Consider the following 53,545-nt stretch of genomic DNA (forward strand, 5'->3'; position numbering starts at 1 on the left):
AACAAATTATAACTCTTAGCTTCCCAAGTGCCAGACGACTTCACTGTCAGTGATGGATTTGGACTAATCTCCCACAGCAAGCGGTGTCATGTCATTCTTCAGTATCACTCGCCTGAATGGATATTGTGATTATACTTCTTTTTTTTATTTTATTGAATGCTTCTATCCTCATTATCTACGGGCTATGCTTACGTAAAGTGTTCACTGTTATGTAAACAATGTAGGACCGCAGTCACTAACCTGTTTTCCTGTCACCCCGCTGGCCCACATTCACACAATATAAATAGGAGGAAAGATTGTATTCATTTTTAAGGTTTATTTGGTGTTCACAAAATACTACCATTTTTTTTTTTAAACACTTAGATATCAAACTGAGATATTGCTTCTACTTCTACTTAGTCTGAAGGATACATGACCTTCAGTGTATCAACTAATGTTATGGGATCCGTCGATGAGTGCCTATGTCAAACAACCGTGTCATGTTTAATATTGTCCTTCATTAGTTACAATCGTGCCATTTAATGAAGTACAACAAATCTAAAACGGTTGTGGTCTTTGCAGAGATAATAGCGATTGACACTCATTTTTGTATTTACTGCATGACTGGCACAAGAGAACATAAGAAAGAAGCCTAAATGGCTTTTTATTTCTGATTTAAATTGAGAAGAGTTCACTAGGTCAGTTAATTCTGCTTGCCAGGCTTTTGAAGGGTAATGTTATTCAATCAAAACTGTAATGTATGTAATGGACACACACTGTATCTCAAACACAACATGTTGAAAGTGAAAGTGTACACGTACACACAGAAGGAAAAGTACAGACGAGAGCTTGGCTGTAACTTTTCAGAGACGGTGAGGTACAGTCAGAGTTCATTTTTACTGCAGGAGGTGTTGAATGGGGTCAAGGCCGTTCGGCTTCTGCTTGTGTTGCTGGGAAGTTGTGATAATGAGCTTCTCGGTTTCCTGTGGCTTCTTTCTTCCTCCAATGCAGATGTCAAAATGCATCTTTCTTCCTTTTCTGCTTCTTGTTGACTTCCCTCTCTCTACCCTCACTTTCATAATCGCTGTCATACGCAGACTTGATCCGGTTTTGGCTTGGGAAATATCAAATAATCCTTTTTGAGTTCATGGAGCTTTATTTTCTTAGCAATTAAGTGGAAAATAAGTTGATCTGAAGTCATGTAAGACAAAGACCAATCAACAAAATAAGGCTCGAGAAGCTCTGTGTTGCCCTCTTATCATCTGAAGTGAGGTGGAATTGGATGAGATGAGACAATCCAATATAAGTCTCACGGAAAGAACAGCAATGACCAAAGAGAAAAGTATGAATAGTGTTATTACACACTGTAATGTCTGTGGGGAGCGAAATAGTTGGTCAAATTGTGAGTCCGTTTTTCTTATCTACCTTTATCTTGTTTACTCCCAAGTGCTTGGTGCAGTGGTTGTTGATACCTATAGGCATTCACTGAACCCTTCCTTATCGGAAAAAATAAAGGTTTGTTTATTTTTCAAATTCAAGACAGATATATTTAAAATAACCACTGTTGTTTTTTGTTGTTGTTGTTGTTTTTATCAGATTGGACACACGGGCAGGAGCTACGATACGTTGCGTTATACATGTGAATTTATATTGTACATATTTGTCCGACCACTTTCTATGTTTTGTTTGGACGTATATGATCTGACACATGCATTGCATGGAAAATCCATTAGAGGGCAGTATCACCCAGCTGATGACTTTTCCAGCGACCTTGTGAGATCACCCCAATTGAGAAAAGAGAGACACCTATACTTATTAATAGATTTTTTTTAAATACTAATATGTTTGATATGTCTGTTTATTATTATATTATTGACAGTTATAAATGTAGGAATTTTAAGCATTGTGACCGGATGTATCAAATATGCCACAGGTCAAAAGTCATGTGTGGACGTTGATTTTCAATTATTATTATTATTTATTTTTTATTTATTTTTTGTTCAAAAGGACTAATGAATACTCTATTTACAAATAATCCGAATTTTTGTTCAACATGGTTCAGGCTTTAGGGTTAAGAACCACTGACTTGGTGTGTTAAATGACTCAATGCGGAAACTACCCTATTTCAGTTTTTGGGACTAATAATAATTACTATTTTCAATGGCCACTAATTAGCAATCATTTCTTGAGTAAAACATGCAATTTCATAGTGTACTCCAAACACTTTCTGTTGGGGTGTTAAAAGAAAGCACCTACGGTAAAAATAATTTCACAGACTTGGAAACTAATTACATTTTACGAAGGTGAGGATTCTCCATTATTTCAGTTTGATCTCTCTTTTTTACTTGTGTTTTCCTCCAGTAAGATCAGACGTGGTGACATCTGCAAAAGAAAAAAAAACTGCATTTACTGCGGATGTTGCTAAGATACTTTTATACTTCCCTTGACATTTTATACAAATGCTTGGCCTTTGTTTGCACTCTGTTGATGAAAGTTGCTTCAGTGGATGGGTCATTTCAGACACATTTCTGTTGGAACGTTCCATGCGAAAACGTGTTTTGCAGCCGGAATGAGCGGACACAGCAATTACCATTCTTGTTTATATGTGAACACTATTTAAAAGCATCCATACTAATTTAAAACAGCATATGTTCACAGTCTCATAACACATCTATGCTAAATCCGATTTTCCAATAATGCATCACTTCCCCACTGTGAAATTATTAGCCAGTGTGCATAATGACTCTTTTTACTGTTACAAACTAGTAATTTAGATTCCCTTTCATAGCCACAGATGGAATGGAACCAGTGCTGCTGACTACAAAGCTGACAATTCCTTTACTTTGCAACTCATTTAGGCTTCATTAATAATGGCTTTGAGGTGGCAGACGCTTAATAATTGCCTAGATGATAAAAGCAAACCTAGCTTACATTAACTCATTCTGACATTCACTCCAATAACATAAGTACAATTGAAATGTTGGATAGAGCTCTTAATATTAAACATTAGAATCAAAGGATGGTCCATATGGATAATGCTAAATCATTTTCTCAGCTGCCTCAAACAAATGTAATCTGTGCCATAGGAAAACAATAAGCAATTTGAATCCTATGACCTCCCTGCCTCCATCTTGTTTGTTCTTCGTGCTGTGTGTTTGGTGGGGGACATCACCTCACATAAAGATCAAGATGATGGCAGGCAGAAATGGCAGAAATGTGAGCATAGAGACCCCCGGGAGCCATGGGGGGGGGGGGGGGGGGCACAGTGGGAGTCGTTCAGCATTCCGTGATTAGAGAAACATGAAACACACGATGACTGAATTTGTGTGGTAACAATTATGATGACATCTCACATACAGGGTTGAGATATTTCCTTGTTTTTCATACAGTGAGTATGTGATTGGGTCACGTGAAAGAAAACAATTTATAAATTTTTGAAATTGCATTTGTAAAGAGTTTCTTTTTTTTAACTTTCTGAGTTTGAATTTTTTCCCTACTAGTGATTGATGTTATTTATCAATGCTGGGTGTGTAATAATTAGGAAAATAAATAGAAATATGTCTGAATATTTTAGTCAATGATACACTAATTTCAGAAATTTGAGTTTAAATTAAAAATATGTACCGTACTGTAAAAACCGAGTGCGACATTGATTTGTGTTGAGGTCATTTTTCTGCCACGAGATGGCATAATTGCATTTTTAAGACATTGGTGACAGCTCCTGCATTTTCATTTCAAATTAAGAGCTATCTAATCTTTAACATGAAGTAACTTGTGAAATTCTGCACATTTTTTAAATTGTAAAATACAACTTGACCCCAGTCTCCATATATATAGGCATTATTATTAAATTTAACCAAGGAAGGCACGGTCATTAATCGTGCATTAAAAAAAATTGTGACGTTAAAAGAACTTTAAATTAACTCAAAATGAATGCACTCATTTTGATACCCCTAATAATACAAAATATTTAAACTTTACCAAAATGCTTTATCTCTGAAAAATGACATCATAATGTTCTTTAAAGGGGAAATCGCAACAACAACAAAAATCTTTACAATATTATGTAACAACCAATCACGGCTCGGCTTCAGAAAACAGGTGAGTTGTTGTCATTACCTGAGCCCTGAGCAACTGTGATTTCATTTTCACGTTACAGAAAGTGGTAAGATGGCCGCTACCTGAGATGGATTAAAAACGGGTGGATTTTGCTACTTAACTCATTCCACAAGTGCAATATTAATCAGAATGCCATGTTTAGAATAGTAGGGGCACATACAACATATTATTGTAAAGATAATTGAAGATTACAATTGTTAGAATTATTACATTTATAGTCTGCTTTATTTTTTTTCTTAATAAAGGACATTTTAACAGGAAACTTTAACCGACATTAACAAAGCATCTTTTTTTTTTAAGATGTTGTGAGAAAACGTATTAGAAGCCACATCCAAAGTTTCTGCGCATACATTATTTATGAAATGTATGCCGGTCAGTTTAAGTAAAAATGAAAATGGACGAAGATACTAGCTGTTAAATTAGCAGGAATGATAGCAATATCGCATGCAGAAGATATTTAGAATTTGAGCGCACTTAGAGCTTCTGGGACTTAATTTGCATGACTCAAAGTGTTCATCATTGCTACTCTCCATTCTGAATGCAGAGCTTTCATTACACACTGCCCAGAAGTCCCCACAGGATGAAACTGCAATATAAACTGGCAACAAACTGAAGACAAATAAATGACTGATTATTACATTTCATGTCAAATGTCAGTGAATTCTAATGAAACACTACACCAAAATACACTATTAAAAAAATGATGAATTAGAGATTTTGAAGGCTTACAATAATTTCCACAAGTATTGAGTATAGGACTGTGGAAAAACTCTGAGGTTATCATTAGGTTTATCAAAGCAATAATGGTCATGTAGACGTAGAATTCCAATAACTCAGTGTTATGTTTGTATTTGTTTCTTCATCTGTTTGTTAATTAGCAGGCTACTTCTTGGTTCAAAGAGGTAATGAACCGATTTAAGGTGCCATTATGATTCTGAGGTGAACGTAGTGTTTGAAAATTTTTTTAAATAACAAACAAACATTTGTGTAGTGTCACCATTTTCCAGATCCTCAATGTGGAATATCAGCTCATACCTTTCAGCATGGAGTTCTGTTCGTGCTTGAGTGTGTTATCTTTGAGTACTCCAGTATCTCCCACGATTTAAAAAAAAAAAGCGTATTAGGTTCATTAAAAAACAAAAGTCAGCTAGGGTCGGTTTTGTGTAATGGCTGCCACCCTGCCTGATGTGCCAATACTTTTGTCAATATAATGTACTTATTACCGAGGAAAGAATTATCATCCATCATTCTACTGACAACATATTGCATATGCATATTTAATAAATGCCTCAATTAAAGATTAACACATTTTTTAACTTTTATTTTTTTTATTTTTTTTTTAAGAAATATGTTATCATTGAGTCAACACCTGACAGTAAACTTGCAAATCGGATAACTGCAAAGTATTTTGAAATTACCCAAGGCACAAAGCATGTTTATCATGTCTGTCACCTTGAATCATGTAATTTTTCCTTGTTTTCATTTTCTGTACCAAAAATCACACTGAATGGGCATGTTATTGTTTTTATGTGAAGCCCAATGAAATTATATTCACAACCAATGTTGTGTGATAAATATTCCCAATAAACATTGCAAGGGTTTTAGATTAATTACTGAACAACTATCCATCCATTTTCTTAACCGCTTTTTCCTCACAAGGATCGCGGGGTGCTGGAGCCTATCCCAGCTGGCTTCGGGCTGTAGGCGAGAACTGGTTGCCAGCCAATCGCAGGGCACACAGAGACGAACAACCATCCAAACTCCCAATCTCACCTAGAGACAATTCAGAGCGCTCAATTAACCTGCTATGCATGTCTTTAGAATGTGGGAGGAGATCGGAGTACCCGGAGAAGACCCACGCAGGTTCACATCCATAAGTATACATTTCTAAAATCAACTCTGTTATTTAAAGTATTTTTCATACTTTTTCCAAGTCTCTTGATATAATAACAAATCATAAATGCAGATTGATAACTACAGGTGTCAAAGTCTGGTTCTCGAGAGCGGCATCAGGCTCTTGCTGATGAGATCATTTGCATCAGGTGTGCTGGAAGAGGGAAACTAAAACATGCAGGATTGCGGCCCCCGATTACCGACGAGTAAGTCTCTTGGGTATTCTTGTTTGCAATGTGAATTTGTTATCATTATTTTTCTTTTATTTGTTTTGTATGTTTTATCATTTATGTTTGACATATTGGAACTTGGTATTTTCTTGCTATTGTAACATTAAGAACTGTGTTTTAAAGTGTATGTAAGGCATGTAAATTTGATTGACTGATTTTTTGTATTACAGTATATACTTTTAAAAAATTAGTGTGTGGGGAAAATGTCTAGGCTACAGTTTAAAATAAAATGTAAAAAAAAAAAATCCATTGACAGAAATTGCCTTTTTATTTTTATTTTAAGTTTTTGATTAGCCTGCATAGTCTTCGTTAATTCATTTTTCATTTCACCTTTCAACAACAAATTTCAGCTTCAGAAGTCCAATTCATTTTTTAGTTTACATGAGGAACCTTAGCGAAGTTGCAATTTGCTCCCGCACGGTGCTGTATTCAGCGACATCCTTCCACTTCCTCTTATCGTCCAAAACATATCCCAGCCAGGAAGCTCATCAACTGTCACAGCTTTTGACCAGCAAGCGTGAATGACGTACAAGCAGTGATCAATAATTATGATTCCATACACCGTCAACATCAAACTCGCGGCTCGGACGTTGACTGGCACTCTAAATTTGCAGAATAAAACCGCAGTAGATTGGTGAGTACTGCAGCTGTTCTGTTAGCATGCATTGATTGGAAACGACATTGTTTACATTTTTTTCCACACATCGTCTTGCTCTCGTGAATTGGTCCATTTTTCTTTATAGGTTGCTTTTTCTTAGTCTAGTAAGGTGCACGAGTTATTACTTGTTGACCTTTTTGTGTTCTGACAAGGATGTTGGGGGGGGGGGGCACGATGGCATCTCTTGTCATGTGATAGGCATTTTCCTGGGCCTGTTGAATAGATGAAGCCTTGTCCTTGTTTAGAAATGTAACAAAAGACGTGTAGGAAACAACACGTTTTTCTTATATTCATAAACTATTTCAATCATTCTACGGTTCTTTATGCGTAAGCAGTACTAATACTACAAATCACCACCCATAGATGTTTTTTTTTGGGGGGGGGGGGGGTTGCAATTCAGTTGAACATCATACATACATAAAATATTCAGAAGTTTTTTGTTTTGTTTTTTGAGTGCACAATCCCATGAAAAATAGTACTGTGATCAGAAGCCTACATAACTAACTGCATTAACATTTCTGGGGATGTTCAATACCACTTTTTTCAGACCGATATCAGTACTCAGTTCTTGAGTAATCTCCAATACAGATACAGTACCAGTGCCACTAGTATACTTTTGATACATAAAATCCTCCCTCTGAAACACTATGACAGCTAATTTTAAAGAAAGGCACATCTATACCAAATAGTGTATGTTTCCTTAAAATTGCATGACATTAATGGGAGTTTTCTATTCTTCTAATTTCTATTTCCTGATCATAAAGAAAGATTGTAAAGAAATAAGACCTGGTATTGGCCCGATCGCCCATCCCTAAACATTTCATATTACGATAAAAGGGGCTTGGATGAACAGAGTATTCTGCATTATCCCAAAATTGCTTAAAGAAAAGTAACCCAAAAAATTAAGGTGCACATAAAGCATTATAGCATTTTAGATAAAATCAGCAACCGACACCGCATGCACTTTTTACACATGAATAGATTTTCTTGAGGTCACTCCCTTTTCCTATTGGTCAAGTTGTAAACAGGAAAAATTATTGCCGTGCGGACTAGCGAGTAGGGATGTAACAATATCCAAACATCACGATACGATATTATCACGATATGATGCTCACGGGAGGTTGGCGATATTACAAGTAAGGTCACAATATTGTAAAGAAAAATGAGTTCATACTAAAAAGAGCACAATATTGTGCTTTTGCGAGGAGTAAGTGGTTAAGAAAATGGATGGATTGATGCATATAACAGCAATGCATATAAACCATCTACAGTCTCTAATCTCTGGTGTGGTTCAGTGGTAGAGTGGTCGGCTCGCAACCCAGAGGTCGTGGGTTCGATCCCATGCCATTGTGACCATGGCGAAGTATCCTTGAGCAATATTCTGAACCCCCACTTGCTGATGCTGCGTCATCAGGAGGTGAATGAATAGTTGAAGGTGGAAAAGCGCTATATAAATGAAGTACCATTTATGATTTACGCCACACTTGTTTGGTAGTATTTTAAAAAGGGCACACATCACAACTCAAAAGTCTCGAATTTCACAAGTTTGCAGGTCACAAAAAAACATGTGGAACTACTAGGGGTGTAACAAAAACCGACTCTGATTGGGAAATTGGTTTTGACTAGGCGAAATCGCATTGTTGCATAATCTTTTTGTGGAGAGATGCCCCTCCTAAATGAAACCCTTTTCTGAACCTAAATCCAATTAAAAATCCTCGCTGACCTCAAGGGCCCTTAATTTCGAGGATTTGCCCTCACAACCTGACAGATTTGTAAAAGAAGTGGCCAATTGTTGCCATGTCAATATGCGCCATGTTGATATTTTCCTCAAAAACACATTTATTTATATTTTGTGAATGAAGTTGTATGGATCGTACAGGCCATTTTTTGGTACATTGTGTCTGTAAAAGTCTGAACATTTTCTTCTTGGGTACTGTGTTGACTTCTTGTGAAATTTATAGTTATGTTTGCATCTCTAAAAAATAGGCAGATGAACTGTAGAGTAGCTACTTAAGCTGCATGTACATGTTGAGTTACCTTGTCTTCTTTCTTTTCCTTTTTTTTTTTTTACTTGAACAATGAATGGCCAATTGATATGCCATAGGTTTTGTCGACTCATACCCAGTTCCCACACCTCTTTGCTCTAGCTTTAGTCTCTACATCACAGCTTTCTGCACAGCATGTTATTCAGTTCAAGCATCCACACCATCCTCCTCCTTTTTTTTGTAGGGGCTGGCAGGGGCTGATAGCTCAAGGATGTCACTCTAGCATTCTCATTATCGATCCGAAGACGTCACAGACCATCCAAGTGCTGGAAAAACACAAAGCCAACGTGGTCAAGGTAAGTGCTTCCTTAAGTACCTGGCTACAAACACACTCGCATATATGCCTGTTGTCCTAAAAGCAAGTGAAACATACAATTCTGTAAATATGTCAATTGTTTTTGTCTTTGATGTTCCCTCACACGCAGAAAAAGATGGAACTAACTTAATGATAGTGTACTGTAGCTGTGCGATGTATATCGTAGCGCGATATAAAAATGCCTTGCAATTAGGGTAAGTATTATTATTTTAACGTTTTTGTCTGCCTTTAGTTTCATCTCACAAACGTAAAAATGTCAAAAATGACAACAATTGACGTGTTTTTCACAGGACAGCGACTATATGTAAATAGCAGCAAATTGCACTAACAAGCGGCTGCTCTTTTTAAAACGTTATTAATTTATATTTTGAATTATTTTAAAGTATGTACAAATTAATAATGAAGACAATTAAGATTATTGTACATTGAACTTTGATTCGATTTTGCAGCTTGCGCCATAATTTCTGACATGTTTATAAATTGATGGTGATAGTGTGTGGCTTTAGAATTTTTTTTGCTGTAAATCTTTTGTGTATTTTAAAATGGAACCGAGAGTTATGCAGAGTAGCACTAATGCTATGAAACTATAATATTTCACTCACACTCATCTCTTGGGGACTAAGCCTTTTTTTTTTTTATGTAGGTCTTCTAGAAGGTAGGGAAATCAGATTAGTAAAATTTTTGAAAATACACTGTGCTACACACAACTAAAATTAATACTTGTATTGTTGTTATTTTGTTTTATTTAACATTTATCCAATATGCTTTGTTTTGCTTCACTATTATTCATATTTTAAAAGCAGTAAATTGATCTACACAAACACAATGTGGTATGCACCTGAAATAGAAAAATAAATACTTAAAGATTAGGAGGAACTTTTTTTTTTTAAACGCTCTACTGCATATTATAAGGAACTATTTGTTGCCGTTGAGGGGTTGTGGCAAAGCTGTCATGTTTTGTTGAGTCTTGCTATGTCCGAGTTCATAAACGTGTGTGAGACGAGGCAGTTTTCGACAAAAACAGAGCGCCAAATAAATAAATACATATATAAATAAACAACTCGTCGACTAATAATAATAATTGTCGATGGTTTTGATCGTCAATGTCGTTGTGACTAGTCGACTAATCTTGGCAGCCCTACTTGCAATATAACCCTCATTTATATCTATTGCGGTCCGTTTGGCACACGCACTTGTGAGAAGCTGTGACTACGTTTACATGCCGTCAATATCTGGTTTAAGGTCAAAATTCTGATTCCTGAAAGATTCTGAATTGCCCGTTTACATGCGTGAGTAGTCAGAGTTTCTCCACTTATTGTGCATTTTTGGCCCATGATACTGTATTTGTCAATGTCAAGTTAGATGCACACACAGCCGCTGGCAGAATACGTTCGCAAAGTAAAGTATCATTCAACCGTTGTTGGTATTGTTTGACCTTGAGCTAAGTAGTTGTTGTCTGACATTATTGATCCTGTGGGAAGGATGCCTCTCTCCAGTGACTGAGAGTGTGTGCGTGTGTGTTTTGAAAAAGACTAATAATGGGCCGTAAATTCAGTAGTGATTATCAGAGGCTAGGCTCTGCCTGAGGCTTCCATTCTTTACTCCAAAAAGCTCTTAATCTTGGATGCACTGCAGCAGTTGGCAATCTTTCACCACACACATTCACAAAAACAGACGCCTTGGTGAATAATAGACTAGTGGATAATGAAAAAAAAAATCATGATATTGATGGACATAAAATTGACAAACACAAATCAATTATTTAAATACTCTGTGAAATGTGTCTTTATAAATATCATTTGTATAGGTTTGCACTGAAATTTATAGGGGGAGTTAAATTCTTCTGAAAAAGCTGATAAACATTCTTCCCACTAAAATTGTTGGGGAAAACAAACAAAAAACTAAATATTATATAATACTGAAAAAAATTAATCTGCAAAAATGTGGGGGCGTCCACTGTAGAGTCATTGTACAAGTTTTGACCTATATCTATTTTCTGTTTAGAATTCATCATCTGGCAGCTTTTACTGATAATTGCAGTAGTAAATATACACACACAATAAATAAATGCACAGACCAATTACCATTGCTCATGGTCAACCCACGTTATTTGAAAAGAAAATAGTATACACAACCCACTAACGAGCTTGTATTTATGCTCAACACAAATCAGAACATAAACAAGCCACAAACATCAGCATGAAGCCACTCCACTCCACAGTTATGCGGATACATACGGTAAACATTTCCTGCTTGGAGCATTCCCTGCAGTAGCAACGAGATGAGGAGGCATAATAATATACCGCCAGTGATTCATTTTATCTTGGGGATCCTGTCATTTCATTTTATTTAAAAGGTCAAGGTCACATAGATTCACATTTCATTGAGGTACTTTCGAGTAACCCTCCTAATAAATCATTCACTCAAAGATGACCTGTTCTGTGAGGTGAATTCTTTAGAATGCTTCTTTAATGATTCACTTGAGTGACAAGAACAGTTTCAGAGGTTCAAGACCCAGTGAAGGTAAAAAAACCCATACTAATTGGAAGTGGTTGTTGGAGAGATGCCAACAGGCTAAGTACTTTAGTACCCTTGAGCAAGACACAGAAGCAGTAATTGCCCAGGGGCCGCATTTATAAAACTGTGCGTGAAAACCTGCACAGAAAAGTACGTACGAACGAAACGCAAAACTCACGTACGCAGAAAAAAATGGAGATTTATAAAACCATGCGTAGACACACATACGCACATCTGCACGCAATTTCTCTTTATAAATGCCACACGTCCCAACCCGTGTGCGCAGCTGATTCAATGCCGTTCCCCTCCCCAAGTCTGCCTATTTCACCCCATATTAGGCAATGCAAATCTACTCATTAATGGATTTGCATATTCATAAGCAGCACGTGACTGCGATCATCGAATCGAAACAATGGATGACAAACAGGGAAAGGAAAGAAAGAAGGCTAACTTCACCATGATGTAGGCTACATTGAATTTTTGAGTGAATAATAGGGGTGGGAATCTTTGAATGTCTCGCGATTTGATTCCGATTTTTGGGTCTGCGATTTGATACAGAATCGATTTTTGATTAAGAACGATTTTTGATTCAAAATGATTTGATTGACAGTGATTTTTGCTTCAATCTATAGATGTGCAAGGAATTGTAATGATCTACTCCAGTCTGACTCGCTAATGCTAATTAGCACGCTACTCGCGGCACTTTTATCACTGAAAAGAACGGCTCCACTGGGGAAAAAAAAACTTTTATTGGAATAACTTGATCGTGAATTTTTCCTTCTACTCTCTAATGTGGCTACAACTTAACAGTGTATTATACCGCGTGGAACCACACTGCCCCTCAGTGGCCGGGTACAACATGAATAGCGCTCCATATAAAGGCAGACACAGACAAAGGCAAGACGGTATAAAATAATTTCAATAAAATTGATTTGGGGACATTTAAAATCTATTCTGAATTGTACTAAATGAGGATCGCGATTCTTATGAAAATGTATTTTTTGGCACACCTCTAGTAAATAAAAAATAAAAAAGATTACAAAAATACATAGATGTACATTATGAAACTCTCATTGCAGAGGTCAAGTCACGGAAGGGAAGAATAATTGGATGCAATTATTGGCCGCAGGGCGTACTGCGGCAAAAAGAAAAGAAAAATATAATAATAATAATAATAAATAATTTGGTATGATGCAAAGGTGAGCATAAATAAGTAATTTCACCAATCTTTTTGTCTTTACCTAATGCACTATAGGCAAAAATTAGGCAATCAATAGGCCGCCTCATTATTTTTATTATTATTAGTATCTATTATTATTAGAGGTGCACCAATCACAATTTTCTGGCCGATCTCCGATCTTTTAAAAAGTCTGACCTGCCAATCCCGATATTTGCCCATCTCAATTTTTTTTTTCATAACAAGCTGCATACACCTTCAGAATTCCACTCTTGTTTTATTGGAAAACATTGAACATTGAAATATCTGTGAAATAATACAAACGGTTAGTTTTAACTGCAAGTAGTTAAGTAGTTCTCTGAAATAAAAATGAAAAGCCTGTTAGTCATCTCAGCAGAAGAGGACAGTGGCTGACTTTTTCAGACCTCTGAGGAGGAAGATGTCAATACGATGATATCTGTTCTACAAGTAGCAAAACATTTAGTGTGTCTGCATCTGCTTCTTAAATGAAATATGAGATGACAATGCAATTGGTTAATTTCTTGCTACGCCCAGCAACACATACTACATATAACTGTCAGGTTCAGTCAACCTAGAACATTTAATAAACAACATACAAGGAAGGAAGACAAGAGATTTAGATTATTGTAACTCGCGAGGAGAACAGACAGAGATGTGCACAGATTACAATCTCCTAGCCACTCTGAGCACACTCCGCCAAGTCCTCTCGTTTTAATTGGATTTTCCCAAGTTACACAGATGTAAAGGGGAAGGAGAAGACACGGCAGCAACCTTCACGGATATGAGTCATTGTGCAGATAATAATACACTGTCTTTCTTCAGCGCTGAAGGTTTCAACAGTCAAAGTTCAACAGTTCAGAAGTGTTTCAGCCGCTACGTTGTGATAAGGCACTGCTGCAGGAGCATCCTTCCCACGGGGCTCTGCTCTCACAGCTTACTCCAACTCACACAATTCAAACAAGTTTATACCGTGGAATAAATATTATAAGAGTAAATATGGGACTTATGTACATTTATTCTAACAATAACAGCAGAAACTCACAAGTAATTACACCCCATTATGACTTGCGTCATGTGCTTCAAGTCATAAAAATAATGGCTCCGTATTGTTATTTGTTCCCCCAGGTAAAGTGGTCAAGAGAAAATTACTACCATAACTTGAGCTCGCCCTACTGCTTGCGACTGGCCTCCGGAGATGCCTCTGGAAAGATAATAGTGTGGGATGTTGTTAGTGGCACTGCCCATTGTGAGATCCAAGAGCACTCCAAACCCATCCAGGGTAAGAGATCATTGAGGCCCCCCCCCCCCCCCCTTTTATAGCAGCCTAAATTGATTCTTTATCCTGGGGCAGGACATTACCCGAGCAAGACCTGCCAAGAAAACAATCTATTCTGTCAAGTAACTCCAAAGTTGTGTGCGATTTGTTTTCATTACAATGCTATTGCCATCACTCTATATGTCCTGCTGCAAACGCCATGCATTTATCTTCTTCATTCCTGCCTCTTCTTATCTGGCTTCCTCGACTTTCCTTCAGATTTGGAGTGGCTTTGGAATCAGGATGTGTCCCGTGATCTGTTGCTGGCCGTGCATCCCCCCAACTACATCATTCTATGGAACGGAGACACAGGAACCAAGCTGTGGAAGAAAAGCTATGCTGAAAACATCCTCTCCTTTTCTTTTGACCCATTTGACCCATCCAACATGGCATGTATGTGCACAAAAATGCCTCACTGAAGCTGTTGTCAAATTTTATTTGAAACTTTTCATGAAAAAAACAAATACTGTATGTGATACATATATATATATATATATATATATATATATATATATATAAATTTTTTACGTCTTCCTGACAGTGCTGACGAGCGAAGGAATAGTCTTCATCACAGACTTTTCCCACTCGAAACCACCAGGAAGTGCGGGCAAAAAGGTTTACATTGCGAGCCCTCACGCAAGCCCCGCCCACACCAAGCCTGCACCCACAGCTGCCCCACCTCCTACCGGTGCCAAGAAAGCTCTCAACAAGGTCAAAGTGCTAATCACCAACGAAAAGCCCACGTAAGACTTTCACGCAACTTCAAAACTGTATATGAGTAGAATTATTGAAAAGAAAAAACATTAAAATATCTTTGTCGCCTGCCGGGAACAAAAAATTAATATTGGCTAGTATTATCATTGTGAGGTGGATTCATCCTTGACGGTAGCATATTTTCCAAATTACCAGATGATTTCAAACATTTCAATATCATGTAAATCCAATCAGGAATTTGCCAATTATAAATTGCCTAAAAATTTACAAAAGATGTCCCAAAATGTTTAAAGAAAACATGAAAGGGTTGCCATTATTTTAAATTAGTCAGTGGCTGAAACACAGTACAAATATGGACCAAGCATAAATTTTTGGCAGCCTTGAAACGTTATGCCTGTTACACTGGGTTATTCATAACAGTAGCACCCTGCAGTCTGTCTACAAACCCAGCCAATAAGCCACACACACACACACACACACACACACACCTTGCTTGTCTTCTTTCTTCCACCTCCTTCTCTCATCATGTCCATTTTCAATTTTGTGTCATTTTTTAAATCTAATGTGGAAAATGTTATTGTGGCTTCTCTCGCATCACGGTTCTCTTCCTATGCCTAATAGGTGGCAGATTTGAACAAGAGTCTGACATCTGAAACCCGCTGACTTAATTGCTGTATTGTACACATGAATGTCTCATCAGGCAGCCATTAGTCCGGCAGTTAGCATGCATAGAAAACGTTACCCAATCACGATGGCAGGATCAGGCTCTCTCTTCTCAGCTCTGTGTACGGTTCTTCTCACACACAGTCAAATTTTGAACTGTATGTTAACGTTTGCAGTTCAAAGACATCTTGTAGTTACAAGTGTCCTGAGGTCTGACTAAAAAAAGCAAACGGTTTCCCTGGCAACACAAAATATACTTAAACAAAGTGGGCAAATGTTTCCAAAATACTGCATCTGAAAACTAGAGAGGGGCAACATTCTGTATTACAATGCCGTCAATACAGTGCAGTTTACCACCATTGATTAATAAGCATATTGTTAAATAAATGCCCTTTTTTCAAATCTCTTTAAATTAGGCGCAAGTACCAAAGTAAATTTGAGCAATGTATGATGTTGGAACCAGGCAACTGAATATTTGTTTATTTATTTATTTCGAAGTCTTTAAAGCAACACTAAGGAGTTTTCAGTTTATGTTGATTATGGCGATGCCATATGGACAAAAGTGCTATTGTTATGTCTGAAGGAAGACCACATTTCCTAAGAGGACAAGTGTATTGCGTCTTTTTATTTTAATTTTATTTTTTTTAGCTCACTCCAGCGAGTGAAATACGGGCCAATGTTGATCCTTGACTGTCCATTCATCCGGGGTATCTTTTGACGTATGCCGTAAAGCAGTCAGCACATTTGTAGTTTTTTGTGTGGCAGTGTTCCTACCATCCTCCTCAAAGTTGCTTAATGCCAGTAAAAATTATACAGACCTCCTTCAGGCCTTGGCAAAGGAACCACTAGTTTTAAGTCGATTATCATGTTTCATCAGAAGAGTTATGAAAATATTTTATTAAGGTTGAAAAGTTCCTTAGTGCTACTTTAAAGTTTTTTTTTATGCTATCTTGACTGGCTCAGACATTTCTGACCCCGTCGCTGTCTTAGCCCATACCAATGAGCTGCTAATCGTGTGGAGCTCAACAACTTCTGAAGTTTTTTTTAAAGTTTTTTCTTTTTTTTATCTTGATCAATGATCTCACATGTGTTTGTCTGATGTTTGTCCTGTATGTTAACTCTACAACATGCACTTGACATGTTGAAAAATCCATCGTCGACCAAAAAAAGTATCTAAAGGGTTAGGGTTACAATGATCGTTTGACAAATAGCTTTTCTCTTGTTTCTTACGATGTCAACTTTGTGGTCCATAGCGCAGAGGCAGTGACGTTGAACGACTGCCTGCAGCTGTCTTACCTGCCATCCAAAAGGAACCACATGTTGCTGCTTTATCCCAGAGAGATCCTCATCCTGGATTTGGAGCTCAGCCAGACTGTGGGAGTTGTAGCCATTGAGCGTTCTGGTGTGCCCTTCATCCAGGTGAGGCTCTTCAAATGTAAACAGCTATAAAACTTGTATCAGTCAAGTTACTACATGCATTTAAACTTCTATATAAATCAAGTTCATTGTAAAAGTGATATATTTAAATTGTCAATTACTTTGATTATTCAGGCTGTAAATTACACCTCTAGCATGAATTCTAAAGTTTGGGAACCTGTTGTTATTGCCCCGATGGTTCAGTTCGCTAAGGTGAGTCTGTGCCAGTGCTAGAGGTGCCAAATGTTACGGATTGTTTATTTTGTTACACAAATCACTGAAATTCAGCTCGTTATGGCTTGACTGCTGATTGCATTGAATGAGTACATGGTTAAAAGTGTATTAATTTAATAAATATTTTATATGATATCAGATAACCTTTATTAGTTCCACAGGGGGGAAATTGGCATTGTTTCATCAGCATGAGTGGATATACGAAAAGCAGGTGCATACATTTGTACTGTAAATACGGAACATTGCACTAATTAGAAACCAACATTTTGTCCGTGCTTAAACTATCTTTGCATTGTTTCATCAGCATTAGTCGATATATGAGATAGAAAAATGCATGCAGGTGCATACATTTGTACAGTTACTACAGTACATGGCACTAATTCAAAACCAAAAATCCACACACATCCAGCAGTTTTTATCAATATCAGAAGGCGTCCATTTTGCCACTTCTTAGCTATCCATAACTACAAATTAATCAGACTACTTCCACGTGTCAATTTACATTGTACAAAACAACTCCCAATACTGCTCAGAGCACTTGGATCACATCACCGCCTCCCATTTGTTATTGGGTTTCTTTTTTGGTATTCCATTTTTGCTCTTGTATACAATGCTATCTTTTACTGCTCTGTGTGTAACAGTATAATAATGTGACTGTTATCTATGAAACTGGCTGTATGTAGTGCCACTGAACCTATTTGTGAAGTTTATGACCTCGTGAACATAAACACATTTTCTTGTGATAGCAACTAGTCGGCAGAATGGGAACTCACATAATCCATCTTTTGCCTCAACTGCGTGTCTCAGGTGATCCCCTGCGCCCAGAGGGACGCCTTGTATTGCCTCCATGAGAACGGATGCATCACACTTCGCGTGTGTCGTTCCACTGCAGCCCTTGAAGAAGGATCAGCAGCAACAGGTATGCCCCCTCATGTATGTGCACTGGGCGCCCTTTTGTACTACGCTCACAGACAACCCTAACTCGCTGTCTCCACCTCTTCATTTATTCAGCCGTTGTCAGTGCCTGAAGCGGTTTTCTCTATGCTCCAGTGGGCATTCACACTCTTACTATCTCATTTATCTTTGGCTTAGTGTTGCAGGCCAATGGGAGTCTATTGTCTCAGCAAATGTCTCTCTCTTCCTCACTTGCTGATCTCTCCAGCTTCTTTTCTTGCTTCCTCGACATTTTCTTTAATGGGTCTCACACCCTCATTTAAACGTATATTTCTGTTCCTGCTACTTATCTCCTTAAATCCTCTCACTTTATTGTTCGACTCTTATTTCCCCTCATGCTTACCTTTAATACTATCGACTCACATTTATCTTCTTGCCTTTTCTTCTTTTATGAACAACTAATCAATGCCTTATTCCACACTTGTCTCCCTTTTATTTACATGCCCAATAGCTGCCATTATGCTCCGCACTCACCCAATCGCTATCACAAGGGCTGGGTATCGATTCTAATTTCCTCAATCGATGAGTTCAGTTTGATTTGATTCCGATTCACTTCAATTCGATATTGATTAATTATGAAACATCAAGTAATGATAAAAACTCCACAAACATTAATTAAAATTTTGCGGCGGCAGTAACTGGTTAAATTATTTAGTTTGTTAATGAAAGTAACACGTGGTATATCATTTAAGTGTTACACAAACATTGACATCAGCAAGGATGAGACGAAAATATTTTCATAATTCTAATTCAATAATTAGTACCACTGATTGTCACGCCCATTTAAGTGGGGTGAAATTAGTTTTCCGCACTTCACCCATCCACTGAGGGAGCAGTGAGCAGCAGAGTAGGGGTTTGCGCTCTGGGATCATTTGATGATCTAACCAATTCCAACCCGTAATGCTGAGTGTCAAGCAGGGAAGTAAAATGGGTCCCATTTTTATAGTCTTAGGTATGACCCGGCCGGGGATTGAACCCACAACCTCCCAGTCTCAGGGTGGACACTCTACCACTGGGTCATTGAGCTGGTAGTTGTAAATATAAATATAAATAAATATAAAATTTTATTAAAAAAATTATATATATATTCTGAATTGTTTTAAAATACAATAAGTCAGGTCTTTTATAAATGTAAGAAAATCCTTATAAATTCATGTGAACAGTAGGCTCTAATGTCAAGAAAACAGTAAAATACAAAAAATTCATTATGGAAAAAAAGAGATATTAAAATAATCGATTAATGGATTTATGAATCAATATCAGGCTTGAAAAGGAAAATCAATTCTATATCGATTATTCAAAAAAAAATATTTAAACCCAGCCCTAGCTATCACTCTTACACCATTTCTTCTTCTTTTTTTTCCTCTCAGACCCAGAACAGAGTGCCCAGGAGCTTGTGTATGACCTCCGCTCTCAGTGCGATGCTATCCGTGTCACCAAGACTGTCCGGCCCTATCGCATGGTTATCTGCCCTGTCAACGAAAACAATGCTGCTCTCATAGTCAGCGATGGTAGAGTCATGCTATGGGAGCTTAAAGCTTTCACAGGCAGAACTACTGCCAATCCAAGGTACGCAGGTTTGCACACTTGCTGCTCTGTATTTGTGCATTTACAGACACAGAAGAGTGAGGTAACGATAAATGTCTCACTACTTTTTCAGTCACCTTAAGTAAACTTCCCTAAAAACTGCATAATCCTCTGACCTAAATTTAGGCTTCTTAGCGACTGTCACAGGTAGGCCATGCAGGGACTTAAGCTATCTCACTTTCCTTTGATAGGAGATTCCCAAGCTCCTTTTGAGGAGCCATAACTGTATTTTTAGTTTTTTAGTTTTTTTCCCTGTGTGCCTACTATCTAGTTAATGTAGGCAAATAAGTCCCTGAGGCAGCATTAAATAAAAATGAGTGCGATGTTTGTCTCATAGCTTCACTCAATGATAGCACTGCTTAGTTTTAATAAATCTGCTTAAAATTATCTTGGTTTCAGCTGACTGAATATAGAAGCAGTTCATGTGAAATGAAATGACATCCTGGTGATCAGTGTACACGTGACATACTGTCACCAATTATTTTTCTTTAAGGAACAATGTCAAATCAATAAAATGATTGCGCCAGTTAAAAGAAAACAATTTCTCATCCTTTCATAGGAATTTAATCACTTCCCCTTATCTTGGTTTGTGCAGTTAATGCATGCCGTACTTTCATAAAATATTGGATTAATATTTGATCTCACCCCTTGTGTTGCAGCTCAGGATTGTCCCCACTCTACTCCCCGGTGTCCTTTTGTGGAGCTCCGCTGGCTCCAAACCAGAAAAGTATTCAAAACCTTTCTCTCAACAGCATGATAGGTATGACTCCACACCATCATCTGCACCATTGCGTGTCAACAATTTTCTTGTAACCTTCTTTGGGTTATTCAATTTATGTGGAAGACCACCATTTGGCCCCAGCCCAAACCTTATGCCTACTGTAGACAACCCCTTCAAATTATATTGACGTTAATTGTTGATCATTTGGTGTTGACATTAAATTGTATGTACAAGTAGGAATGCATGATAACTGTCGGACCTGATACTACTTTGCAGACATATGATTACTAGAATTTGACAAGATCAAGATCCTAAAATGTATATAATATTTGTATGTGTATTGTTTTTATCTGTAGGTCAGACTTTAATAGCTGGTGAGGCCCCTCTTCCATCGTCCAACCAGCAGGAAGTCCAGCTGAAATTTCTGTTGACTGGCCTTCTCTCTGGTTTGCCACTGCCACCCTTTGCCATCCGCATGTGTCCACCTCTTACAACCAAAAACATCAACCACTACCAACCGATGCTGGCTGTTGGTAGGTTATGTTGCAAACACAAAATCACCTACTTATGCATACTGTACATTAGGGGTGTTAGAAAAAATTGATTCGGCAATATATCGCGATATTACAGCGCGCAATTTTCGAATCGATTCAATATGCGGCCGAATAGATTTGTAAACATACATTTTTTATGGAAATATTCAACAAAATGTCTTACTTAGGGTTAGGATTTACACATTAAGCATGGAAGAATGTTATATTAACAACATTAAGCCTTAATATTTGATCTCAGTGCTGTTCAAACAAGTAACGGACTGCAACCTGAATTTTCAGATAAATAAATAAATGTTCATACTAATCTTACATGTACAAGTTTACTCATTAGTATTTTCTAAATTTGAGTTTAAAAAAATCGCAATAATAAATGTCTAGATTCGTATTCGGGATGAATCGGTATCAAATCGAATCGTGACCTATGAATCGTGATACGAATCGAATCACACACACTGATTGTTCACTTCTGCTCCAAACTAATTGATGGGTTTGTAATCTTGTTCTTTTACCCCTTGATTTGATTTCCTTTATTAACACAGTAAAAAAAACAAAAGAAAGAAGGAAAATGTAATTTCATTTTAATAAACCGCATGTTCGCTTTTATAAGATGTGATTGACTGACACGTCTGCATTGCAAATGGGAATTCTCAATTGCCCTAATCTGGATAAATAAATGTAATTTTTTTTCTTTTGCACCATACGTTTGGGAAGTGGAGCGTCTTGACATGTTGATGCATGCCCTATTGTCGTATCAGAAGTTTTTGTAGCATTTGTCTTTTCTCAAAACCTCATCAGAGGTTTGTCAAACCTCAGTTGGTTTTGTTGTTTCATCACTATTGCTCATTTCAGAAAATGGTTGCATCAGTGCTTTTGAAAGAGAAAGCAATGCTAAATTAACTTCCCAGAGCATTACCCATATGTCTAATGAAAATGCTGTGATTCCTTTACCCTCTAGTTTTGTCAGAATGAACACAAACCTGATGGAACATGCGTATTTTAGGAGATGAGTTTGAATTTACATAGATTTTTCTTTTTGGCATAGTCTACATTCAATGTTAAATGTCAACATCTGAGTGCACAGAAGTTTGATTTAGGTCAATCATAATAAATATGAAAAAGAAAAGTCCTAGTCGTTGAGAAGAGTGGGAGTTTTTCTTCATGAAAGTTTTAAACTCCATCCTTTTATTCATAGTTTTTTGTGACTACTGTGACTACTCAAGTATATACGTAGAGATATACTTTTATATATCCCGTGAGAGGCATTAACATTAAGCTGTTACAGCTTCTTTCTGTTGTGTGTGTGTAACACAAAATATATAATTTATAGGCTAGTGTAAATGTAATTTCCTCTTGAGCGATTATAGTAGATATCCATCCATTTTCCAAACCGCTTATTCCTCACAACGATTGTGGGGGTGCTGGAGCCTATCCCAGCTGTCTTCGGGCAGTAGGCGGGGTGCACCCTCAACTGGTTGCCAGCCAATCGCAGAGCACACAGACAAACAACCATTCATAACAAATGTAATTCCTGAGTCAACAGTTTGTCAGTGATTACATTTATATTTTTTTATATCCGTTTTTATTTTCACTTTTATTCATTTATTTATTTGTTTAGTCATTTATTTATTTTAAATTTTGGCAGTTTTGGTCCTTAATACAAATGGTCTAACGTGCGGTCAAATGATAAAATATACATGGGAGTTCAACAAAGAAAAACTAGCAGCAAGTTTGTGCATGCGCAATGGCGTGCAACAGCAATCAAAGGTGACATGTTAGTGAAAATTAGTAGCCAACTTAGTGCTACACTTTCAATAAGATTGTATTTTGCGACCAGTTTGGTCATACATTGCAAGCTAAATTCTCAGTGGTGCGACTTTAAAAAAAGCAAAAAAAAAAGCGAGGTTGCACTGGATTAACAGACGCATATTACGCCATTATGTTCTATACCAATCAGAAATAGTAAAAGGTCCGAGGCCCCCTCTGAAAAGCCATAACTCAGATATTCATGTGTGTACTGTATGTTGGAAATTGTGTATGCTGCATTCAGATAGAGAGCCGCTTCTTTTTCCCTCTGTTAGTCTGCTTGATCGGTGTGGGAGGCAGGTCTCACACACACGCACACACGCACACACACACAGACGCTGTAGACACTAGACAGCAGGCATTGAAGCAGACAGAAAAAGGAATTAACGTACTCGAAGCTGAGTTTTCTGACGGCTATCCTGTAGTTGTACAATTACAGACATTTGAGCAGCGTAAATGGGATTAGTAACTGAGCCCGATGGCACAGCGGCGCTGTGGGAACTATTTTGGTCCAAGCCAAATGAACAAGCAGTAGCCAGCTAACATCATCGAGCTGATATGTAGAATTTGCATGTAGAAAGTTACCACAAAAAATGGCAGTACAACAAACTTCTTATAACTGACAAAGTCCATTTCAACCACAAAATATCCGACCCAATTTTTTCAGCAATTAAAAAAAAAAACAACAACAACAGTGTGACATTGAGGGCTCTCCATTGCTCAACAATGCAAATATATTTGACAACGCACAATGGTGCATGCTGGCACATAGCATTTCTCACTTTATCGGGAAAGATATGTAACCCTTCAACATTGTTGAGAAAAGCAGCATTTAGAAAATGCTGAAAGTCTTTTGACTGACTTTTTTTTTTAGCGATTCTTAATATAAAACAGGTTGCTTTGATCACAGTGTGTGTTCATTGTGATGGTTCAAATGCAGAGGTCACATTTTGAGTACAGTTGTGTACAAAAAAAGAAGATGATTCTTCTTCTTTTGATGATGCTAGCAAAAAGCTTAAAAGACTATGCGGGATTACCAGCATGTAACCCCAGTTTCTTATTATTTAGTTGGTATGTATGTATCCACCGCTGAATGGTGTGTTTTGACTAGAGTGACTGTAGAACCAGTTCTGTCTCACTGCATTTGTACTCTGACCTGTCCTCGTGTCTCATATTTATTGAAAGATTTGTTCCTTACTGTGCATTTAACAATTTAATGAGTGTTCTTTTTGTCTATTCTCAGGCACCAGTAATGGGTCTGTACTGGTCTACAACCTTACCAGTGGTCTTCTCCACAAGGAGCTCAGTGTCCATTCTTGTGAAGTAAGGTAAGATGTGGAGTCATTCTGCACATTGCCATCAAAGGGACACTTTATGATTAAGTGGTCAATTTGGAAGACTTTCCAAGACAAGCAGCAAAACCCGAAAGTTTAACAAATCCTTTCAACACTTATATTCAATTGAAAACACTACAAGCACAAGCTTTTTGATAAAACATTGTTCGAAATGTCTTATTTGATGTTGCTTGGATGGCAGCATATGTTGCTCCCAAACCTGTATGTACCTTTCAGAACGAATGCTGAAATCGGAGATGTACAAGTAGGAGTAGCACAGCCCCATACAATCACAATATGCTGGCTTTGACAATCCGGATTGTTCTTTTCACCTTTGGCCCGGAGGACACAACATGTATGATTTCAGAAAATGATTTGAAATGTGGACTCGTCAGACCACGGCACACTTTTCCACCTTGTGGCAGCCCATCTCAGATGAATTCGAGCCCAGCGTTTCTGGTTGTTGTTGATATACGTCTTTTTCTTTGCATGGTAGAGTTTTAAGTTCTTTGCATTTGTCGATTTTTAATGCAGTGCCACCTGAGGGATTGAAGGTCATGGGCATTCAATGCTGGGTTTTGCCCTGCCGTTTACGTTGAGAGATTTCTCCAGATTCTCTGAATCTTTTGATGAGATTCTGGACCATAGATGATAAACCGGGATGCTCCTTTTACACTCAGTCATGACACTCACCTGTATCCAATTAATCTGTTCACCTGTGGATTGTCCCAAAAAGGTGTTGTTCTTTTTTTAAGCATGTGTGTTTAGAAAAATGTACGCTCCCTCTCCCGTCGCATCCATCCGTCTCAAATAAGAACATTGGAAGTTGGACGGCAGCATGATGGCATGAAATAGTCGTTCATTGCAAGAAGTGTCATTCCATACCTGTGTGTGACTGGGCCTCTTGAAATGCACCAGGTTCTAAGTAATTCATGTGAAGCCTTCTAGCCAATAGCCATCTCTTGTGATGGTCCTGAGGCCCCTTCAGTAATTTTCTGTTCCTCATAGTCAACTGAGCAAAGACATGGGCTCATGAATCATCAAACATGGATGAAGTGTAGCATCCCATATTCTGATACTTAATGACCTGTGACCACTTGGTTGTTTTATCTAAGATTGTGAATGTCCTCATTTTTCTCACAATTCTCCCTGCTATGTCAAAAATATGTCCTCTCCCTCCTTTTGTTTAGGTCTAATATAATGGATTGTTACTGTTAACTTACATGTTGTGTTCATTACAAGCATTTGTTATATCTGTGGTATATAATGTGCTGTCCAGAATATACCTTAGGATATAAGACAGACTACTAGACTATTTTAAATTGACTCTGGTATACTATGGTTGCCACACTGTTTGCACAGACCATATGAGTGTTTCTGTTTTTGACAAAGTTCTTGCACCAAGGCTTTCTGCTTTTGATAGGTTGGTCACAATGCGTCATTGCAGATATAAAAGTTTGAACTAACTTTGAGTGGTGACAGTGTCTCAAAGGGGAAAACTTCACCCAGGGAATTTTTACACTTGAAATTGAGCACTGTCATTGGTGAACTTAATTGGACTTGTGGAGAGACCGGAGGGAAGGAAGGCAGCAGAGTAGAAACTGTCAGCAGTGAAAAATGTCTCTCGTAGGACAAAAGAACTCAGTTTAAATTCTTTCCAGCAACAGTATGAAAACTGGACAATTAGGGTTTAGCAAACAAGGATAAAAAAACCCCACCCATTTTAGAGCAATTAATAACTAATTATAAATGATAATAATGAGAAAAAATATATATAAATAAATATAATCTTTCCACTCTGGAGCCCGGTTTCAAAAGTAATCGGTTTCAAGCTCCGAAACCGCGCCATCGTGTAGACGAACTTCCTAAACGGTAAGAAACTTGTGAGGATACATTAAAACTGGCTTTCGTGTGGCCTTAATAATCTCTTTTTGCAGAGTTGCGTAAACGAGCCTGTTGAAGATAATTTGGTTAACTTGTTTTTCTAAAAGACACACAAATTGGCCTTACTGTTGTAGATGCCAACATGTAAGAGCAACACCTGTGGTCGGTTCTAAAAATAGGTCACCAGTAATGGGACACTGACATGCTAAGAAGAATTTGAAGGAGAAAAATGTTCAAAATTTTTGTTATACTTATCATGGTACACATTTCTTTTTTTACCAAATATTCTATATTTTGTTTAAAAATGTACCTAATAAATTGTGTTGAATGAAAGAAATAGTTGTTTTATTTGCCAGTACTCAAATATTACAAAAAATAGCAGCATAAATGGGCCCAAATAAAAATCCGTGATAGAGTGAATCCGCAATAAGTGAACCACAAAGTAGTGAGTTTTTGTTTTTTGTTTTTGTTTTTTTTACATTTATTTTTACATTACCCTTTCAGTCAATCTGCCTCTCATTAACAACACATTGCAGTTGTAGCAAAATAGCGATCAATATCTCAGATTATTATCAGTGTTTATTAAAGGTGACTATTTAAGCGTCAATAATTACTTCACTCTGTCTTGAGTTGCTGTTCTTTAATATAAACTTAAGGTTGCCACATTGGATTGTAGTACGATAGTTAACGCGTCTGCCTCACAGTCAAGAGTTCCCGGGTTTGAATCTTGGCTCAGGTAGAGTTTTCATGTTCTTGTACCGTAAGAATGTTTGGTTGTTTATGTGCCTTGTGATTGATTGATGACCAGCTCAGGATGTTGCTCAGTCATCTGAGATTGACTTCAGCTCACCCGCAACGCTAATGAAAACACGTGGTGTATAAAATTGTTTGGATATATACGTGGACAACTATAGGTACTAGCTACACACATGTACACCAACACATAAAAGCATGCAGTTTGTTGTTCCATGAGATTTTGCGTATGACATCATTTCCTCCCACAGGATATTTCCATGGTGTACAGTACTTCTGTTGGTTCTCGTGCTAAAACTTTTTAAAACTTGTGGCAGTTCAAAATTGGTGGGGCTAGCAAGAGGCCTTTATGCAAATGAGCCGAGCAGCCGATACCCCAACACAGCCGAGGAGGCCAAACTATTTAGCATTAAATTTACATTTACAGGGAAAATTGACTAATTAATCATGTGGGTCCTTACCATCTCATTATGGTACAGTTTCTGCTCCTGAAGCTCTAAAAAAAATCATTTTGCACACTTGGCTGATTTGATTTAGTGTGCAATTTTGACACTGCATGTGTTCATTCCACAGGGGTATCGAGTGGGTGAGTCTCACCAGTTTTCTATCATTTGCCACTTCTTCTCCCAACAACATGGGCCTGGTTCGAAATGAGCTGCAGCACGTCGACATGTCTACCGGTGAGAAACACACAAGCGACACGAAGGGAATGATTTACTGAAGTTTTGTGTTTACAAAAACAGCCGCAAACGAGATTGGTCACGCAAACGGATGTGGAGTCTGATATACTAATTGGGCGCAACTAGGATTGCATCTGCAAAAATATTGCCACTATCATTTTGCAGTCTATGGGTGCAGTATACGCAAGTAAATAAATGGTGTCTATTTGGAAGGTGCAAGCTAGCATGCATAGTAGTGCCAATGAAAATGAAAGGAGGCAGATAGAGATTTTCTGTAAACATTTTTTTAGTTCAAGAAACATAACAAAAACTGCACTCAGTGCAAGTTAAATCAAACAAAACATGGCTTTTATGTGTTTTTATGCATACAGTGTAGGCCTTAGGTATACAGTGCTTTAATGCAGTTTTCACATAACTATTCCGAGTCACACTCCCCCAAGAAAGCCTCAAGCAAAACTGCTCTGCACTGTAGCTTTTTTTGTTATACAGTATACTACTTTACTAAATGGCCTTCACCAAAACAGATCAGCACCTCGTTTGGCGCGCGTCATATAGTACACTTGATGGCCTTCTTTTGTTGGTAGTTAACTTGGCGAGCTGCATGAGTTCTAATTCAATGGGTGCAATTCTAAGAAAAGTGTAGATTGCAGCACAGGTAAGAGCAAGTTTTTGGCTGTTTCCTCCCCCAACTTTCTAAAAAGTGGGTTAATACCCTGAGGAACCGACACTAAAGTGAAATTGAAAGAATCCGTCTTTTCACAAGTGCATTGATGAGCTAACTCTCTCACATGATCTATTCTTGCATGTGTTTGTTTTTTATTTTCCAGGACGATGTTTTGCATTCAGAGGCGAGCGTGGAAATGATGAGCCACCCATTGAGATGATAAAAGTTTCACATCTTAAGTGAGTTGCCTGTTTTTCCAATTACCTACAAAACTAAGCAGTTGTTAAGTATGTACCGTTTACCTGAGATCAAATGTTCCTTTTTCCTGATTTCTGAATTAATTGCTTATTATCACACTTAATTTTCTTTAAAAAAATCACACCAATTTTAATCACAAAGACATGTTTTGACTGTAGGCAAGATGTCCTAAATCTCTTATTAATAATCAACATTTTTATGGAAGATGCAACGGGTAGCACAGCTTCCAAAAAATTCTACTTTTGTCTCATCAGTCCACATAATATTTCTTTAAAAATTGTATTGTTTTATTGTTCAATGTTTTTTCACAAATGTGAGCTGAGTCTTTCTGCTCTTTTTTGTCAGCAATGGTTTTTACTTTGGAACTCTCCTATGGATGCAATTTTATAAATAATGTTTAAGTATATTTTTTGCGCTTTTTAGACTTTAATTGACACGACAGTTTTTGCACTTTGTCTTTGTTAATGTAATGTAGCCGTGGCCAAAAAGGCCTGAGGTTCTTTGGATGTTTTTCAGGGCTCTTTGGTAACCTTGATGAGTCGTTGCACTCATGGAGTAATTTTGGTTCACTGACCGCTCTGGAAAGGTGTTTCCAATTTTCTCTATTGGGGCATAATGGCTTTGAGTATGGTTGGTTCACTGGAGTCACAAAGCCTTCAACATTTTTGTGTAACTTTTTCTAGACTGATAGATGTCACTTTGTTTCTCATTTATTCTTCAAATTTCTTCGGATCGTGGAGTACTTGGAGTGTTTCTTTTTAATAAGACCTTGTAACCTACTTCACTTTGTCTTACAAGCACTAATTAAGTGATTTATTGATTCAACAAATCTGGCGCTAGTCAGGCTTGGATGTGGCCAGTGTAATTGAACTCTGCTATCACTGCTGGCTAATCACACTTAATTCATGATTTAATGAGGGGAATCAAATACGTTTTCACATAAGGCCAGATAGGTTTGTATACCCCCCCCCCCCCTAAAACCCGAACCTAAGTAAACTTCACAGAGAACTCGAGACTTTTTTTCTACAAATAAGAAAATTGTCCTCACAAGCCTTCCATGTTGATGCGCATAATGGTACGTTTTGTAAATCATTATAGTGTATTTAGATTGATCACTTACTGTATTGTAAATAAATAACTAAACCACACCGAGGACTTTCTGACAGCTCTCAGCGAGCCCTGTAGGTAATAAATGGGCAATTTTGAGCCTTCACTTACTCTTGGCTAGCCGGTATTATGAAATCTGCCTCCACTAAAATGGACAACAGTATCAGTGAAGTCCACTAAGACCGAGCCACAACCATCTTTGATAGGCATTTTTGATAAAAAGTCAGAATAGAAAGCCATGACTCATAACGGTCAGCGACGATCAAAACTTAATGTGCGACATTTGATAAAGGTCACGTAACATCGTCAAAATTACAGCAATGTAAGCGCAAAAGATTAGCATGGCATTTGCATAAGACTGCATCGGTGCAAATGTACTTTAACACTACAAGAAGAAGGTCTAAGTTTATCATTGAAGTTGCTCATTACTATTGGCAACCATAAACATACAAAAATAATTTATTGTCATGTTTTTGTTGTTACCTATGTTCATCTTCAGGCAGTACCTGGTAGTGGTGTTCAGAGACAAACCACTGGAGTTGTGGGACACCAGGACAGGGACACTTCTTCGAGAGATGGCAAAGAACTTCCCGACTGTTACAGCTCTGGTATAAAGGCAAACCACTAGCCAAAGTTTTTTTTGTTTTTTTTCATTTTTTAAATTGTCCTATGTATTGCATAATATCAATTGGCACATCTACAGTCACTACAATTGAAGACTACAGTACATAAAAGTTTGCTATCTGGACCTCTTAAAGTACTCATCTAAAACATAATGACATACAGTAATTTTCTCTTACCTTTTGTCTTCTCCACCTTTCTGAGCTCATGTGGGCAATTGGAATGATTTCTCTAACAAAATATCCTTGCTCAGCAAGACACAATAGAATATTTTGGGCAGCAATGCTCATAAAAGAAGAGTTATGCGGGACAAACTTTACAGTGGGGCTGTAAAATCCTCTACAGAGCGAATAAAACCGACAGTAGCCTTAATAATACATGCTGGCCTTCCTCAGTACCATATTGCTGTCTTATTTCCATATTGATTGTAAACCTGAGATCCAAGACCACCTCTGTTGCTCATAGGGAGTAAGGTTGGGGAGTAACTCTTGTGTGCTTTACCTTTATGTGAGAATAAAAACACATCCATTTTCTTGGTTGCTTTCTGCTTTTAACCCTACAATGGTTTGTCTTGATTTGCCTGTTTCTTGGTTTGCTCCTCAAATCTCCAATTGTTGTCTTTGTGAAGGAGTGGTCCCCATCGCACAACTTGAAGAGTCTAAAGAAGAAGCAGATGGCAGCAAGGGAGGCGATGGCTCGTCAGACAGTTTCAGACGCTGAGCAGAATATTGTTGAATCTGCAGTTATCAGGTCAGCGCTTAAAAGCCTCTGAAATGCTGTAGCTCTTTTGTTTCTGTGTCACACACTGTTAGTGTACAAGGTGCATATTTGAGGGAATGGTACATTTGTTTGATTCCTTCAGTAGTCTGCTGCAGGATGCGGAGAGCAAGTCTGAGAGCACCCAGGCCATATCTGCCAGGGAACATTTTGTGTTCACGGACACAGATGGGCAGGTCTACCATATCACTGTTGAGGGCAACACTGTCAAGGATGGTGCTCGTATACCTCCTGATGTGAGTCTACACTATGGTTCTTTTTTTGTTTGTGTTGTGTTGACCTTTTGCCTCTCTTTTCTCATAAAATAATTCCTACGCTTCATAACTCTGAATTACAAATAGTCAGACGTGTAATAAATGGCTGCCTGAGGGGTAATTACAGGATGCCTGTGCATGATATATATTTTTTTTCAAGGTGCAACGGTTCTCCTGTCTAGGCTTCTGACACACCCACCACGCGTAACCTGGAAATTTATGCACAACCTCGAAAGAACCATGATTCGATGAAGTTCGAGGGTGGCCCTATTTTTTATTTGGGGGGGGGGGGGGTTCTTGGGACATAAATTCCATATAGAGCTATTCAGAAAATATGTCTGACTTTCTAGTTATACTGATATTCTCCAAAGCAATTTAATCAGAATATCGTGCTTTTTTTTTCTTTTTTTTTTCAGACCGATATCAGTACAAGTACTCAACTCTTGGTCACAGATACCGATACCAAATACTGATACCACTAGTACTTTTGATATTTATAATATTACAAATAAATTTTCAGAAAGACATCCCAATATAGCATTTTTCTTAAAGGGGAAGTCAACACAACAATGGTGTAATATACAGTCCCACTAACTCATCTGTTTTCTGAAGCTGAGCCATGAGCATCTGTGATGTCATTTTCAGTCAATGGTAAGTGACAAAATGGCCGCCGCCCCTTGAAATGGATAAAAAACGGTAGATTTAGCTCCTTAACTCATATTTCACAAACACAATATTAATCAGCTTGCCATTTTAGACTAGTGGTGGCACAAACAACATATTATTGTAAAGAAATGTTTTGAGTTGACTTCTCCTTTAAAATGTCATGAAATTAATGGCAATTTTCTATTCTTCTAATTCGTAATTTCTTGTTCCTGATCATAAAATGGCCACAAGTCACGAGTACCAATACCCTGAAATTGAGCCAGGTATCGGCCCAATAATGTTTCCTGATATCGGTACTCAACCAGCCCTAGTGCTTTTAAATGAGCACTTAGGAGAAAGTGCAAATTGAGAGTTGACCAGGTTGCCAAGCAACGTAATGCATGCTTGGCAAAACTCAAGGCCCATTATTACGAAGACTGTATTGTTTGTGATCATGTTGGTGGAAAAAAAGTCAGCTGGCACTGATCTGTTTTTTTCACCAATTAAAATGATATAATGTTGACAGTCTGCCGTCATTGTAATGTATAGGGCAGTCTGTGAGCGTGTATGGCCCAGGTGTGCCCCCATCTAAAGATTTAATGATATTATGTTGGTTTGGATACAAATTCTGTTATTTATTTATAAATCCTCAGTTCACCTTTTCAAATTAACTTAAGGCTCCAGTCTTTGTTATTGTCATAGAGTTCAGTTTTATTTTATTTTTGTAATGAGAAATCACATTCTATTTCTAAGCAGCAGATTGGATTGCTTATGCAGTGTATTCCCCCCCTCTCTCAGTACCTGCATCTTTTCACATTGCAGTTGTAGAGACCCGAGGGTTACCCAGGGATTTTAAGTCCTTCATAACTTCTTCATGACTGATGCAGATTCATTTCACATAGATTTGCATACCCCAAAGGCTTTGCTGCTTTCATATCTGTGTCAGCACACTGGCAGAAACTCTCCTAAAATGTTTGATCCTGTCAATCACACCATACAGACTGGAGGTGAGACGCATGCAGCGACTCCGCAGCACCAGTCTTGTCTGGTGACATCAGCTAACTTAAAATTCATCCATGCGTGTTTACCACCTTGCCGTCATAAATATTAATCAACGTTTTCCGGTTGTCATTTGCATCCAAAAGACGCGTCAGTGATGGTGTTATATAAGATATGGTTTGGGAATGTGGAATTGTCATTTTCTCCTGCTTATTGAATATGTTGCAGGGCAGTATGGGTAGTATTGCCTGCATTGCATGGAAAGGTGACACCTTGGTGCTTGGTGATGTGGATGGAAATCTTAACTTCTGGGACCTTAAAGCACGTTTGTCCAGGTGATTTAGTTTTTTTTTTATTCTCTTCCCGCTTATTCTATGCTACATAAGTGCATCATTCATTCTTACAAGGATTTAGGCACGTTCTTAAGTTTAAAGTCCAAATTTGGATGTTGAATTTTTGTGTTTTGAGTCTTAAATCATTTTAAAGTCTTCTTTTTTTAACGTTCATGTCACACTCTCAAATGCACAATTGAATGCTCTCACCGTGTTAAAAAAAAAAAAAAAAAGTATAACTGTGAACCAAGAAATAACATCAGCTTTCGAGCAATACAACATTTTATTCAAAAGTCTAGTGTAGAGATAGACCGTTAATCGGGCGCCAATATTGTTTTTGTTTTTTTTGTTTTTTATCTGACAGCCGATGCAATGTATCGGCCCTGAAAAAAACCCATATTGGTCTATCTCTAGTCTAGTTTGGTGAATCTTGCCAAATCCCTGTTAATTTAAGAATTGTTTGTAGTCTGATGGAACCGCTTATCGCTAGACAGTCAAAAATGAGCATGCAAAAAAAAAAATGTCTAAGAAAAATGTTACTTGCAGTTTCACTAAATGGGTGATAATAACCCATTTTAATATGACTGAGTTCCCCAATGTGGTTGATATTTAGGGGAATACCAACTCACCGCGGCTGGGTGAAGAAAATTCGCTTTGCTCCCGGAAAAGGCAATCAGAAACTCTTGGTTATGTACACTGATGGAGCAGAGGTCTGGGACACCAAAGAGGTATGGCTCCAAAGCTTGTGTGACCATCTGGAAAAAATAAATAAATAAAAAGATTTTTAAAAATTGCATTGATATATAGAAGTACAAACCAAGCAACATGGATGTTCATTATTGCTTAAAACCCCATTATTCCTGACTTTGTCTACCACACAATATTATCTTTTCTTATCAGATAATATTTAATAATACTATTTTTTAGCTCATCCTTTTAACAGACTGGACTTTGACTTTGTATACACAGCATAGCTTTTCCAGCAGGAATGAGTTATGGACCCTGCAAAGGTGGACACAGGTTTATTCTCTTGTGTATTTAGCAGTGTAGGCTGCAGGAAGATGGGTGGATGCTTTATTGGAACCAAGATAAGGTGCAGCGCTCAGTCCCCAATCGTAAAAGGCAGACAGCAGATGGATCAAGTCGCAGAGGGAAGCAGTCATAGCAGCAAGGGAGGAGTGGGAGAAATCTCCCAAATGCTTGAGCACTCTGCTGACAGCTGGCTTATACGCTCACTTCTGCACATTTCCATTAAAAGCCAGACAAGCAGTTTGCACCCCTTGACAAGGCTTTTTGCTAACTGTCTTCCAGTCTGCATGCTATTTTATTTATTCAGCATGATTTAAGGATTTTGTCAAAGCGAATTCCTCCATATGACATCGCTTTTGTTCAGGTTATACTTTATGCAGCATCCAAAGAAAGTTTGTTTGTGTTGATTTTCATTGGTTATCACCTCTTCTAGGTCCAAATGGTCAGCAGCATGCGCATTGGTCGCAACGTCAACTATCGCGTCTTAGACATTGACTGGTGCACTTCCGACAAAGTGGTGCTGGCTTCAGATGACGGCTGCATTCGAGTGTTGGAGATGGCCATGAAGTCGGCTAGCTATCGTATGGATGAACAAGATCTCACCGGTAGGCTTCCGACTGAAAATTAATAACAAAAAGACACTCTTCCTAACACTTTATTTCTGTCTGCTCTTTGACCAATATGTCCAGATTCGGTGTGGTGCCCCTATCTGCTGCTACCCCGAGCTGCCCTCACTCTTAAGACTTTCCTCCTACTGCAACCGTGGTCGGGGACCTTCACCATGGACATTACACAAGTGTAAGTTTAATGTAAAGCTTTTATTATTCCCTCAAATTTGACATTTGAACATACATATTTGAAGTGTAGCATCTAGAAGAGACTCACAAATGTTTGACTAGTTTTCATGAAACAGGAATGTTCTTCAAAAAAATTAATATTGGGCAACTCTTGGCATGCGCTGAGTCAGGTTACCAAGTCATTATCACTGCCGAGTGATGTGTAAATTACGTATCAGGATTATCTTGACCAAAATTACTACAATATTACAAACAAATACACAAATACTGCAAAATCTTTTATTTTAATACACAAGCTCTAGACCACTGGCACACTTCTGGCTAATGTTAGTTAAACCTACCACAACACAAAATCAAACAGGCCTGCAACTTTAGCCTATTATAGTAAATGTTGTTTAAATACTGTTGCTGAAATCTTACGTATTCTTCTCCATTGCTTTTTGTCTACAGTTGAAATAAAGAAATACAAATACACATCTACTGCGCTATTGTCTAAATTGCTCCACTGTATTTATTTGTCCAGTTTTTTAAATTATATCCATTTTATTGTGTTCTTTTAAAACTGTATTCAGTATAATTATTTCATTCTATTCTTAATTCAAAGCCTGCAAATTATTTGAAGCTAGACATCTTATATGCATCAGTTTCCCATCTTTCTCAAAAACTGTTATGTATTAAACCTGTTAAATAAACATTCATTTCATGGTAATTTGAATATAATTGAAATAAATAAACCACACATGCGCTCGCACACACCCTCATTAGAAAGGCACATGTTTGTTTGTTTTTCAACATTAGAAGCATGACAGTTCAGTGCTTGCACATACCCGTTTATTGTCTCTGTCTCAAACTCTGCTTGTTTCTCACTGTCGGCTGGCTCACCCTCAGGATTTCAATCGGTGTCTTTCCTGCTCTCTGTCCTGCTCTCTGTCCTCTCTCTGGAAACCAGTGTCTCCCAAGTCCTCTGGCTTTCTCTCGACGGCACTCTCAGCTTGCTTTTCTTCAGCTTTCTCAACACCTTTATCTGGGCCTGTCTCAATGTCTGCCTCCTTGTTATTCATCTTAATGGTGCACAAGTAGGCTGTAATGTTGCAGAAGTAGGCTGTAATGTCCCTTTTCTCTTCATTTTAAACTATAAACAAAATGCAATGGAGAGGAATACCTGACATTTAGTAAGATTTATTATAATAGGCTCCTTTTGTTGTGGTTCGGTTAACTAACGTGCGCTGTGCGCAGGTAGAATACCGGTATACCCTAGCTATAGGCCCCCCTCTATAAAATTGGTCTAAAACCGTCACTGTTCCAGACCCCACGAAATGTACGTGAAATGACTTGGATGCCAGTGACATATTTAGTAGAGGTGCAACTCTGGTAAAACAATCAGATTAATGAAGGGCTTTATTGATTAGTCTCTTTAATTCACTACAATTAAGAGACAATGTTTTACAATTTCTCTAGATTTCAGTTTGAACATAAACTACAACTATTGATTTTCCGTCAAGCTTGCAGCAAAAACAAAGAAATTAGTGTAGGTTTTAACAAAATGCAATTATAGGAATTGGATTTCAGTTCAAATTTTGAGGTGATAATATTCACAAGTGTTCTGAATTCATGGGGCACAACTTCTGAAGTTTCATGATTTTGTAGTCACACTTTCAGTCTTCTAATACACCCTCTTATTCTTTCATAGACTGACCTACTTTCACTTGAAATGTCACACAATCCATTAAATGTTTACAAATGGAGTTGAAAACATATATATAATATATGTATATATATATATATATATATTATTATTATTATTCTTTTTTTTTAAATTGATTTAAAAAAAAATGTTTAGGTATTCTACAAGTCTATTTTTGCAATGAATGGATTTCAAAGGACAATACATGTTGAATTATTGTAACAACCAACATATTTGCTACTGTTTGAAGTCTGAATTCCAGTAGTCTTATTAACATGGCAGTACTTGATATACAGTATTAACAATAAACATTATTTACATACCAAGTAATTTGTAAAAAGTCCATATTGTATTTTAGGTAAGTAGCCAATTGACATAAGCATGTTTGCCTTTTCAGAGACTACAATGAGAAAGATGAGATTAAAGGTCTTATCCAAGAGCAGCTCAATTCTTTGTCAAAGTAAGTAAAGAAAGTGGTGAATAAACAGATTATTTTCTATGAAGATGATAAGAAATACACGAACAGTCATGTTGAAGATGGTGCATGCCAATATGTATGCAGAAGTGGGCTTGCTCTGGTGTTAACTGTATCTCTGATTGACACCCCAGTGACATGAAGAGTGTGCTGCAGGACCCGGAGCTCAGCCTACTGCAGCGCTGCCTTCTGGTCTCACGGTGAGTTGCTGTCAGTATGCATTGTTTCTCTCTTCTTCAAGCTTTTCCAACTTACTGTACTTCGAAACAGTGCATTACAGCATTTGCAGTTTTAGTACACTGTGCAACACTGTCACATATTACATTTTTGTTTTTTGTTTTTAATTCTCGAAAGCTCAAACTGTTTATTTTTGCTACAGTAGTAATGCCTACTTAAGGGAGTGCTGAAATATTTATTATATCTGGGAAGGATAGTCAAATAAAATCATTTATTTCACAATAATAGAATGATTATTTACATTTTGTACAGGTTCTAACTGTATTTTCATTTGACTGCATGACATTGGTCGTCTGGTTGCTGTGAAAAGGTCATTCAAACAACAAAACCGACGCTGGCCTAACATTTTTTGCACAGTACGATAAATTGATGGCAAAATACCCAAGTGTGTTGTATCTCTATATACAGTAAATCCTCCTTTCAATAAATAAGTTTCTTTGCAATTACGTACTATAACCACGTTGCTTTGTAACAGCGGTCTCTTCAGACTGCATACTTGTTCACAGGCGCACCAGCACTTCTTGCAACCAAATAGTGCACTCCATTTTGCATGAAAAAGTTATTAAAATACACATTATCGATTAATTAGTTTATTCCTTGCATCTGCAATTTCTTTTTTTTTTCTTTTTTTTTGTGACCTTTCAAATTGTGTATTGTTGTTTGTCTGTTTCTACTTACTTTGTCTGTTTAATACTGTTTTTGTTTAGCATTTTTATTTTTACTGCATAGATTAATTTTAAACTCTGTATGTTTTTGTTGAATTTTTTGAGGATCCCAGGAAGACTAGCTACCACTTTGTGGAAGCTAATGGGGATCCTAATAAAGAATAAAGAATTGCTTCAAGAAGACACAATTGATCAGCAATGAATTCCACAAAATCATCAGAATTCTTACTTGTCAGTTGATGAAAAGATTGTGGATATCCTGAATCATCGGACCATTACAATTAATTAATTGTAATCCTCCAAAATGAGTTTGTTAAATTGCATCACGACAAAAAAACATCATACAATGATAGACGTCTGCAACTTTACTGTCATCTTTGCTCCAGCTCAAATTTTTCCCGGTAACTCTTAAAACAATTCTGTCTGTCTTGAGTGCAATTTATTTAGGCGACAATGAAGGAAACTTTTGGCTTTCAAATAATGAGGATGCTTTCATAGAGCTCATGCATCTGTAATGCCTCTGCATCTGGCCATCCTAAGTTATCATGCCATTGTTAATGTGGCTCGGTAACCTAGCAACAGCTGTGTGTCTGTGCAGAATTGCTCAAGGAGGCTGGGAGTGGTAAATGATGAGAAAAATAACACAGGGATGTGGTGGGGAAAAATGTTCACTGAAAGATGCATGAAAGTGTGATCATTAGAAAGCTGCAATTACAAAAAGAGACCTTAGGCATGTTGATTTTTAACCGAGGTGATGTTGTGGCAAACCGCAGGCTGTTCGGGGACGAGTCTGACCTTCACTTTTGGACAGTGGCTTCACATTACCTCCAGTCATTTGCCCAGTCTCGTCAGCTCAGCGTGGCCACAGCGGAGGGTCGGGTTCAAAGTGAATTAGCTCAGCAGTCTCCTCAGAATCACCTGGACATCTGCCACGACATGCTGTGTGAGAGCTTCTATTTCCAGGTCAGTGAGAAAAGTGAAGAAGCTTCTAACCACAGATTAACAGTAAACAGTAGCAGCATCCTTTTTAATGCTATATAGTTTAATTATATTCTAAAAAAATAAAAGCCTGCATTTTCAATATTGTCCACCAGTCTCATTAGGTTTACCTGCATAATGAATCCATTGAGTCGCCATTATGACCTTTAATGGCATTACAAAGATAATATTGTTAAGAATTGTGTTTATTTTGACGCATACGCATTCTCAGACGATAACTCCAGGTGTGGTCTCTGCCCAGAAACTGAAGGGTCCTCAAGTAGCTGTGTGGCTGAATGGCCTGGGGCTGCTTTGATGCAGCAGATGGCACCTTTTATGCATAAACCAACTTCCAGCTGCACTCGCATATGTACAGTATATAATTAAAAAATCATGAAAATTAGGACCAAGGAGTCCAGTTCAGACTTGTATGGGGGGGGGGGGGGGGGGGAGCCTAAATTTATGCTTCTTGTCGCTTTCAGGTCTGAAGCACTTGGTGAACAATAGATTATTTTATTTCATTTTTAAATTATTATTTTTGATTATTGTTCAGCCCACTTGCTCAGAGAAGCCTGGAAAAAGTTTATTTAGAAGATAGCAAATTCATTTCCGGTTGGCATGACAACCACAACACTCATTGAAAATACATTTGCCATTTCTAATTTCCTAAATTAATGAAAAAATTCAACATTTATCCTTACAATATTCAAAGGATTAGTTGCTTTCATTTAAATTACAAGGTTATTTCAGAAGCCAGTATAGCCAATCGCAAGACACATAATACAGAATTAACCTTTCACACTCATTGATCATTTAGATTTGTTAATTAACCTAACATACGCGTTTTTGGAATGTGGGAGGAAGCTGCAGTAACCCCGGGAAAACCCACATATGGTGATAACATTCAAACTACACAGAAAGGCCAGTGCTGAGATTTGAACCCAGAACCTTAGAACTGTGAGCCAAATGGCATTGAATAATGGATATGCAATTTCTGCTGGAAAGGGTCTCCATTATGGCCACCATAATTTAGAAAAAAAAAAGATAATGCACAATTTTGCTTTCACAAAAGTTTTACTCCGTCTTAATAAGGGTCCACGCAGTGAGCATAAATAGAAAACTTAAAAAGAACTAGGTCTGTAGCTGCATTTGGCTAGTGTTGTCATAAAATAGCCGCAGTAGCAGCAGCCTGGCTGTAATTACTAATATGTAAGCCTCCAACAGAGAGCACACAGCCCTCTGAAGCTTCTAAACTCATTTGATTTATACCCTTGGCTGTGACTCACTGAAGAATTGCGTGTAACTTCATGCAAAAAAACAAAAAAAAACCAGTCTGTGTTTCAGGAACATTAAACGATGCACACGCACATTGCCACACACAGTCATGCACACATTTCTGAGTGTCAATCTCTCTGTCATCTATTTTTCCTATAAATCTCATCTTTTTGACTTTGAAATTGTTTTTTATGTTTTATTTTAAAAAAAAGAAAAGAAAAGAAAAAAAGTATAGCCCCAAAATTGGATGCATGCTGTGATACTACAAGGAAGAACTATTAATGATCTGTATCCTGTATTCATTATTTATATATAACTGCATATATAACTATATTCAAATCTGTGCTCTTCCTCATCCCTGTTTCCCTACAGAAATTCCAATTGGATCGTGTTCACCTCCAGGAAGTGAAGCGCTCCAGTTATGAGCATACAAAAAAATGTGCTGACCAGCTCCTCCTCCTGGGTCAGGTAAGTACTCCAATGCCACTTACTCTTTCTCTCTGTTTACACATGTACAGTTTAGTCAATAAGTATTTAAACAATAACTTTTCACTCTGTTCACCACCACTGTGAAATATCAAGAGATTTAGGAAGCACAGCCGGTGCTTCAATTTTTAGGGGCTCAAATGTATTTGGAAGAGTTATTGATAATGGGACACATGCAGTTTATTCTTTTTTAGTTGAAGACAAATTAAGCAGATAAAAGACTGGAATTGATATCGGTTCTGCTGTTGGCATTTTGCTGTTAGACTGGAAGTCTTGGAGTCCATAGAGAATTTTGATAAAGGAGGCCATGATTATTAGGCTTGGGGGGAGGAAATATTAATTAGCAATATAGCAAACACCTTAAGTGCAACATTTTGGTATATTTGTAAAAAATAAAACACTGATCTGCTTTAGAATTTAAAGCGGGAAGTCACGTCTCCGATAAAAAATGAAATTTAAAAAAAGGCGAGCTGTGATTGGTTGTGACCTGAGCCCTGAGCAACGTTGATGTCATTTTCAGTTGACAGCAAGTGACAAAATGGCCGCCCCCTGAGATGGATAAAAAGAAGCAAATTTTGCTACTTAACTCATATTCCACAAGCAGAATATTAATCAGAATACTGCGTTTAGACTAGTGGGGGCTGCATAGAACATATTATTGTCAAGAAAATCTTTGGGTTGACATTGTGAATAAAGAATCTTCAGTACACTTGTATCAACATCCCCCCCTGTTCAACTGTTCCTCGTGTATCAAATTAAGCAAAATATTACAGTACATAGTGTATTGCCGTACCTAATATTGTGGCAGGCCATAGTAAGTTACTGTTGCCATGGTAGTGTGCACATCCGTTTGTGGCAGGGTGTTTTGTGGCTCCTTCGATTAGCCATCCTTGCTTGATGTTTTCGACCAAATGAAGCACAATGGAGGATAACAGCCCCCTCATTCCTGTGTGGGATCTCTGCCCATGGGGGATTGTAGTCGCCTCCCAATGTCACTGTTGCCTCTCTAATCACGAGCTGCAATCAGCAGGCTTTGTATTGGATGTGTGGCACCCATCTAGGCGGAAAGACATCCATACCTTCTATTGCACTTTGCTTTCAGACGGACCGCGCTGTACAATTACTGCTGGAGACGAGTGCAGACAATCCCAGCTACTACTGCGATTCTTTAAAAGCCTGTCTGGTGACCACCATCACTTCCTCTGGTCCCTCCCAGTCCACCATCAAACTTGTGGCCACTAACATGATCGCCAATGGCAAGTTAGCAGGTACGCTTTGAAATGGCATCGCAACTTTTCGTACTTTGAAGAGGTACAGCGCCATGGTCTGCTTTGCTTCAATTGAATCAGGAAAACTCCAGGCTTGTAATGGAATGAGATGCATTTTGGATGGGATTCATCACCGTAGTGGTGTCTCACCCGCTCAACCAGAACAGTCGCACACACAAAAATCCCTTTTGGATCTTATCCAAGTATTGCATCAACAGTATGGCAGTTATCACACTGCAATTTTCCATCTTGCTGTTTAACCAGAGGGGGTGCAGTTGCTGTGTTTGATTGACAAGGCGGCGGACGCTTGCCGCTACCTGCAGACCTATGGGGAGTGGAACCGAGCCGCCTGGCTTGCCAAGGTAATTCGCCATAAGTATGTGCGGCAACACGAAGCATCACTTACGTAGCAGAAAAGTTTGGACGACTAAAAAAACACATGGAAGTTTTCTGTGTCAGTTTAATAGCAATGCAGCAGAATGAATTATGAATGGAAGACTGTGATCCGGGATAGATGCAGGCAAGATGAGTCCCTGTTGGAGTGCCTGAGCTGATGCATCTTTGCGGCACACTATATAGAACACTCCCAGTATTGAATGTTAGTTTCTGTCAATATTTTTTTTTTCCCAGCTAAACAAATGATATGGATGGATTTATTGTTGTGCTTGTATTCATTAACTCATTCACTGCCATTGACGGCTAGTGACGTCAAAAATTAATTTGATTTATTTCTATTAGTTTTGCTTTTTTTTCACTTTTGTTAACAAGAGTATGAAAACCTAGAAAAAAATTTATTGTACATTTAGAACAGATATAAAATTTGTGATTAATCGTGAATTAACTATTGAAGTCATGTGATTAATAAAAAAATTAAAAAAATTATGGCCTGATGCCCCTAATTAAAAAAAGAAAAGATTATTAAAAATTAGGTGCGTCAGATGATTAGAATTTGTAATTGTAATTAATCGCATGACTTCAATAGTTAACTCACGATTAATCACAAATTTTATATCTGTTCTAAATGTACAATATAAAAAATATAGGTTTTCATACTCTTGTTAACAAAAGTGGGGGGAAATGCGAAACTAATAGAAATAGTTAAATTGAATTTTTGACGTCTATGGCAGTGAATGAGTTAAAATGTATAGTCCACAAAAAAATATAAACACAATATTTTAGTTTTTGCTTTTTTTATGAGATAAACTCATAGATCTAAAACTTCTTCCACATACACAATATCACCATTTATTTTAAATATTTTTCACAAACCAGTCTAAATCTAATAATGAGCACTTCTCCTTGCCAAAATAATCGCCTTTTATTGTGGGCAATCTAAGGCACACGTGCTCTAATCGGCATCTTCATATGGCAAACCTGTGAGGTGGGATGGATTTTCTCGGCAAAGGAGAAGTGCTCACTATCCCAGATTTAGACTGGTTTGTGAACAATATTTGAGGGAAATTTTGATATTGTGTATGTGGAAGAAGTTTTAGATATTTGAGTTCATCTAATAAAAAAAAAACAATAGTGTTGCATTTATATTTTTGTTGAGTGTATTTAGCTTCTTGGGCTGCTTTTTCTGACCGATGATTTCATGTTTGTGGGTAGAATTACAGCCAAAAAACATGCTTTTCTGAATCCCACTAAACAATGGAGTGGAGGGGAGCTCATTCAAATTTTGTTGCATCAGCATCTTTGCACTTTCTTAACTCATCGCTGAATAATGCGTGCGTCGTAATGCAGGAAGGGGCTATCTGCAAAGGTGTTCAATTTTGTGCTGACCCAGATTTTATCACGCGCATTGTACGTACTTTAGTTATGATGTGAGCTGACACGTTACAAAGCTGCACCGTTCCAGTTTGTCCGCCTTTCACATGGTTCTTTCATCAGGTGCGTCTCAACCCAGCAGAGAGTTCAGATGTGCTGAAAAGATGGGCGGAGCATCTCTGTTCCCCACAGGTCAACCAGAAATCCAAAGCCATCCTGGTGCTGCTTTCCTTGGGTTGCTTTTACAAAGTGGGGGAAATGCTGCACAGGTATGACATATTGGCCTGTTATGATGTCACTATCAGGCCTTGTCGTTATGTTTTGACAAAACACTTTCGCTTTTTCCTGACCGTTCGTTCTTGCTCCTGATTTTATAATTCACTTAAGTCACTTAATTTTGTTGACATGTCATGGACGTCTGTCTTTTGATCCGTTTTCTTGATGGCGTCCTCTTTCATGCGGCCTTACATTCTGAAAGGCCTTGAAGGGGCATGTAGTGTATGCTGCAGGGTCACACACATGAAATGAGGCATCATGACGTTTTCTGACAATTGCACATCTCTCTTCTCCTCCCTCCACTTGGCGGCCAGTATGAGGCACTTTGACTCCGCCGCTCTCTTTATCGAAGCCTGCCTGAAATACGGGGTCATGGAGGCCAACGACTCTTCTAATATCCTTTTTGAAAACCCATTACGCTGCTCCAAGGACCATTGATGGATGTAATGTTTGCCGCTGCGTTAACTCTTGACCATCTCTGTTGCAGGAGCTCAGCAAATATCGACACCCAACAAAGGAACTAAAAAAATAATTTAGAATATATATAGAGAGAGCACATTTGATTTTCTTTAAGTTGTTCATTTGATGGATGAATGGATTTGGACATTAATAACCATAAACAGATTTACATAAAGCATGCTAGTTAATTTTGAAGGCTTGAGGCTAAGAAATAACTTCATACAACAACATCTTTTTCATGTTGGAAGCAAACATATCGAACTGTTTTCTATTTGACAGAGATACATTTCTTATTTCTTATGAGCTTTGACAATCAAATAATGCTGGGGCTACTGTCATGGTCTGATTAATCATCAAAGAGAAATCATATACTGTAAAAAAAAAAATGTTTTATTGTTTTGCTTTTATACATTCTACATGCTTTAAAGACATTTAAAGTACACATTTAAAGAACCTTTTTTACTCTCAAGAAATGGGAGACTATCGTATAACATTACTTTGAGGAAATTAAAAATAAGACTTTGTCCAAATTTTTTATTTTTTTATGAACAAACTGAAATTTGCATAAATGCTATCAAATAATTATCAATAGGTACGTAATGATCTATATACAAATGTCACAATATGAACCTCACGATACAATAATTATCACAATATTGTGGGGAGGTTGGCGATGATTTAGAAAAAGCTCACAATATTGTAAAAAAATAATATTTTTTAATCATAAAATATTAGGGGGGGAAAGCGCAATACCTGTATTGTGTTTTTTTTTTATACATAACAGCAGTGACAAAAAGCTAACCCCATGCCAGTAGCTTCATCGCTCGCCGCCATTTTGAATTATTCTGTAAACAACGTGCAAGCATCTGTTCCTATTGGCTCAGCGGCGCGAACTCATGAAGTTCATAATGAATTGTTCGGCTCAAGCGGGCGAAAAGTCATGATTTTTCAACATGACGATGACGATATCGTTGCAAATATCACGATATTGCCGTTATCGTTACATCCCTAATGAATAACCCTTCAAACAACTGCTACTTTAACACACGCCGACCTACAAAACAAACCAACAGAGCTATACTGACCTACCTGCTTTTCCGAGTTTTCCTTGACCTAATATTTCCACATAAACTCATCGAGACGGCATTTTTGGACTACGCGCGGCTGCTGCGTTCGCTCGGCCTACGAGAGGGAGCCGCTCTGTGGGCGTCGCGGGCCGGCAGCGCTGGCGAGCAGCTGATGGAGGAGCTGTTCAAGGGGGAGGGAGGAGGGCACGAGGTCGTGCTTGGCAACGACGAGGCCAAGGTGATCGACTCTTGAAGACCAACGGACTGACTACTGAGAATTAACCTCAAGCAGGGAACTACGCTCTCAATCTCTTCATCAGGAGAAGATGACGAGAGATGAAGAGGACCCGTTGTGTCATGAGTTCAATCATGGTTTTCCCGCGTTTGTGGCTATGGCGAGTTTTGACATTTCGGCACGTTTTTGTTGTAACTGTGGGACCATCGTGTTTGTTGGCAGTTGTGTTTGCATGTTGCTGCTTTAAAAGAGTTTTATCCCGCCCACCCCCAACATATGTCGTTATGCACATTGTTGTTGACTTGATGTCTGTTAAATGGATCTTTTAATATGGTGGGTTTGCGTTATATTGTGAGCCTGTGTTAACTCATTCACTGCCATTGACAGCGATAGACGTCCAAAAGTCATTTAAACTATTGCTATTAGTTTAACACTTTTTCCACTTTTGTTATTACGAGTATGAAAACCTAAAAATATACATTTTACAATTCAGAACAGATCTAAAATTATTGATTAATTGTGAGTTAATTATTGAAGTCATGTGATTAATTACATTTTTTTTTAATCGCCTGACGCAATTTAAAAAAAAAAAGAAGAAAAGATTATTAAAAATTAGGGGAGTCACGCGATTAAAATTTTAAATGGAATTAATCTCATTACTTCACTAGTTAACTCAGAATTAATCACACATTTTATATATGTTCTAAATGTTCAATAAAAAAAATCTAGGTTTTCACACTCTTGTGAACAAAAGTGCAAAAAAATGTTAAACTAATAGAAATAGTTCAAATGAATTTTTGACGTCTATAGCCGTCAATGGCAGTGAATGAGTTAAATAAATGTTGGGGGAAAATTTATTTAATTTGCTGTTGTACTGCTGTGAAGAAATGCGACAGCAAATTGCTACATTTCTTCCCTGTTATTTTATGGTAAGTATGCACTGACTTGAAAGGTTACTCTCACCGTTAACCTTCTTCTTCACTGAATTCCAAAAACTTTGCACTTTTAATTTACCTTTAAAGAATAATCATTTGCAGGACCATTCCAGTAGTAGAGCGCCTCAATGCGACTCTTACATGCGTTTGACATTAAAGTGACCAAATCGTGCATATGCACAATCCGTTCCTTTTAAGGCCTCAAAATATTCATAACTCAGCCCAATTTTGACTTGGAATGAATTTTTCGTTTGATAAATGGATATCCTTAAGCTGAAAGATATTTACAATATGTATTCATTTATAGCCTTAATACAGGCGTAGTCAGTGTTCATAATTTATATCTCATTAAAGTGCTCTAGACATTACCAGGATCCTTTAGAAAGATTATTTCCTCAAAAATATAAGCATATGAATAATTTGTACACTGAGGGGAAAAAAAGTGTTTTAAATATATTTACCATTCATTTTATATGCAGCTTATCCTGACTAGGAACATAACTTTCCTTTTTTTAAGTACTTACCTATTCAACAAATAGAAATTCATTTTAAGTCAGAATTTGGCCAATTTAAGAGTCATGTTAACTGTTTAGTCGCACACAAAGAGGCTGAGTGCTTAAGTAGTTTCAGTATGTTTGCTGTCATGCACATCATCTGATGCACACTCAAAGAGAAGTTTGCAACTTGTCGCCGTACCTACTGTGCACTTTGCTCCCCTTTCAACCCAACCACCCTCTGTTCATCAAAACCATACGTACGACAATGCATTGACAGTCAGTGTGTGTTTATCCGCCTTGCGATGTGTCAACCTGTCCTGCAGTCAGACGCAAACGTCTTCTGTGGGGCCGTCAGTGTGTTACTGTGTTTCATAAACACGTCAGTGCTGTTCCCTACTGTGTAACCAAGCAGTGTCAATCTACGTGTGCTCGTGTATTTGTGTCACAATTCACACTTGTATAAGTGAATAGAAAGTCTACGTACCGTTGTTTAAATGCCAGGTTAACCCACATTACTTGAGTGTGATATTTTTAGAGGGTGTGCACACATACACTCATGATCTCACTTCTATATATATATATATAATTTTATTTTTTTTGACATTGGGTTGCACAGGTTTTGAGTCAAATTAAAGGAAGAAATAATTTTGAAGTAATTTATCTTGATCTCATTTTATTTTAATGTCGAAACAACCTGGCATTTCAATAAGGGTGGGTAGACTTTTTTTTTTTTACAGCCACTGTGTGTGGAAGAGCTTGCATACAGTCACAGCACCATCGATGTATTTTCTTGCAGCTGTGAATGTTATGCAGCGTTGTGATGGAAAACGCACAGTACTTTTTTAGCCTCTAGCGACCTGATGCTTTTGTTTGCATATTACAAAAATGTGTAAAATTAAGTCATGTAGCAAGAGCACAAATGCCTTTTATTGCAGTCCATCATTATAAAGTAAACAGGATGTTGTTTTTTTCATTGTTATCAGTTGATGGTTATTCAGTGATGCTTTGAGGTAGATTTAAATATTAAAAGATACAATTATATCCGTATGTGAATGGCAATAAAATGAATATTTACGTTGTAATTGGCGTCGCTGTACTTGCATAGATGGGCACTAGAGGGCGCACTTAAACTACTGGATTTTTCTCCTCAAGAAGAGGCAGGCACTCCGCTACAAAATACCTATTATATTGAGTCCTATCTGCAGTTCTTTTCTTTCATTAAAGCTCAGGTATAGTTAAAATGTTCACTCATTCGTAAAACTGTCTTGAAGTGAATCAGTTCGTGCACAAACCGCTTCCGCCATTCATTACTTCTCCGCTTCAAAGTAGGGGCCAACAGCTGGCCTCCTCTTTGCCTCACATTTATTTATTCAGTCAGCAACGTGCATTCTGCTCTTTGTTCCTCGGAGCTCAATGAGAATAAAAGCAGTGCGAAACAGAAGGGCCACACAAATGACTTGATTGTGTTGCTTTTATTACGGCCCCATGAGTAACTACCGGAGAGCCGATCCAGCCGCTGCAACCTGGTCATCAGTATGCGGCGTCCGACACAGCATTTTCTGCAATTCTTCTTCAACATGCTGCCTACCACCCAGTTAGCTGGCCGCGAGTGCCGTTCCCAAACAACCTCTCTTACTTATGCCTTCCACCCTGCTTGTGCTGCAAAACATGATTGTCTTACTTGTAGACTTTGTGCCAAACTTTTATGCCTTCTCAACCCTGCCTCCTTCAGTTTGGCTCTTTCCATCTGCTGCTTTCTAAAAATGAGTCAAATCGACAATACGTTGGAGTTATTAATACAGGTGATTTTTATTCTGAGCTGAGCTGAGGAGATGCTAGTACATAATGCTTAAAAATATACTTAATTTTCATGCTAGTTATTAGCCGTTGTGCTTTGGGATGAATCAGATGCGTCAAGCGGGCCGGATTAAACCCCTTTGCGGGCCTGATCCGATGATTTTGTAAAGTAAAAAAAATTAAATTGGAACCTCGGACCAATTAATCAGCCGGCTAATATCAAAACATATAAATTTATAATTTCACAAACAATCAACGCAATGCAACTTGTACGCCGAATTGTCCTGGATGTCATCATTTTACACACAACTTAAAGTTACGGTTTGTTTAAAAATAAATGTTTTTTTGAATCATAGACCGGCATAAACGTTAAATACAACACAAATTTAATAACTGGTAGCACAAATACATATGACAAGGATTGGCGTCCTTATAACTTCATTAACTGCGCAACACAATGCATTCTGGGAACAATATACAGTATATGCAAAACTCATACAGCCAAAGTGTTGCCACGTTTCATTTGCATTCGTGTTATTTTTTGGAACAATATGATTACAGTTGAGCTCCGTAAATCTGTGTATAATTGACGGCAATTCTTTTCAAATTTATATACCATTATTTTACCGATTTGGCCCACTTGGTAATGTTTTAATCCATTCGGCCCCAGAGCTAATATGAGTTTGACACCCCTGGGCTAAATGGTACCTACGTTAGCATCTCCTTGGTAAAATTCACTTGAAATTGACATTTAAGTGTGTTACCACACACTTAAATACAATGAGGTTGTGATACTGTGATTATTATCCTGCTTTTGTTAACATCACAGTTTTTTAATTGTGGCATCATCTCACAAACAAAAACTGTAGCCCTGCTATAGGCAATATTCATTTTAGAGATTTATTGATGTCCTTCTATGAAGTCATGGTTCGGAATGGGGTCAATGTGGTACTATTTGCCAAATCTGCAGTTTAAGGTTCTGGGTTCGAAGCTCCGTTTCTCCCTGTGTGCAGTTAGCTTGTTAAATTAGTACTGTGGCTTCCATGTTCCAAAAAACATGACTAGCCACGGGAGGCTCCAGCTCACCTGTAACCCTGACAAATTATTTAGAACATTCATGTATTTTTGCTGAATATTTTGGTTAAATTGTAGATCGTAACACTTTTGGGGTGTTGGACTTTGTGGAGGTAAAAATTGTTTAATAACATATAGGGAACAGAATGCCAGTGTAATTGATTTTTTCTCATCAGCTTGTGCGAGTGCACCTGATTTATGTTTTGGGCGGTAAGTATATTAAAAACTTGAAGCGTTTTGTGTGCAGTATCATGCGGGGAGGGGGGGGGGGTGGGGGGGGGGCTATGAGCAGCAGGTCACTCAGTTCCCATGAGTGTGTTATCGTGTGGTGCTGACAGACAGATGGCTTTACTGTATGTCCATAAAAGGTGTGCAGGTGTAAGCTTGCTTACTGACAGCCTCCATGCTGAGGGTTACCCCTCAGCTCATTCCTCATTTTCTTCCGAGCATTTGATGCAGGGAGGCCCCTGATGGTGAAATATGTTTGTCTGTTAACTGAATTTATGAGGATAATTATTGCTTTGTCTTCACTGCAGTTTGACTATTTAAATATTTGTCTTGCCTTTAGTTCACTGTTACACCGTATGTGTCATTCTTCCGTCACTTTTTTTTTTTTCCAACCAGCCTGCAGGGAAGCTGATTTACAAACGTCACCTAAAAAATGGAACCTTATTTCATCTGATTCCTCTCCCTCATTTCAGGGTCATAGCTTTATCTCTCGGTTCTTCCACATATTTGCTCTCTAAATGTAAAGGCCAGGAGGCAGAGACCGTTCCGAAGCAGTGGCAGATTATGTTTTGCGTTAAAAGGTATTTAGGCCCTCATCTTGATCTGATTCCATTTAGATGAACGCCAGTAGACCGTGGCTTCACCTCACCACAACACCACATTGCTCTGATTTAAGGGAGACGAGAGAGAGAGAGAGAGAGAGAGAGAGAGAGAGAGAGAGAGAGAGAGAGAGAGGGAGGGAGGGAGGGAGGGAGAGAGAGAGAGAGAGAGAGAGAGAGAGAGAGAGAGAGAGAGAGAGAGAGAGAGAGAGAAGAGGTGTGGGACCTAAAGTCTAGACTGGCTACATCGGGGGCACAACAGGAACTTCGGAACATTACTATTTCATGATGAACGCTTGGTGACTCCTAAGTAATGAGTTGAGCTCAGGGTGTTTTTTTTTAAATAAATATATAAATGTGATCTGCCTGCCCTGATTGATTCATTAGATTGTACAGTAATGTGTCTCCAAATACTTGAATATAGCCAACCAGCTGTCTGCTGATAACGTATCCGATATTGAAGCAATTTTCACGATTATCAAATTGTGAGTGTATCCATAACCCTAATACACGCATGCCACGGATTCCCCAGCTACGTTAGGCATTCTCCTGGCTGCCATCCTGGTCAGCATACTTTGGACTAACAGGGACGATTATGAAGGAAATGGCCTCTTGCAGGTTTGACGAACTGGGGCCAGCGACGAGGTATTCCCTTTCACTGATGGACAGCGGAGACCAAGGGAGGAAGTAAAAGATACCTGCTGCCGCTGACCTATTTCCTGTGGAGATGGTTGTGCAGTAAGGGTGGGAATCTTTGAATGTCTCACGATACAATTCGATTCCGATTTTTGGGTCCGCCATTCGATTCAGAATCGATTTTCGATAAAGACTGATTTTTTTATCCAAAATTATTTGATTGACAATGATTTTTGCTTCAATCTATCGATGTGCAAGGAATTGCAATGATCTACTAGTCTGACTCGCTAATGCTAATTAGCGCGCTACTCGCGGCACTTTTATCACTCAAAAGAACGGCTCCATGCTGAAAAAAAACAACTTTTTGGGGGGATAACTTGATCGTGACTTTTCCCTTCTACTCTCTAATGTGGCTACAACTTAACAGTATATTAGACTGCGTGGGACCACACTGCCCCTCTGTGGCCAAACCGGGTACAACATGAACAGCGCTCCAAATAAAGGCACACACAGACAGTATAAAATAATTTAAATAAAATCGATTTTGGGACATTTAAAATTGATTCTGAATCGTACTAAATGAGAATCGATTTTTTTGGCACACCCCTATTGTGCAGATGTGCATGTACGGTATGTTTGCTTCTCACAACGTATGTACAGTATGTACCTGTCCACTCTTGAAAATGTGCTCAGTGCACTATAAGTCTGTACGCAGTTATCCACTCTCACTTGCCTGGCCTCCTTCCTGCTGTGTCTCTCATGGACTTTTGTGTTATTGTTTCTAGTCAAGCAAAGTATATGCGTTTCCTCTCTGCCGCGTATGACCGGACACACTGGGCCTGTGTTTGTGAGAAGACGGGGGCCGAGTGGGGGCTCGAGGCTCAGTACTGGGGGGGTCTGTTTTGCAGCAGCCCGTGCGTGCTTGCACTCCTGAGGATAAGCACGTGCTCCATTGCCAAAATAGAAGCAGCACCAGAATCTGCTGCTCTTTTCGGCCACTTAAGAAATCAAACCCAATAATTGACTGGAGAATTGACAGTGAATAACTGGCAAAAACAAATTTTTAGCTAATTTTTGTAAAATATCAGTTAATTACGATAAAAATCTATTACACTATATTACTGTACTTAAAAAAATGTTACTTCAGAATACAGTAAGTAACTGTAATGTACTATATATAGTAATAAAAAAAAAAATAAATAAATAAATAAATAAAAATAAAATACAGTAATATGTAATAGATTTTTACAGTTTAACTTAGGTTTTTAATGACTTTTTTTTTTACAGTTATTCACTGTAAAGTGCTGCTGTAGCTACAGTAAATAATATTTAAGAGTAGTCATTGAGCATATTTTATCGACTGAAATAATGCAAATTAAGATGTTATCTGAACAACAACAACAAATACATCAAGTTTATATATTACCAGCAGTAAGCAATGTGCATTTAAAAAAATGAATTACCGATTTATGTTTGTAGGGTCTTCTTGGGGTTAAATTGCTGTTGTAGGTTTAAACTTGATGGGAAAGTCGTGTACGTTAGGTGGCATGCATCTATATATGGTGATCCACCAGGGGGCACCAGAGGACCGAGAAAAAAATATATTTCTTGTAGTACAACTTTGTAGTAAGTGGTAGTAGTCTTTACTAGTAGTAGTAATAATAATAATAATACGACGATTTAAAAAAACAAAAACAAAGTTTATATAATTAACTGAAAATGAGCAAAATCATATAATACCTTGACAAGTGCGTGTAAAATGACTTAGGCCTATATGCGTATTCTGCAAACATTTCACATGAACTTCTCCGTGAACTATATATTTTTTGACCTAACGCCTACCCCAACCCCGTAAAT

The 53,545-nt window shown here is 37.9% G+C and overlaps 1 protein-coding gene across 2 annotated transcripts; it reads left to right on the top strand.

Moving 5' to 3' along the window:
* The first annotated feature begins 6,667 nt into the window (after positions 1–6,667).
* Positions 6,668–48,436, top strand: wdr11 (WD repeat domain 11). 2 transcript variants are annotated; one of them, XM_086093536.1, is made up of 29 exons: positions 6,668–6,855; positions 9,109–9,220; positions 14,081–14,234; positions 14,490–14,663; positions 14,812–15,013; positions 16,901–17,066; positions 18,105–18,216; positions 19,622–19,820; positions 20,498–20,598; positions 20,916–21,092; positions 24,160–24,244; positions 27,461–27,567; positions 28,395–28,470; positions 30,096–30,204; positions 30,846–30,967; positions 31,080–31,230; positions 33,121–33,227; positions 33,838–33,952; positions 34,687–34,858; positions 34,943–35,051; positions 37,132–37,194; positions 37,344–37,409; positions 38,885–39,074; positions 40,737–40,832; positions 41,953–42,118; positions 42,383–42,480; positions 44,009–44,154; positions 44,476–44,555; positions 45,747–48,436. In XM_086093536.1, the coding sequence occupies exons 1-29, from the start codon at positions 6,770–6,772 to the stop codon at positions 45,938–45,940; spliced, it is 3,735 nt and encodes a 1,244-aa protein (XP_085949662.1). In that variant the 5' UTR covers positions 6,668–6,769; the 3' UTR covers positions 45,941–48,436. The 2 variants fall into 2 exon arrangements, with proteins under 2 accessions (XP_085949662.1, XP_085949663.1); XM_086093537.1 differs by having other exon boundaries at positions 31,083–31,230.
* Positions 48,437–53,545: the final 5,109 nt, after the last annotated feature.

This window comes from Leptonotus elevatus, chromosome 13, assembly GCF_054856555.1.
Source record: "Leptonotus elevatus isolate MCC_2025b chromosome 13, RoL_Lele_1.0, whole genome shotgun sequence".
NCBI classification, from domain to species: domain Eukaryota; kingdom Metazoa; phylum Chordata; class Actinopteri; order Syngnathiformes; family Syngnathidae; genus Leptonotus; species Leptonotus elevatus.

Bases quoted from the DNA above. Each gene is read 5' to 3' on its own strand.
- wdr11 (XM_086093536.1), top strand. From the start codon at position 6,770: ATGATTCCATACACCGTCAACATCAAACTCGCGGCTCGGACGTTGACT. The intron at 14,235-14,489 runs GTAAGAGATCAT...ACTTTCCTTCAG, and splicing joins GCACTCCAAACCCATCCAGG to ATTTGGAGTGGCTTTGGAAT. The intron at 39,075-40,736 runs GTCAGTGAGAAA...GTTTCCCTACAG, and splicing joins GTGAGAGCTTCTATTTCCAG to AAATTCCAATTGGATCGTGT.